Here is a 72,089-nt window from a genome sequence, read left to right as displayed (position 1 = left end):
CAATGTTCTGATTGCCAGGTGCATTCAACCATTCTCAAAACATTCCACCATTCTCAAAACATTCAACCATTCTCAAAACATTTCACCATTCTCAAAACATTCAACCATTCTCAAAACACGATGAATGTTGTTACAGAAACAAAAATGGCTGTCCTGGCCAGTTTTCAAATACGAGCTAGACTGTTACGTAATTGTCACAGAATCCCGGGCATCTCATGACGTTCAGGTTCCAAACCAATTGGGTGTGCACAAATATTTGACTGTGTGTGTGTGTATCATCAAAACATATTACCTTAACCGGTTGTTTTAGATATGCCTCATAAAACATTAATTTTAAAATTTTAAATATAACCTTTTATTTAACTTAGGCAACTTGTTTAATCATTTACGGGGAGAAATATGTCCGATGATATTGAATATTCACTTTGTATCCTGTGTCCATTACATCGGTAGAACACAATTTCCACTATGACGACAGTGGAAAAGAGGAAGGAACAATTATGTAAGTAAATTCACAGAGATCTCAGGTTTCTGGAACAATCTAGCTACGAGTCACGCTTCAACTAATACATGTCTAGATACCATTTCAAATGGTAATGAGAGCTTCACTGAGCTTCATTAAGCACACAAAGAGAATGAGAACACATCCAATGCTTCCATGCACAACACATTTATTTTCTTTAAAACAAATCTTTATAGCAACCATAACGAGGCACACACACACACAAAAAGACATAACACTTCAGAACAGCAGGCATTTTTAGAGGAGCCCTTCTAAGCCATAGACACCTTTTAAAAGTAAACCATCATTCCCCAAACTACAACAGATGAACAAGAGCATAGCTCAGGCTAGTACATTAGCTGTTAGTGTTACAGTGAAAATGCAGTTCATTAGCAACTTCAGGCACAGAACAGAGTGGGTCTGTGAGCGCAATCTAACAGAATCAAGTTTTGCAGTTGTGTATACGTCTAGGGACAAGAATAAACATGTAGCATGACAAGAGTGCCTTAACTCTGACTTGAACCTAAACAAACTGCTTTTATCGATCTATGAGCGGTTGTGAACAGGCAAAACCTGGTGAAGGAACGTTGTGGAGGAGAACATTGAGTCGTGCGTCACTGCCTTTGCTCCTTTCTACTCCTTGGAACCTGCAGGAATACACACATTTTGATTTGCAGTCCCACCCCATGATCACGGATAACAATGCAAGTCACGATTTCCCCGACTGATTTATCAACAGGCATATCATCTTGTCTGAATGGAACACCCATTGACATTTTGCAACTCTACTTCGGTGTCCTTTGTATCAATTATGTAGATCTATACATGACTTATTGTAAAATAAATCTATACGACTTCATACACATTCAATATTTTATTAGTTAGTCTATGGGGCATGTGCTTCTGAGCAAGGAGCCAAATTGCCAACTGAATTCAAATGACCTTGAAGTTCCAACATCAACCCACTGTCACGAACAGCTACTTACTTGATGAATGCGTATTTGGTGCCCCTTTCTGGTCCTCTAAATAGCCAAAGCTCAAGAGCGTAGACATGTTGACAGGGGTCGAATTCTGAGATTTCTGAGATCTGCAAGACCAAAATGCAAGCATTTAAAAACACAGTGGGGGGACAAAATGGGGCCTAAATAAAAGGCGGAAAACAAAACACTGAGCTCTTGAACATTTAGAGCTAGTGGAGGGTTCAAAACCATAAAAAACGTGGGAGAATCTGCCAGCTGATGGTAATATTGATATGGTAAGGGGGGGGGGGGGGGGGGGAGTACACTAACAGCAAACACTGAATATGGACCCTGAAAACACTTACCTCTAACTGAGATACAGTTGAACTAATAACGTTTTTTGTACCCTACAAAATGGGTCAACAATATCTTCACATTTTAAAATGTCCTTTAATTCATTATGGTTCTAATAATGTATTGACTGTGAAGCCGTAACCATCAGACATCTCTGTAGGCCTATGTTTAACAGATCAATGTCACAGGTCACTGACAGGTGGCAAATGTTTTAAAAAAAACAACAACATTTGCTCAATGACTTGCATTGTAGAGTAAAGACCACATTGGTAGCAAAAACAAAGTCAGGGGAGGTCATGTCATCACACTATTTGAAGCTAGCGATCTGTTTGTTGATGTATTGGTTCATATAGCTAACTGAGCTGAACGTTTGTGAGGACATCTGTACTCTTTCATCAGTATTATTTGCAGACAGGCAAGTCTGGCATTGGCCCATAGTGATAGAGGACCCATTTCTGCATGGACATTGCCATTTAGATCTTCCACCATGTTGAAGTAGTTAAATGGGTGGGGATTCCTATGGGCTGGGAGCGATCAGATAATGTTTAGAGCATTGTCTACTGGTGACTCATAACCCGCAGTCCCCTTTGTTTTATCCGTAGGGCGGTGATTCATAATCGCAGTCCTCTGAAGGGCGGGTAAGAGTCGGGTTGAATAAAGAGATGCATTAGAAATCCCTAAATATAGCCTCCCGGGTGGCGCAGTGGTTAAGGGCGCTGTACTGCAGCGCTAGCTGTGCCACCAGAGACCCTGGGTTCGCGCCCAGGCTCTGTCGTAACCGGCCGCGACCGGGAGGTCCGTGGGGCGGCACACAATTGGCCTAGCGTCGTCCGGGTTAGGGAGGGCTTGGCCAGTAGGGATATCCTTGTCTCATCGCGCACCAGTGACTCCTGTGGCGGGCCGGGCGCAGTGCGCATGAACCAAGGTACATTTCCTCCGACACACTCCGGCTGGCTTCCGGGTTGGATGCGCGCTGTGTTAAGAAGCATTGCGGCTTGGTTGGGTTGTGTATCGGAGGGAGGACGCATGACTTTCAACCTTCGTCTCTCCTGAGCCCGTACGGGAGTTGTAGCGATGAGTTACTAAAAATAATAATTGGATACCAAATTGGGGAGAAAAAGGGGTAAAATTCAAAACAAAACAACAACAATTTATTCTGCAATTGAGGTTTTTGTTTCATTCTTTTTCATCTGCCATTAAGCTTTAGCGCCTAACTGTACGCCCGCCACATACATCCCTGTTGGAGTTTAATTCAATAAGAAGAAAAAAAAAGCAGCGAAACGGAGAGTTGAAAATAAAAAGAAGGGAGAAAGAAGGCCAGAAAAGCAACGTTTGGGAAAGATTTGGTGACGTGCTAAAAGAGGATGATAGTGCGAGGATGATAGTGCCGATTACGTTATGTGTGATGACTGTGATGGTTTAGACAATTTCGAGAGTCAAAAGACAGGTACTTCAAATATGGCACCTCAGGGGAAATTGTAGCCAGATGGGTTAAATGGAATTGTAACCTAACTGAAAACTGACTGTAGGTCTATAAGCTCTCACTTAGCCTAATATAATATTAACTCCTGCAGAATTGAGCACTTATTGCAGTAAAGTGATACACCAAATGTACATTTGGACTCTGGAACAGGAGTAGAGAAATATGATTTATTTCTTTCAGCATCTTGAAATAATGAATGCGCGGTTAGGGAACGTCTGTAAAGGTGCCATCTTTGTCAGCGTCATAAAAGCTGATAGCATTCCAGCCACATAAAATATGCATCCGAGACAAACTTAAACCTTATCAGAAACATGTTGGGTTGTTTTCACTGCTTTTCATTTCAAAATGATGTCATTTGGACATTTTGCACGGAAAGTCTATCATTTTTTGTTGTTGTTGCTAATGCATTTTCTTCCAGTACCCAAACGTCTGATGCACGAGAGAAGCATAGATGAAAGGGGAACTTAACCGACGTCAACTAGATTGAATTCATTGATTTGTCACATTGATGTTATAAATCACATTGATGATATTATTTCAGGGTTTATTTCATCTCCTAGGGCAGTAATGACTGAAGAAAAGCTGCATGTGTCCAATCATAGGCAAGTTGAAAAGCAGAAACATATAAAAAAATAGTCTGGAAAAAAAGAAATTCGGTACCATGTCAAAAAAAATCGTTCCGTCGTCACTGACTGTAGATCACATTTTCTATCAGCCTATTTGCGGGTTAGGGTCCCAGATTTAGTCGGGCAGTTGCGGATGGGTTATTAGGAATTGCAGGTGGGTCCGGGTGAACAAACAGCTGACCCATGCATCACTATTGTCTACTTCTTCAAGTTGGTTTAATAATGGTTTGTAAATGTCATCGCCATCTGGTGCCACAGTAGATCAATGACAAGATTTGGTTCAGGTCGCCGGCACTGCAGCTATTAGCTTTGTGCTTTTTTCAAACACAAAAGAAAAACCGACTACTTCAAAATGGAGATGGCCTCAATGGCGCTGCCCGTGCTGTTACAGATGCCATAATGGGACAAATAGAAAGACGAGCCCTTTAACTAACTCTATTCCTTGGCCACATCACATCGGCCTTATCCATTATAACAAAGTATGGGGCAGGGGTTTTGGGCAGTGCTATATTGTATGAGAGCTAGGGAGGCCAGGTTCAAGACTACCACAACAAATATTGTCAGCACATTGAATCTGCAAGCTTCTGGAGAGACAAAGGTGCAATCTGGGATATTTGCGCCTGATTTTGGTCACCAACATGAATGATATGAGGCCAATACCTATTGATTCTTGAATGATGTCAAAAGAAAATTGTATAACATAACTTGCCTCATGAGCTTGTGAGTAAAACGGTCCCTTCATAACTCAAAATTGAATGTTGTTTTAAACCATTGTTTTTAAACAAATGCCTTTGTTAACAATATATGGCTTCAAACATTTTAAAAACTATATTGATGATACCATTGAAGTGCATCCAAAGCGGTCTGTAAATGTTAAAATAGTTACATTTCTTCAGCCCCATCAATTGGTAGCGGGGCTGCTGGGCTGAAACACAAATACACCAAGAGTGTAGCTTTAATTAACACTCATAAACTGTTGCGCTTGGTAAATTACCCTAGTTTTCACATTGCAATCTATGTTTCACATTTAATGCATAAAATGTTGCAATGTGGCAACATACCATTTCTCTTCATCCACTTGCTTCCATGAATGAAGAAATACAAACACCATTGAACTTGACAAAAGGGGGGGAGCTTACACTAGCCAATAAGGTCCTTTGGTGAAGTCACATGACATGCAACTCCTCTCCAGATCACATGCTAGTGGGAATAAGGAAACTCTGAAATGTCTGACTTGCTAACTGGTTGAACGCAGCACTTGTAGAACATCAACTTGTTAGCAAGTCGTAAATTTCAGTTTGAACTAGCCGCGAAGGCAGAAATAGTTAGCTGCTACTGAAATTCCCCACAAATTGTTATCATAAAACTGTGTGTACACATTTCCTTCAATAAAAAAATGGAAACTCAAACTTGGGTGATAAACATTAAATCAAAATTTCCAAGTATTTGTTCTTAGGAAACGGATCAAATGCATTTGTTGCCAAATGGAAACAAGTGGGAGGGCCCTGGAAGTCAAAGGTAAAAGACAGTGAAAATGGCATTTTTAAGTAATATTGGCATGAGTCATATGATTTTAACATATTTTTTGTAAAGATAAAATATGGCCAAACAATGTTTTTATAAACGCATGAATAATACAGTACAATACTGCTGTAATAAATGTACAATATCATTTGTAAAAATATGGCCAGTGAATTATTTTTTCAAGATAACAATTTGTTATGAATAAAAACAATAATTATAATTCAAATACCTAATTTATATTAGAAACCAACATTTATGATTTTTGTAGTTACCGTTGTCACACAGTGTTTCCATATCTAACATTTTTTTAATCAAATAGATTTAGTATTTGTATATTTAAGGCCATTTTATATACGAAAAACTAATCCAACATTTGTTTGCATAGTTCTTTCATAATGTGTGCAGTAATTGAGTACACTATTTTGGGGCGATATGCAGCTTAGAAGAGACTTACATTTTTAAAGTTAGAAACAAACTATGTTCATCCTGTATAGGCCTAAGAGCTGGCCCCTGTTCTATCAAAACCGGTAAGCAGCAACAAATTATATATTTTTCCCATATTACTTCAAACACTGTCACAATTATTTTTGAATGAACACAGAAATGCTGTTACCAGTTTCTCCTTTGCCAAAATAATCCATCCACCTGACAGGTGTGGCATATCAAGAAGCTGATTAAACAGCATAATCATTACACATGTGCACCTTGTACTGGGAATAATAAAAGGCCACTCTAAAATGTGCAGTTTTGTCATAACACAATGCCACACATCTCAAGTTTTGAAGGAGCGTGCAATTGGCATGCTGACTGCAGGAATGTCCACCAGAGCTGTTGCCAGAGAATTTAATGTTAATTTCTCTACCATAAGCCACCTCCAAAGTCATTTTAGAGAATTTGGCAGTACGTTTCTTCAACTGCGGGATCATCTGAGACCAGCCACCCAGACAGCTGATGAAACTGAGGAGCATTTCTGTCTGTCATAAAGCCCTTTTGTGGGGAAAACCCCATTCTGATTGGCTGAGCCTGGGTGGATAGTGGGTAGGCCTATGTGGGTAGGCCTATGCCCTACCAGGCCCACCCATGGTTGCACCCCTGCTCAGTCATGTGAAATCCATCAATTAGGGCCTAATGAATTTAGTTCAATTGACTGATTTCCTTATATGAACTGTAACTCATTAAAATCGTTTAAATTGTAGCGTTTATATTTTTGTACTATATATATATATATATATGAATCTTTGAGCCTATAACAAAGAGTTGTAAAGGTACCCAAGCTGCCTGGAGCTGCACTCTGCTGTGCTGTGAATTAAAAAGTATAACATTGCCATCTTGTGGATATATGGTGTAAACATTTCAATGGGGTCACTCACGTTTTCTTGAAATTGCCTGCTGCATCTTCATTCTTTCCTGATGCTAAGGACAAGTTCTCCATCTGGCTGTTAGGAGAGATCTGACAGCAAAAACAAGAAGTGTCTTGAATAGTCATTTATCATCTGGAATCACGTCAGGATTGAACACGGGGGTGAAAGATGGATTGAACACAGGATGAAGCCCCCTATTTCAGTTGGCAACATCAGCTTCTATTGGACATACTATGTCACTTTCTTCTCTATCACTGCAACTGCAAGAGAGGAATCTGATAAATCTAGAATAATCCAAATATGGTAAACGCAAGTGACAATTTGATGCTAATCAAATACATTTCAGCAACAGATGGGGACATAGCCAAAGATAGTGGTTGGTTATAAGTTCACTAGATACGGTAGGTGTTGAGTCTGAGAACTCTATCCATTGTTAGCTAATATTTGTAATGAGCTAAAAACATGTAGCTTTTCATGATATTAGGCAGGTGATATCATGCTGTCAAAAGGGAAGTCAATGTCCAAAATAATCTAAACAGGTCTGTCTGCATACTGGACTTCGAAGACCTCAGAATAACTATTAACTCAATTTATCGTAGCACAATATGATATGAACGGGGAAGTATTGTTACATTTGCTGGGTAGAGCATCATCAGAAGTGAAATTGCAAGGATTTCTCCATTCACCTTCTCTTTGTCATCAAAGTCCCTTTCCCAAGTTGACTTATTATCACTCCCAAAGGGAGCATTAGTTGACATGTAGTTTTGAAAGCTCTCGGTTGGGCTGGAAGAAAGACAAATTTACAAATGTCAAATAACCCATTATACTAATAATAGCCTTAGCCTGTATAACTGGGCTGCATTCAGCAGGACTCAACAGTGTGCAATGTTTGATACGTCAGAGACGGCGGATGTTCTGAAGAACTAGTTGAAGGATGTTGTGATAACAGTGGCCCAGAGGCTGAATGTGCATACTGTGCTCTGCATGGGTTTTGTGATATCAAATGGTAACCACGCCCATATTGATCAGCCCACACTCCACCACACCCACCAAACGGGAGCAAACACACAAAGCCTGTTGAAGAACGGTGTGCACCGTTTGGGGGAAACGTGTCATTCAGTACAAACCGCCACGCAATGTAGCAAAACATTTAACAAACTGAACACACCCCTGTTTTACAACAGGGTACAACAACCATACAACCTCAAACAAATATGAAATTTGGATGATCAATGCACACAACCCATATTGGCCTGGCTAAGTAGCCATAAATTACTAACAAACTAACTTCACAAATAGATTATTTTTTAATCCAGAGTAACCGTCATTATTCTCATCTTAATTTGCCTTTTTGGCTGTACCTTGCTTGCTCTTGAGCTTTTGGAGATCCAGAGAACCAGTTTGGAGCTTTGTAAGATGATGCAGAATTAGGTTTGGTGTCCAAATTGGTCTCCTCGTGCCACAATAAACCTGTAAATGAATGAAAAGAACTTGGTTACCAATGTTGTACACTACAGTGGTTCCCAAACTGTGGGGTGTGCCCCAGGGATAAGCGGGGGGGGGGGGGGGGGGGGGGGGGCTTTTTTTAAAGGAAATCAATCTGGCAACTTACTCTTTAAAGTTGTAATAGTAAAATGCACAAGCCGCAAGTTTGAAATTGGGTAGCGCATCATCAGTTTTCCTCGTCATGTCAGTCATTGCATACCTTATGGACCTTTACTATTGCATCTTAGCCACATTATCACTGCTCATCCATATATTTTATACTTATATATTCTTACCCCATTCCTTTACTAGATTGGGTGTATCAGGTTTTGTTGTAGGATTTGTTAGATATTAGGTTTGGTTGTGGAATTGTTAGATATTAGGTTGTGTTGTGGAATTGTTAGATATTACCTGTTACAGATACTGCTGCACTGTCGGATCTAGAAGCATAAGCATTTCCCTACGCCCACAATAACATCTGGTAAGCATGTGTATGTGACCAATAAAATTTGATTTGGAGCCATTTATAACTTGTCTGAGATGAGTGATGTTCCCTAAGGCTGAAAGGGGGGCCTGCGTGGAAAAGTTTGGGAACCCCTGGTATACTTAAGCAATAACCCCTGGTTAAGCACAAGGGGGTTGTGGTATATGGCCAATATACCATGGCTAAGGGCTGTTCTTAACGCACGATGCAACGCAGAGTGCCTGGAAACAGCCCTTAGCCGTTGTATATTGGCCCTATACCACAACCCCCCCCCCCCCCCCCCCCCCGAGTTGCCTTATTGGCATTATAAACTGGTTACCAACGTAATTAGAGCAGTAAAAATATAAAAAAAATTGTCATACCTGTGGTATACGATCTGATATACCATGGCTGTCAGCCAATCAGAATTCAGGGCTCAACCCACCCAGTTTATAATAAACAATAAAAAAATATTTTAAAGTGTCTCGCTAGGCCATCCTTACAAACTGGATGGGTGTGTCATTTTACCTAGCTGCACTTTTTTACAGTCTATGAGCTAGACAGATAGCTAGCTATAACTTACTTCATTTCCACAGATGAAAGGGGAGATAATAGTCTTTGTTATTTCTAGGTCAAACAGAATACCGTTTTTACCCCTCTGTCCTCCTTGTTTAGCCAGTTTAGTATAAGCAGAATCGGACTCATTAACTCCAGTACGGCGTCCTTTAGTCCTCTCCTCAGGACCATTGTTAGCATCGTCAGAGAGCCCAGGAATCTGGGAAGTCGGGGCAGCTTTTGTTGAATCATCATCACCATTGCCAACGCCTAAAACAAAAAACACACACAATTATAAAGGCTTTGCTTCAAGTTGTTGCTAGATCGTTAGCTACTTCAACTAGCTAGCACCTTCACCTGGTAACTTTACATCTTAGAGGCTTGTTAGAATAAGACGTGTAACGTTAGCTAGCTAGCCAAGAGTCAGAATCAGAGATATTAGCTAGGCCTTCACAGCTAACGGTAGTTAGCTACGTTAGCTAGCTAGTCAGCTTTGCACATTTGAAGACCAATTGTACTTGCCATGGTCGTTTTGTCGGCGATCTGTGTCAGTGTTCATGTCTACTGTTGTCTTTCTGTTGAAAAAAGAACGCAGTACATTGTCATCCTAGCGTACACTGCTGGTCAAATTGCTAGCTCGGTAAGGACGTTAGCTTAGCAATAAGGCGTTGCCAGCTAGCGTTAACAGCTAAACGTGTTCGTTTTAGTACATGGGTGTAAGTGTAGGTAGCTAGTAAGTTAATGTGAGGTTCAAGCATCATTGCAAAACATTACTTACATTACCAGCTATTCTGCGTTTGCAAATCTGGACACCGGCAAAAATAGTGCGGAGAAAACCCGAGTATGGATTTCGAGCTAACTTGCAGGGAGTGACAAAACAAACGTCTGACTGTGTCGAGAGTTTTGTTACTATGGAAACAGGGCTGTAGCGTTACTTTTTTAGGAATATGTTCAATAACCTTTTTTCGTTAATGGGTTTAAAAACAGAAATGATGCGAAATTCATTTGAATTAGAGCTGATATCTATATTTAGTTTTTGACTGTTTATTAAATAAATAAATAAAATATTTAAATTATGAATAATCCACCAAACCCTTTATCTGCTCCATAACCCACAATATAGTTGAACAAATTTGTTCAAAAAATATATATTTAAAAAATAAGAATATTTTATCTTCTGCTTTATTATTTGAATACCTTGTAGCTAGACCTCTATTATGCCTAGTCTTAAAACATTAAGCTAATTTTCCATGAATTGGCTTGCAATGCAGAAAATGAAGACAACATCTTTCCTCCCATCTCTATGGAAGCTCGTTCCGGCCACCAAAAAATAAAATTCTGACTACAAGTTATAAGATACTAAGTCATTATTATGAGATAGTATGTCCTAATTATGAGATATGTGAGTCATTTTTACGAGATAAGCAAGTCATATTTGTGAGATAGTATAGTCGTTATTATGAGAGTAATTCATTATTATGAGCTAGATAGTCATAACTATGAGATAGTAGGTCATTATTATGAGATATGTGAGTCATAATTATGAGATACTAAGTCATAATAAGGAGGTACTAAGTCATTTTGTTGATGTGAGTTGGTATCTGTTTGATGACATCTGGTTGACATCAGATTTAATTAAAGACATGCTCCGGAACTTTGGCGACTACTAAGTGTATTTTACACATCCCGCTTTGGGCTGGATGTGTCAATATGTAGTTCATACATGCATAATCTCTGAGCAGAATTACTGTTTTACCCCAATTAACCATGAAATCCCTAGTTTGAAAGCAACAGTTTTTCTGGAAGCTGTGCTGCGCTAGTCTGGGTACCAGTCCCTTTAGCTAATCCATTCCGTGTACTCCATGTCATGTGCCAAAGAGACTGGCCTTTCTGACATCTTCAAATATGAACATTATATCATTGATGTGCTCGAAGAGAACAGAGAATTTAAACCTGACTCAATCACAGCTATCCTCCAATCACAACAATTATGCAAATATTGGAACTCTATCACTTTTTTTTCTCCACAGAACATGTTGGTATCCGGTTGCTCAGCATCGTTTTTTGTTTGTCTAGATGAAACCAGTTTGTCAAAAGTTGCTTGATTTTAAGCCTCAAAATACACCTTGCCAAGCTAACAGCTAAATGTTTGTTTTTGACTATGTTATACATTTTCATTGTATTTTTTGATGCTCCACATGTTGTCATGGAAAAAATGAAAGTTTTTTCCATGACAACCATTGAGCAACTGCCGTAAATCCAGCGCATATTGAATGTTTTGATTGCTGAAAGGCCGGTCTTTTTGGCATTGACAAGGAGAGGCAAGTGGAATGTTAGCTAAAGAGAGAGACTGGTACTCAGACTAGTGCTGCGCCATTTTCCCTACAGTTTCATCCACTTCTAATCAAATCAAATCAAAGTTTATTTGTCACATGCTCCGAATACAACAGGTAGACCTTACAGTGAAATTATTACTTACAAGCCCTAACCAACAGTGCAATTTTTAAGTAAAAAATAGATATTAGGTAAGCAATAGATTAGTAAATAAATACAATTTAAAAAGTAAAATGACAGTGAAAATAACAGCAGTGAGGCTATATACAGGTGGTACCGATACAGAGTCAATGTGCCGGGGCACCGGTTAGTCTGGCTAATTGAGGTAATATGTACAGGTAGGTATAGTTAAAGTGACTATGCATAGATGATAAACAGAGAGTAGCAGCAGCGTAAAAGGAGGAGGGGGGGGGGGGGTACACACACAATGCAAATAATCCAGGTGGCCATTTGATTGTCTGTTCAGGAATCTAATGGCTTGCGGGTAAAAGCTGTTGAGGAGCCTTCTAGTTTGATGGTGATGTGGACACCAAGGAACTTGAAGCTCTCAACCTGCTCCACTACAGCCCCGTCGATGAGACTGGGGGCGCACTCAGTCCTCCTTTTCCTGTAGTCCACAATCATCTCCTTTGTCTTGATTACGTTGAGGGATAGGTTGTTATTCTGGCACCACCCGGCCAGGTCTCTGACCTCCTCCCTATAATCTGTCTCATCGTTGTCGGTGATCAGGCCTACCACTGTTGTGTCGTCTGCAAACTTAATTATGGTGTTGGCGTCGTGCCAGGCCATGCAGTCGTGGGTGAACAGGGAGTACAGGAGGGGACTGACCATGCACCCTTGAGGGGCTCCAATGTTGAGGATCAGTGTGGCAGATGTGCTGGTACCTACCCTCACCACCTGGGGGCGGCCTTTCAGGAAGTCCAGGATCCAGTTGCAGATGGAGGTGTTTAGTCCCAGGATCCTTAGCTTAGAGATGAGCTTTGAGGGCACTATGGTGTTGAACGCTGAGCTGTAGTCAATGAATAGCATTCTCACATAGGTGTTCCTTTTGTTCAGGTGGGAAAGGGCAGTGTGGAGTGCAATAGGGATTGCATCATCTGTGGATCTGTTTGGGCGGTATGCAAATTGGAATAGGTCTAGGGTTTCTGGGATAATGGTGTTAATGTGGGCCATTACCAGCCTTTCAAAGCACTTCATGGCTACGAACGTGAATGCTACGGGTCTGTAGTCATTTAGGCAGGTTACCTTAGTGCTCTTGGGCACAGGGACTATGGTGTTCTGCTTGACATGTGTTGGTATAAAGACTCAATCAGGGACATGTCAACATGTACATTCAGGGACATTCACAATGTCAGTGAAGAGACCTGCCAGTTGGTCAGCACATGCTCGGAGCACACGTGCTGGTAATCTGTCTGGCCCAGCACCCTTGTGAATGTTGACCTGTTTAAAGGTCTTACTCACGTTGGCTATGGAGAGCGTAATCACGCAGTTGTCTGGAACAGCTGTTGCTCTCATGCATGCCTCTGTGTTGCTTGCCTCAAAGCGAGCATAGAAGTGATTTTGCTTGTCTGGTAGGCTCTGGTAGGCTCGTGTCACTTTGTAGTCTGTAATAGTTTGCAGGCCCTGTCACATCCGACGAGCGTCGGAGCCAGTGTAGTACGATTCAATCTTAGTCCTGTATTGGCGCTTTGCCTGTTTAATGGTTCGTCGGAGGGCATAGCAGGTTTTCTTATAAGCTTCGGGTTAGAGTCCTGCATCTTGAAAGCGGTAGCTCTACCCTCTAGCTAAGTGCGAATGTTGCCTGTAATCCATGGCTTCTGTTTGGGGTATGTATGTACAGTCACTGTGGGGACAACGTCCTCGATGCACTTATTGATAAAGCCAGTGACTGATGTGGTGTACTCCTCAATGCCATCGGAAGAATCCCGGAACATATTCCAGTCTATGCTAGCAAAACAGTCCTGTAGATTAGCATCTGCTTCATCTGACTACTTTTTTATAGACCGAGTCACTGGTGCTTCCTGCTTAAATTTTTGCTTGTAAGCAGGAGTCAGGAGGATAGTATTATGGTCAGATTTGACAAATGGAAGGCGAGGGAGAGCATTGTACACCTCTCTGTGTGTGGAGTAAAGATGATATATAATTTTTTTCCCTCTGGTTGTGCATTTAACATGTTGATAGAACTGATTTAAGTTTCCCTGCATTAAAGTCCCCGGCCACTAGGAGCGTCGCCTCTGGGTGAGCGGTTTCCTGTTTGCTTATTTCCTTATACAGCTGACTCTTAGTCAGTGCCAGCATCTGTCTGTGGTGGTAAATAAACAGCCGCAAATTATTTTTATGAAAACTCTCTTGGCAAATAGTGTGGTCTACAGCTTATCATGAGATACACTACTTCAGGCGAGCCAAATCAAGAGACTTCCTTAGATTTCGTGCACCAGCTGTTGTTTACAAATATACACAGACCGCCCCCCCTCGTCTTATCGGAGTGTGCTGTTCTAGCCGGTGCAGGGTCAATCCTGCTGAATGTTCTCCATGTCATCATTCAGCCACGATTCGGTGAAACATAAGATATTACAGTTTTTGATGCCCCGTTGGTAGGATATTCGTGATCGTACCTCGTAACATCAGGCTGTGCTCAAAAAACAATGGCAGACGGAAGAGAGGGTGGTGCGGCAGCTGCCGCTTCTCCTACAGATGCTGTTATTTCATCTAAAACATCAGGTGTACGCCGACCCCAGCTAAGTAACTCATGCAAAGATTTAAAGTGCAATTATGTGTTTTATCTCCAGTACATTGCCATGATTGTCAGTTATGTAGCTGCTCTTCTGATAATCTCAGTGCGTCCTTGCTGCAATGACACAACCAATCTACTGCCGAATATCAACACCAAACACATTGGTTCACCGTTCCACGGGAGAGGACAGTACACAGCATACCATAATGTTCTGAATAATGGCCAAGTCTACCTCGCTCCCTATTCCACTGAACCGCTTAGGCGTAACAGACACAAGTCCAACATTTATCGGAAACTGTTAAACTACCTGTTCCTGCTCGCCGGGGATGTGCAACTCAATCCTGGGCCTAACATCACTGAGCCAATCTCAATCCTGGGCCTAACATCACCGAGCCAGCAACACTCACCGGAGTGGAAAGCAGTGGATGGCCTTGTCCATTGATCTTCGCCGCTGCAGAAGTGGGTGAGTGCTATGGTCCCATGGTTTCTCTCGACTCACCCGGCTCCAGGATGGAATTGGACTCTTCAAACATATCCAAGTCACTATATGCGATCCCTGACTCTGTTTCTGGTACGCAAGCTGTTTTAATTAGTTCCCCGCATCCAGTGCAAGCGGGAGGGATTGTTAATTGCACTATCGAACTGCCCCTAATCAAAATTAAATAAAAACACTGTCAGAAAACACAGAAAATGTAACTTTTTTCAATGTGCTAATCCCTCTCGAGTCCTCTGGGACCCACGAGCTAAGCCCAAGGGACGACTAGGGGGGCACTTGAACATTCGTAGTGTCATTCCAAAAAGTGATCAAATTCAACATCTACTCACAGACTCCAACCTTCACTTCCTCTGCCTTTCAGAGACGTGGCTCCATAACTCTCCATATGCTGCTTTGATTGTGCCTGGCTACAATGTTTTCAGGAGAGACAGGATTGAAGGAGGAGGAGGAGGTCTGATTTACATTAAAGAACATATCCGATGTCAACAAATTGGGTGGTCATGTGATAATGAACTAGAATGTATTGGCCTGAACGTTACACTGTCTCTCAAAATGTATTTTTCCCTTATTGAAATGAGTAGACCACCTTCCACCAAAAGTGTGTTTTTTGATCAGTTTAATAAAATGCTTAGGGAATGTGATTTTGGGAAAGAGGTTTTAACATTAATTATGAAGACAAGTCTTGTAGGAAAACCCTCAAACGGATCATTAATACCTTTGACCTTACACAGCTAGTTAAAGGGCCAACCAGGGTGACTTGTTGCTCTAAAATACAGATTGATCTGGTGTTCAGTAATAAACCAGAGAGAGTGACTAAATCATTCAATATGGTCACTGGGCTATCTGATCATAATCTGACACTTATAGCCAGAAAGCTTTCTAAGAGCAAGTTTAACCTCTCTACTGTTAGAAAGCCGGATCAACTAAGAATACCTAAGAGTGAATTAAATTATTTTCGAAAATGCAATTAAGGGAATTAACTGGAATGATCTCTTGTCCTATACAGACGTGGAAGCTGATAGTCAGGTTTTTCTATCCACATTCCAGACTACAATAAACGGCTTCCTAATGAAAATCCAAACCTGGCCAAAAGACAACTTTCCCTTGGCTAAATGGAGAAATCTGGAAATTGATGAAAGAACGAGATTATGCTCTAAAAACAGCCCTAAAATCCAAATTAGAGCGTGATAGATGTAGGTTAACCATGTTGAGAAATAAGGTGATGAAAGAAATCAGACAGGCCAAGGCAAACTTTTTTATTAACATAATTGGTGAAGCAAAGGGAAATCCTAAATTGATCTGGGAGAATCTAAAAATGTTAACAGGAAAAGACCATAAGTAACACTGCAAAAAGACTAGAAGTCATGATGAATAACAATCTAACACAGGATGCAGTCGAAATAGCAATAGCCTTCAATTCCTACTTTATTGACTCTGTCAGGGTACTGACACAGAACCCCTCCACTGGTTTCTTGGGCTCAGTGCTAGTAAATGATGCTCAACCTGTCTTCATCATAAGGGAGGTTTCTGAGTCTAAGGTGAACAGGGTGATAAGCTCACTAAAGAACTCTACAGCCAAAGATGTGTTTGGGCTGGACTCTACCTTTCTTAAAAACTACCAAGAGTCAGTCATTGGCCCGATTACTAAGGTCACCAACACATCTATTCGCCAGGGGGTGTTTCCAACGGTATGGAAGTCGGCCATAATAATGGCCATCTTTAAATCGGGTGACCCTGCTGACGTGAGTAACTACAGGCCCATTAGTATACTACCTGTGGTGTTGAAGGTTGTTGAAAGGTGTGTAGCAGAACAACTGATTGCCCACCTCAACAACAGCCCCTTCACATTACACTCCGTGCAGTTTGGCTTCAGAGCGAAACACTCCACAGAAACCGCCAACTGTTTTCTTCTGGAAAGTTTGACAAAGGGGGCGTTGTTGGGGCTGTGTTTCTGGACCTACGGAGGGCTCTTGATACTGTTAACCATGAGGTTCTCATCACAAAATTGTCCAAGTTCAACTTTTCCCCCGATGCCTTGAGATGGATGAAATCATACCTTGAAGGCAGAACTCAGTGTGTCAGAATGAGCAATGAGCTGTTGCCCATTCTTAGCTATGATGTGGGCGTGCCCCAAGGGTCAATACTGGGGCCCCTAATGTTCAGCCAGTACATTACTGATCTGCCTTCTGTCTGTACTGGGTCGGAAGTTCAAATGCATGCAGATGATTCAGTGATATATATGCATGCAAAGAGCAAACAACAAGCTGCACAAGAACTCACTACTGTAATGGTCCAGGTTACAAAGTGACTCAGTGGCTCATGTTTGCATCTCAATGTGAAAAAAACTGTCTGCATGTTCTTCAAAGAAGATAACTGATGCTACTGAGCCAGATGTCTGTGTGTCAGGAGAGAAGCTCCAGGTGGTATCTGATTTTAAGTAACTTGGCATCATACTTGATTCCAACCTCTCTTTTAAAAAGCAGGTGAAAAAGGTCATTAAAATAACCAAATTCAACCTAGCTAATTTCCGATTTATATGAAATTGTAGAGGTAGAAAAACTGTACTTCAAATCTGATACTCCCCCACTTAACATACTGCTTGACTAATTGGGCCCAAGCTTGCTTTACAACATTAAAACCCATTCAGTCTGTCTACAAACAGGCTCACAAAGTGCTTGAAAGGAAGCCCAATAGCCATCATCACTGTTACATCCTCAAAATGTCAGGTGCGTGAATGAGGACCCAAAAGCGAATTAACAAACAGAGTTTCTTTTAATGATAAACACACGTGGGCTCAGATGGACAGGTAGATTCCGACAGGACAGGACAAGGTTGCAGCAAACACGATGATAGTCTGGTTCAGGCATGAGACACACAAACAAGAATCCGACAAGGACAGGAACAAAAACAGAGAGAGATATAGAGGACTAATCAGAGGAAAAAAGGGAACAGGTGGGAAAAGGGGTGACGAGGTAGTTAGGAGGAGACAAGGAACAGCTGGGGGAAAGCGGGGGAGAAAAGGTAACCTAATACGACCAGCAGAGGGAGACAGGGTGAAAGGAAAGGACAGAAAGACACAACATGACAATACATGACAGTACCCCCCCACTCACCGAGCGCCTCCTGGCGCACTCGAGGAGGAAACCTGGCGGCAACGGAGGAAATCCTCGATCAGCGCACGGTCCAGCACGTCCCGAGAGGGAACCCAACTCCTCTCCTCAGGACCGTACCCCTCCCAATCTACGAGGTACTGGTGACCACGGCCCCGAGGACGCATGTCCAAAATCCTGCGGACCCTGTAGATGGGTGCGCCCTCGACAAGGATGGGGGGGGGGGGGGGGGAAGACGAGCGGGGGCGCGAAGAACGGGCTTGATACAGGAGACATGGAAGACCGGGTGGACGCGACGAAGGTATCGCGGAAGAAGAAGTCGAACTGCGACAGGATTAATGACCCGAGAAATACGGAACGGACCAATGAACCGCGGGGTCAACTTGCGAGAAGCCGTCTTAAGGGGAAGGTTCTGAGTGGAGAGCCAAACTCTCTGACCGCGACAATATCTAGGACTCTTAGTTCTACGCTTATTAGCAGCCCTCACAGTCTGCGTCCTATAACGGCAAAGTGCAGACCTGACCCTCTTCCAGGTGCGCTCGCAACGTTGGACAAAAGCCTGAGCGGAGGGGACGCTGGACTCGGCGAACTGAGATGAGAACAACGGAGGCTGGTACCCGAGGCTACTCTGAAAAGGAGATAGCCCGGTCGCAGACGAAGGAAGCGAGTTGTGGGCGTATTCTGCCCAGGGGAGCTGTTCTGACCAAGACGCAGGGTTGCGAAAAGAAAGACTGCGTAAGATGCGACCAATAGTCTGATTGGCCCGTTCTGCTTGACCGTTAGACTGGGGGTGAAAGCCGGAAGAGAGACTGACGGAAGCCCCAATCAAACGGCAAAACTCCCTCCAAAATTGAGACGTGAATTGCGGACCTCTGTCCGAAACGACGTCTGACGGAAGGCCATGAATTCTGAAAACATTCTCGATGATGATTTGTGCCGTCTCTTTAGCAGAAGGAAGCTTAGCAAGGGGAATAAAATGAGCCGCCTTAGAGAACCTGTCGACAACCGTAAGAATAACAGTCTTCCCCGCTGACGAAGGCAGTCCGGTGACAAAATCTAAGGCGATGTGAGACCACGGTCGAGAGGGAATGGGAAGCGGCCTGAGACGGCCGGCAGGAGGGGAGTTACCGGACTTAGTCTGCGCGCAGACCGAACAAGCAGCCACGAAGCGACGCGTGTCATGCTCCCGGGTGGGCCACCAAAAACGCTGGCGAATGGAAGCAAGCGTACCCCGAACGCCAGGATGGCCGGCTAACTTGGCAGAGTGAGCCCACTGAAGAACGGCCAGACGAGTAGGAACGGGAACGAAAAGAAGGTTCCTAGGACAAGCGCGCGGCGACGGAGTTTGAGTGAGTGCTTGCTTTACCTGCCTCTCAATTCCCCAGACAGTCAACCCGACAACACGCCCCTCAGGGAGAATCCCCTCGGGGTCAGTGGAGGCTACTGAAGAACTGAAGAGACGAGATAAAGCATCAGGCTTGGTGTTCTTAGAGCCCGGACGATAAGAAATCACGAACTCGAAACGAGCGAAAAACAGCGCCCAGCGCGCCTGACGCGCATTAAGTCGTTTGGCAGAACGGATGTACTCAAGGTTCCTATGGTCAGTCCAAACGACAAAAGGAACGGTCGCCCCCTCCAACCACTGTCGCCATTCGCCTAGGGCTAACCGGATGGCGAGCAGTTCGCGGTTTCCCACATCATAGTTACGTTCCGACGGCGACAGGCGATGAGAAAAATACGCGCATGGGTGGACCTTGTCGTCAGAGAGGGAGCGCTGAGAAAGAATGGCTCCCACGCCCACCTCTGACGCGTCAACCTCGACAACGAACTGTCTAGAGACGTCAGGTGTAACAAGGATAGGAGCGGATGTAAAACGATTCTTGAGGAGATCAAAAGCTCCCTGGGCGGAAACGGACCACTTAAAGCACGTCTTGACAGAAGTAAGGGCTGTGAGAGGAGCTGCCACCTGACCGAAATTACGGATGAAACGACGATAGAAGTTCGCGAAGCCGAGAAAGCGCTGCAGCTCGATGCGTGACTTAGGGGCGGGCCAATCAATGACAGCTTGGACCTTAGCGGGATCCATCTTAATGCCTTCAGCGGAAATAACAGAACCGAGAAATGTGACGGAGGAGGCATGAAAAGTGCACTTCTCAGCCTTCACAAAAAGACAATTCTCTAAAAGGCGCTGGAGGACACGTCGAACGTGCTGAACATGAATCTGGAGTGACGGTGAAAAAAATCAGGATATCGTCAAGGTAAACGAAAACAAAGATGTTCAGCATGTCTCTCAGGACATCATTGACTAATGCCTGAAAGACAGCTGGAGCGTTAGCGAGGCCGAAAGGAAGAACCCGGTATTCAAAGTGCCCTAACGGAGTGTTAAACGCCGTCTTCCACTCGTCCCCCTCCCTGATGCGCACGAGATGGTAAGCGTTACGAAGGTCCAACTTAGTGAAAAACCTGGCTCCCTGCAGGATCTCGAAGGCTGAAGACATAAGAGGAAGCGGATAACGATTCTTCACTGTTATGTCATTCAGCCCTCGATAATCTATGCAGGGGCGCAGAGACCCGTCCTTCTTCTTGACAAAAAAAACCCCCGCTCCGGCGGGAGAGGAGGGGACTATGGTACCGGCGTCAAGAGCTACAGACAAATAATCCTCGAGAGCCTTACGTTCGGGAGCCGACAGAGAGTATAGTCTACCCCGGGGGGGAGTGGTTCCCGGAAGGAGATCAATACTACAATCATACGACCGGTGTGGAGGAAGAGAGGTGGCCCTGGACCGACTGAACACCGTGCGCAGATCGTGATATTCCTCCGGCACCCCTGTCAAATCACCAGGCTCCTCCTGTGAAGAAGAGACAGAGGAAACAGGAGGGATAGCAGACATTAAACATTTCACATGACAAGAGACGTTCCAGGAGAGGATAGAATTACTAGACCAATTAATGGAAGGATTATGACAAACTAGCCAGGGATGGCCCAAAACAACAGGTGTAAAAGGTGAACGAAAAATTTAAAAAGAAATGGTTTCGCTATGATTACCAGAAACAGTGAGGGTTAAAGGTAGCGTCTCACGCTGAATCCTGGGGAGAGGACTACCATCCAGGGCGAACAAGGCCGTGGACTCCCTTAACTGTCTGAGAGGAATGTCATGTTCCCGAGCCCAGGTCTCGTCCATAAAACAGCCCTCCGCCCCAGAGTCTATTAAGGCACTGCAGGAAGCTGACGAACCGGTCCAGCGTAGATGGACCGACAAGGTAGTGCAGGATCTTGAAGGAGAGACAGGAGTAGTAGCGCTCACCAGTAGCCCTCCGCTTACTGATGAGCTCTGGCTTTTACTGGACATGAAGTGACAAAATGACCAGCAGAACCGCAATAGAGACAGAGGCGGTTGGTGATTCTCCGTTCCCTCTCCTTAGTCGAGATGCGGATACCTCCCAGCTGCATAGGCTCAGCTCCCGAGCCGGCAGAGGAAGATGGTAGTGATGCGGAGAGGGGGGCAACGGAGAGCGCGAGCTCCTTTCCACGAGCTCGGTGACGAAGATCAACCCGTCGCTCAATGCGAATAGCGAGTTCAATCAAGGAATCCACGCTGGAAGGAACCTCCCGGGAGAGAATCTCATCCTTTACCTCTGCGCGGAGACCCTCCAGAAGACGAGCGAGCAAAGCCGGCTCGTTCCAGCCACTGGAGGCAGCAAGAGTGCGAAACTCAATAGAGTAGTCTGTTATGGATCGATTGCCTTGACATAGGGAAGACAGGGCCCTGGAAGCCTCCTCCCCAAAAACAGATCGATCAAAAACCCGTATCATCTCCTCCTTAAAGTCCTGATACTGGTTAGTACACTCAGCCCTTGCCTCCCAGATTGCCGTGCCCCACTCACGAGCCCGTCCAGTAAGGAGAGATATGACGTAGGCGACACGAGCAGTGCTCCTGGCGTAAGTGTTGGGCTGGAGAGAAAACACAATGTCACACTGGGTGAGGAACGAGCGGCATTCAGTGGGCTCCCCAGAGTAACACGGCGGGTTATTGATTCTGGGCTCCGGAGATTCGAAAGCCCTGGAAGTGGCCGGTGGATCGAGGCGGAGATGGTGAACCTGTTCTGTGAGGTTGGAGACTTGGGTGGCCAGGGTCTCAACGGCATGTCGAGCAGCAGACAATTCCTGCTCGTGTCTGCCTAGCATCGCTCCCTGGATCTCGACGGCTGAGTGGAGAGGATCCGAAGTCGCTGGGTCCATTCTTGGTCGGATTCTTCTGTCAGGTGCGTGAATGAGGACCCAAAAGCGAATTAACAAACAGAGTTTATTTTAATGATAAACACACGTGGGCTCAGATGGACAGGTAGATTCCGACAGGACAGGACAAGGTTGCAGCAAACACGATGATAGTCTGGTTCAGGCATGAGACACACAAACAAGAATCCGACAAGGACAGGAAAAAAAACAGAGAGAGATATAGAGGACTAATCAGAGGAAAAAAGGGAACAGGTGGGAAAAGGGGTGACGAGGTAGTTAGGAGGAGACAAGGAACAGCTGGGGGAAAGCGGGGGAGAAAAGGTAACCTAATACGACCAGCAGAGGGAGACAGGGTGAAAGGAAAGGACAGAAAGACACAACATGACAATACATGACACAAAAAGCATGAGCTCATGAGTTGGGAAAATCTTGTGCAATACACCGACGCATGTCTTGTATTCAAGATTCTAAATGGCCTGGCTCCCCCTCCACTCAGTACTTTTGTTAAACAGAAAACCCAAACATATGGCAGCAGATCCACAAGTCTGAAATGGGAGGTGACATAGTGGTGTATAGTTCTCTTAAGGAAAAGCACCTTTAGTCAATCTGCTTTCTCTGTGAGCGCTTCCCATGTCTGGAATACACTGCCATCAGACACACATAACTGCACCACCTATCACACTTTCACAAAAACATGAAGACATGGCTAAAGGTCAATCAAATTTGTGAACATAAACCCTAGCTGTGTATTGCTGCTTTCCATGTTGTCTGTTGTCTGTAGCTTGTGAGGTGTGGAAACACTTTGTTGTTTTTATGGATTTTGACTTGTTGCTTGCTTGTCCTATGTTGCTCTGCGTGTGCTCACTGCTCATTGATTGTCTGTATTGTAATTGTTTTTAATAACCTGCCCAGGGACTGCGGTTGAAAATTAGCTGGTTGGATAACTTTTACCGGAACTTTTACTGAAACGTTGATTAATGTGCACTGTTCCTGTAAAAAAAAAAACTTAAACTCAAAGTCAATATTGATGGTAAGGGCAGATTTCCCACTCGCCATAGGCAGATTGTTACGAGGCACCCCGCCCTGTGTCCTCTATACCTGCGTCTCTTTCTCTTGCCAATGAAGAGGATTTCGGCCTTGTCGGGTGTCTGAAATACATCCTGTGTGTCCTGCTTGTTGAAGAAAAACATCTTTGTCTAATCCGAGGTGAGTGATCGCTGTCCTGATATCTAGAAGCTCTTTTCTGCTGTAAGATACGGTGGCAGAAACATTATGTACAAACTAAGTCACAAATAACGCGAACCCCCCCCCAAATAATAGCACAATTAGTTAGATACCCATAAAACGGCTGCCATTTCTTCAGGCGCCATCTCTTTTTTAAATCAGCACCCTAGCTGATTTGGAAAGGCACACACCTGTCTATATAAGGTCCCACAGATGACAATGCATGTCAGAGCAAAAACCAAGCCACGAGGTCAAAGGAATTGCCCGTAGAGCTCTGAGACAGGATTTTGTCAAGACACAGATCTGGGGAAGGGTACCAAAAAATGTCTGCAGCATTGAAGATCCCCAAGAACACAGTGAGAAACAGGATTCTCTGGTCTGATGAAACCAAGGTTGAACTCTTTGGCCTGATTGCGAAGCGCCAGGACTGGAGGAAACCTGGCACCATCCCTACGGTGAAGCATGGTGGTGGCAGCATCATGCTGTGGGGATGTTTTTCAGCAGCAGGGACTGGGAGACTAGTCAGGATTGAGGCAAAGATGAATGGAGCAAAATACAGAGACATCCTTGATGGAAACCTGCTCCAGAGCACTCAGCACCTCAGACCGGGATAAAAATTCTCCTTCCAACAGGACAATGAACCTAAGCACACAGCCAAGACAACGCAGGCGTGGCTTCAGGACAAGTCTCTGAATGTCCTTGAGTGGCCCAGCCAGAGCCCGGACTTGAACCCAATCAAATATCTTGAGAGGATCTGCAGAGAAGAATGGGAGAAACTCCCCAAATACAAGTGTGTTCAGCTTGTAGTGTCATACCAAGAAGACTCGAGGCTGTAATGACTGCCAAAGGTGCTTCAACAAAGTACTGAGTAAAGGGTCTGAATAATTATGTAAATGTGATATTTAAGTTTTAAAAAATAAATAAATTAGCAGACATTTTTGAAACCCTGTTTTTCTTTGTTATTATGGGGTATTGTGTGTAGATTGATGAGGAAAAAATGGTTTAATACATTTTGGAAGTAGGTTGTAACCTAACAAAATGTGGAAAAAGTCAAGAGGTCTGAACACTTTCTGAAGGCACTGTATATGTATCTATTGTAGTTCCTAGGATAAAATAATTAATCATGTGGAACAAATAAACACCATCAAATGATACCTTACAACTTACAATAATGAACACCTTGTGAAATCCAACCTGGCAATTATTTAAGATTTTAATACATAAAAGTTTATATTTTTCGTTACAGCTGTGTCATTAATACATTTTCACATATTTTTTTGCACACATGGCAATCATAGACTAAAATACTGAATTCTGTTGTGTAGAATATAGAGGAGGTGGTCGGAGGTTCCGCCTGTCACTTGTTCTCAACAGGCAGCCAATCTCAGAATGGAGACTTGAAGAGGGAGACTGCAAAGTCCAGGCACTGCTGCTCTCTTTGTTCTGAGTGTTTGCAGTGCTAGTGTTTTTAGGTAATCTGTGTATCTCACATATTATGTGCCCAGCATGATAGTGCAAGAAAACTTTTAATCAGAAGTTGGAGGGTGGAGTTGGAGGGTGGTTGGTAACGGATGACAGGTGGATCCCCATCTGGGTGTTGGGCAGAACACCTAGATCCTGGAGAACAGGAGCAGAGTTATAGGGAACGGGGTAGGAGACAGAGACGTAAACAAGCAAACAAGCAAACGCACAGGTTACACTTTACTGTGAGAAAATGTGATGGATTAGTGCAGTGTTATAAATGGGAGATATGTGCTTTTAAACTATTTTGGAAGGTATAGCCTACCTCAAACTGGTCCCCCTCCGACTCAGAGCACAGAGAATCGGACTGATCCGTACGCACTGGCTCTGGTGGGGCTTGGACAGTCAATGGAGGTAAATTGAAGAGGTATATTTTTATAAACTACCATTTCTTGCTTTCTCAAATGTCAACAAATGCTTAACATACTTTGTCTATTGGGCTTCACTGAAGTTTAGGGCATCAGGGCTTTCAATGGTCAACCATCCAACTGCTCCAACTGGAGAAGATTGTTGGCTTCCACCGAGGTAACCCTAGGAAGAGAAAAAATATCAGTGTTGGGGAATCTAAAACTAGCTTCAGGTTATTTTGTGTGCAAGTGCAAATAGTTATTATCTGAGATGTTTTATGTATTCACTTTAACAGATGGGGACCCCAGCTAGGAGCAAAAGAGCAGTGGGGTTTCCCAGGTCTCGCCTTCTAGCAGGTTAGACAGGGTACTGACCTTTAAGCAAAAAGTGACAAATTGAGACATTGCGTGCTCTCTGATATGACACTCATTGAAATCATAATAATTTCATATATGACAGAGATTGATAAACAATGAGATTGATAAACAAAAGCTTATTTCACTTGCCCAGCTGTCCACCCCCTTGACAATTCCCCATGAGAAGAAGCGTAGGTTGATTTTGGCAATCATGGTTAGCACGGCCTCCTTCTCCTCCTTAGTAAAAATCACCATCCTGTGTGGCTGGCCATTCTTCCCCCGTAGGTACGTGTGGTTGCCTAACAAGTTGGAATAGACGAGTTGTTGAAATACCCAAGTCTAAGTACATTTGCACTGCTATGGAACTTTTTGGTAAGGGGACACTATTTGGCATGACAGATGAGGGGGGGGGGGGGGGGGGGGGGGGGTAAGGGCACCTGGGCACGTGCCCTGCGTATTCGGCCGTTATTAATAAAAGTTTAGATAGCTGGCTAGACTAACTTAACAGTATAACAATTGTTAGCTGACATGGCTAATTGAGTGACTGTCAGTGACTGACATAAGAAGATAAAAACTGTTGATGCACAACAACCTTTCTAAATTGCACCTTGAGTATCTTACTATTCTAACTCACAACAGTAAATTGAGACCCCGACTGAGTTCCAAAAAAAGTATTATGCTCAGGTAAAACAATTTGGCAAATCTATATTTCCAAGTCATATTCTTGAAGATCAAGCGGTATTGCTTTAATTGGAATGACTAGAAATCTGACAGACTTTGGTTTTTAACGTAACGACATAGCCTATAGAAGCCTACATAACCAACCCATAAAGTAAAATGCAACATCCATTACAGGCGAGCTATGTAAACTCTAATATTGATTTGTCCTGCAATAGATGTCGTTCAATTGGTAATATTCATTTTGCCTTCTTCTAATGCCTCTTAAAGGGAAAGTCATCTAAAAGTAACTGAAAGTAATCCGATTACGTTACTGAGTTTGGGCATAAAAAAATGTTATGTTACTGATTACAATTTTGGAAGGGTAACTAATTACTGTAACAGACTACAACCTACCCAACCCTGCTTACTATCTCATAACCGGTAATCAGATGTATTTATTTTTGCTTGCAGGGATGAGCTTCCATACTGATCTAACTCGGTTGGATAGGACTAAGGTTGGTTTTATATTACGACTCCTTGTATTTTATAAAATAGCGTATTGCTTATTCAGGGATTTTTTTGTTCTTGAATGTAGGTGTCAACGATTAGAATTTGATGAACACTATCACATAGGCTATAATATTTTCCTAACATGCATGTTTTTCAAATCAGATGACTGAAAATGTATACATTTCAAATTCAAATATCATAGATGACCGCCTCCCCAGGTGGCTGGTGTGGAAATATGCGCAGAGGAAATGATGTGGTAATGGTCCTCTTATTACAGTGAGTTGCAGGCTACTTCCTCCTAGGATTTGCCGTAGCCTAGCTCTGCTACATGAAATATCCGCCTAGGGGTTATTACCGTTCGTAAATGGAGTGAAGAACACCAAAGCTTATGGAACTCTGGCGAAGTTACTGACCGCAATTTTGCGTTACTTTGGATTATGAACATTCGTTATATTGTAACATAGTATCGAAGCCGAAGTAGGGCAATGTCGGCTGAAACCGGAGTCTTGCATTTAAGAAACCAAACAAATAGGCTCTTGTCGGTGAATTTTCGGGATATAGCAGAATAGCCTGACTTGTGCAGTAAGCACATTAGGTTACGTCTGTGCGTCCTCAAATCACTTCATAAGTTTTACATGCAAGGTAAGTTGTTTTGGTTTGTTTATATATTTTATTAGGAATGTCTGGCTACCTGTAGGCTAGAGTCCTATGCGCAGCCTATACTTTGGACTTGCGGGGACCCTAAAGAGTACAAATGTAGCCCACTATCACAGTAGTTTTTTCGCTCAATAAGGCAGTGAGTGGCACATTCCTTCTCTCACAAGCTTTATGTCAACCAGATAAGGTTAATTTACCTATTTGAAATATTAGCCCTATTATTTAGGTCACTTTTTTTCAATCTGGAGAAACAGATTGTTTCTCCACTGTTGTGGAGGAAAACATTTGTGTTACTATTTACAGAAGCCTAGACAGGATCAACGTTACCACAAACACCAACTCAAACTCCCCTTGACTCAAGTATGTCAAGATATAGGCTATATTTGGGTATTTGTTTGGCGGCGATTTTTGATGCTCAGGGGTTCCAGTCACTCGTAGGCTCAAATGCGTCAAATTTTCTTTCACTTTGTTGGTGTGCCTTTTGTCATGTAGACTTTGTTGGGAGCATCACTCCTTGATCGTGTGTTTCCATCAAGCCCACGCTGGGCAATAAGCACCACAATGGTCCTGTAGCCAGAGTGGGGGAAGAACTATAAATATTTAACGAGATTGGGGCACACATTGAATACTCCCTGATAGTGTGCTGTCTGTGCACACAAAGTGAACTAACTAATTACTTTTGGCCTCACTTTGGCTACATTACATAATATGAACACTTTTTTTTTTATATAGCATGTACTTATTAAATATTTGTTCATTACGTTTTGCACGAGTATGTTTTAAGACAAACACTATCATAGAAATGAGGTGCAGAAAAAAAAGTGATCAAATGATCATGCGGCAAAGATTTGAAAGGCATTTCCTTGGCAAAGTAAGCAGACTGGTGCGTCTGAATCTGGTGCATATTTAATTTGAAAGGTATATGGATTTTTGTTTAACACTTACAGGTCATTGGTGTCATAATTTAGAGGTCCTGCTCTTCTCAATGAACTTCTCTCAGGTTATATACACACACAGTCAGTTATTGGCTGTGAATGTCAATCTTAATATTAGCAGTTGTCCCTTACTCCCTTCTAATTGATGAAACAAATCATCTCCTTACATCCCATGGGCATCAGTGTCTCTCTCTCCAGTGTGTCATAAAGTCTCCAAGGTTAGCCTCCATGCTAAAATGAGTCAAGAGGTCATGATGATGTGTAAATTCTCTGCTATCTGAGTCATCGGGTTACAGCTGCGACTACTATGTGAGATCATCGTAATGTGTCGAGGCAGGTATCGCCTAGAACCTTGAAAATAGTCTCTTTGAAGCTGATGATTGACTGCCCTACTGTTGCCATTGTCACACATGTGCACGATATGTGTATTGGCAGATGAATTTGGTCATGGAATAGACTTCTAGACAGCTTGGAATACACAAATGAGTGGTCGGTCACTGGTCATTTCTTTGGTTGGAATCAATATTGAAGGGAATCTATCTCAGTCTATGAAACAATGCTAGAAATGGTGCCTATAACTGATAGAAATGTATTTTGAGGAACGTTGTTAATAATAGTTTGTACCTACTAATGGAGCTGTGTGAGTGGTTGGTGAACTGGAGTGTCTCACTAAGGTTAGTTGATTCCTGGAGTCTGCTGATCACGGTTAGATAGCGCGACGTCAGTCAGTCTGGACGGGGACAGGGCTCCCACTCTATTCAGTTGAGGTGAAAGGTCCGTCTGACTTGTTTGTGCCTGCTCACCCATAACGTCCTGATAAGCTCTCTTTCTCCAGTGTCCCTCCTGACAATGTAATCATTGTGCTTCGGGCCAATGACACTAGTGGATGTTGTGGAAATCTATTGTAGACAACTCAGAGCGTTTGCGCTCCTTTCTTCCATAAAGATGTCAAGTTAATTTCAAGTAGCGGTCAAAGCAATGGTATCTTGCGTATGTGATTCTGGATATGACCATGTTCCCTTTGACGCTCCTTGATGTTTTTTTCAAAACTGTATTTGACTTATGGAGTATTATCTGCGAATCTCTAAAGGCTATTTGATTCATGCACCATTCACCTACTGGGGTATTATAATGGCGTACAGCAACCCGAAATGCTCTATTCTGATGTTTTTGTTCGTCCATTTCAACGCCAAGTGTTCATGTTGGGTTAGTGGGTTCAACATAGTTTCTGATTCATCATACTGTAATGTCAATTGTTTTTAACAGACGGTTTCTAATTCTCTCCCATAGACACGATCAAAGTAATTATTCCCACATTACATGATATCCACTTCCATTGGAGCAGATAGTCTGGCCTTTCCTCAGCAGATCCGTTCCGCAGCTGTTCTTTCAGAGCACCACAAAGTGTATAATTTGCCCACTGAGGCCTGAACATTTCAGAAAGCAGAGGCGCGAGAGAGAAAGAAAGAGCGCGATGGAAAGAATAGTCCTCCGACAGCAATCATTTCTCTGTGCACAGTAATTTGGCTGTCAGAAACAGCTGGCAGTATGGGCTGAGACAATAGCAGAGCAGGGGGAGAAGAGAAGGGTTTGCCTTGCTCGGAGACAGAGCGAGGGAGCCCTGGTTGGCCTGTTGGAGGATCAGGTTACACACACGCTGTCATTAACAGCAGACTGTGCCATGCACAGAGATGCAGTGCTTCAAGTCTGAGCAGGAATCTGGGGCTGGCTCAGGCGTGGTGGTGTAAGTGCCTCCGTCTCAAACCAGCCTGGGAGTGAGAGAGAAGAGCTTGTGTGAGAGAGAGCGGAGGAAGAGCGAGGGAGGCGGGACTTGGCGGAGACTCCGACGACAGACGAGCGATCTCCTATAGTCGCGCTGTGACGCCGGCGCGTTTTTGGATTCCAACCCATTTTAAACATTGCGTTTGAGCTACAGACTGCTGGGTTGTTGCATTGGATTCGTTTATTTCTTCTGCATCCACTAATACCAACCATTAGTTAACGGGGGCTGAGCTAGAGCTGCGTTTTGCTCTCCGACGCTTACAAGCTACAAGAGAGTCGTCAGAAGGTAGGAAGTTCTACATAGAAGATCATATGAAATCCCAGGACATAGTGCCTTAGACTACTGCAATGTGCTCGCATAGTTGCTGTCAAACTCCACACAGTTGTCAGTGACAACTTGGATATTCATTTCTCACTGAGCAAACAATTTCTGTACTTACAGCATTCTTATAAATGCATTTTTTTTATCAGGTTTTTGCTTGGTGGACCTTTTTTTTGTTTTAATTGACATTTGTCAATAAAACTCACGAGTTCAACTGTTTTATTTCAAATAGTTTTGTTTTCCTCGTATCCCTGGTTGTCCTGAAAAGCAAATGGCAAAACAGTTAATTGCTAGGCTAAATATGAGGGCAGAGAAAGCCGATGAATGAAAGTAGTGAATTTGAGCTTTTTCACTGTGGGATTTCCTGAGACTGATAAGGTTTTAAGGACCCATCAGCTGTGAGGTTGGCACTCTTGACCTTATGTGGCACTCTGACATGCGAGTAAATTGTACTTTTAGTTTTCTGTCTGGATTAGAGTTGGACCTGGCAGTTGTGGATGGGGCTGCGGCGGAACACAGCATGTGTGTGGCATTGCTTGTCCCCCCCCCCCCCCCCCCCCGATTTCCCACTGCTTTTTAAGACGGTGTTATTTTTAGTCAAAATCCTTGAGCCTTTAATAATCATAAGCCCTGTGCAGCCACAACATATCAGGATGAGTGCAGCCTCGTCGTCTGGGGCCTAGCTGGCCCTGCAGCCTCGGCTTGATGCTAGACAGGAAGTCAGACAGCGGCTGTGCCCCAGACAGACTTTGGTCCTACGTGTGTGTGTGTGTGTGTGTCTGCTTCCAGGATCTCCTTTGGTGGCTCTCCAGTGGGTTATTGATTTCAAGTTCTATTCTCTCTGCAAATGTGAGTGAAAGGCAAATCGAGAGGAGACTGGAGTCTGCTGTCTACGCAGACTAAAGCAGACACCGATACGCAGTGTTCCTGGCCTCTCCCACTACCCCGAGACTGCACTGGAGACCATCTGCAATACACATTTTATGAGCTCTTCACTCGCTTCAGAGCTCTTATCGCTCAGCTGTTAGGGGGAAAGTTATGGCTCTCTTTGGTTCTTCTGCCTTTCCCCATTCCTGGGCTTTGAAGTAGATGTAGTTTACGAGTAGAATTAAACAATGATCAATCCCCTATTTTTAGCAGTGACCTCTGTTTGATTGATCCCTTGATTTGTGTGATTTGTAGATTCATTTGGTTTGTTGAATTATTCCCTCATTTAGACCATTTTAAGGATTCCCTTCTTTAACTCAAGTCTGTTTGGAAAGTTAAAATGAGCAGGGTTAGAGATGTGGGGCATGTACGGTTTTGTGTGATGTAATAAGCTGATGGTGAAGATCTACAAAGATGCCGTTTTTGGCATGCCGTGTCAATGCTCAAAACATTTAGAATTGATCTGCTAGGATTTGTTTATCTGCCAGCAGATACCCATAGACTTAGTCATTGTGCTAGTGCTAGTTAGCATTGGCTCGCTAAACTATCTCAAACTTACTTTCATACTGGACACAGAGACATAAGAAATGGTATCCGTGAGTTCTTTTGACTCTGGGGAAGTAGATAAAGGGCCTCATTGCAAAAAATCCCGAAGTATCCCTTGAAGACTAACATTAGTGAAACCCTCGCTAATATCAAACATATGTGCGTCTGTGGTGTGTTGCAGTTCTTGGACTTCCTTTCCAATTTTGTGATGCTGTTATTTGTTCTCTCTCCATGGCTTCGTAAGGAAGCTAGTTAACACCTGAGGATTGAGGCAGAACAGGAGATTTCTACACATTTAGAAATAGCCCAAAATCTGTCGCCTATTACCTCTGTTCTCAAGGACATTATGTGAAACTTTTGTGTGCTCCTATGCTTCAAGATCAATGAGAGCAGATGGACTACAACGTCTTGTCGCCTATCCTCTGTAATTGAAGGAACAATTGAATGGGAGTTGGTCCCACTCCTACGAAGAATTCTCACTCAGGAATATAAAACAAACCCAGGTCATAATGCTTCTATTGACAGGAGGGTGTGACTGTGATGGTCCAGTAGTGCTGTGTGGGAAGCCTCAATCTGACAGGTAGACACGCAGGACTGGAGTGGGGGTGGTGTGTGTGTGTGTGTGTGTGTGGCCGGCTGGGGGGGGGGGGGGGCTGATCTTGTTAAGCCCACTCTCAATGGCAAAGTTCACTCTCTGCCACAGGACATCAATTCAATAGTAACGTATTGGAATTCTGTGCTTGGTGAGGTCGCCTATGATTCTTCTTCTCATTGCTACCGTACATTAAGGGCTTCGAGGGCAAAACTACAGTATCTCTGGATATTTGTCCGGGAGTCCAATATGACCAATCGGGTCTGACGGTGGAGAAGAGATGGAACAAGAGTCTGTGTGATACAAATCAAGGTGGTCTTGGAGAGCTGTGTCACTGCAGCACACTGAACTTCATCAGTGGGTCATTCAGAGGGAGAGTGTTTGTGCATTCCACTTCCTGCAAACATTGCTAAAGGTCATAGAGACGGTGTTTGAATTGGCCCTGCCGAGTGTTGTGATGGTGGTCCATACAGATAAATTTGCGGTGCCATGGTGACTGCTGCCGGTCGCAGTATACTCTGTCTATCAATATGCTGACTTCTTGTCTTGAATGTCTTCATCGTGGTGCTTGAATAATTGCCCTTGATATATCTCTGTAGCACAAAGCACATTTTTTTTGTTTTTTTTTGTTCAGGAATTCACTTGATGCTTGGGGTTTTAGTACATTTTTAGAGCTTCTGTGATTGTGCAATCGTACATTTTCCATTTCTTGCTTTCAAGTCTCACCTGTACAAAGTGTCAGCGGTTGAGGCTGAAAGCGACGGTTATGTTTCGTTCAGATCCTTTGCTGTATTCAATGGGATCAAACCCGCAGACATCTCCTCAATCCAATGTAATTTCAAAGTAAACAAGGTTGTTTTGACCATGTCATTTGTCCCTGCCAACATCTTTCATTCTACTCAGTGAGGAATTGATCATCTGAGACTAAGGAGAAACAAAATGGCCGTTCAAGTCTGACCATTTTCAGGAGGGTCTCTCTGGTCATTGTCGAAGCCAGAGTGATGGTAAAAAAAAAGTACTGCTGAAAGAAAATACATCTTTTGTCTCAGATTACAAGGGATACACACAGGGGCATGTGTATTATATCAGAAATGACCCTTTCCTGCACTGAACCCAAACCTGCTGCACTCACCTCTTACCAGGAAAGGAGTGTCAGTACTGTGAGTTTACAAGAAAAGGCCCATTTGCATTTGATGACATTCCTTACATTGTGAGAGAGTCTGCTGTTGAGTGAAGCCCTGGAGAGAAAAAGGAGAGAGAGAGAGAGCCCAGGCAGGGCTACGGCAGGGTCAGAATGGGCCACTGTGGGGTCCTGGGGGCCACGGAGAGCTGCCTGTGGGCTTTTAATCTCCCATTTGATGAGGCCCCTAGCAAGGGTGGAGGAGGATTTCCATAGCTTAATGAATGTTTTCTTCCAATGAGCAGATTTAGTGTGATTATGGCAACCTCCAGTTGTTAGCTGTCTTGCGTGCCGTAATTAATTAACGTAGCAGAGTTGTTTACGGCCCTGGAATTCTTTAGACTGTTTAGCTTTTACAGAGCTCTCTGTCCTCCTCTCTGTCTCCCTCTGGATTGTTCATGTTCTTTTGTTTGCATTTTTTTTATTGTAGGATGACACATTCTTGAAGTGTAATATCTCTAAATGGAAGTGCAAATGCTGCATGAATATGCAAGCCCCCCCCCCCCCCCCAAAAAAAAAAAACATCACACAAAACTGATGATTAATCATTGGATGAGTTAAACAGCAGTGCCTGGGTAAGACAGAAGTTGTCCTTGCTCTTGATTTTAAGCACTGCACTTAAACTTAAGTGGGGCATTTCACTGCTGTTCAATTGGAAGCAAGGCCATTTTCTTTGCCTTCCCATGCTCCTAGTACACTATAATAAAAAAAACACTAACATCTAATTTGTTGGTTGAAATTGGCACATTTTTTTCCAATTTGAATTGTTTTTTTAGTTTTGTATATGGCATATATGCAATCTGTTGTGCAGTTATGAGATACTCCTGTTTCTCATATAGCCTATAGTATTTATATTTGTCGTACGCCACACCTATCTTTAACTCTGACTATTCTCAGCTCTCTCTGTGGAGTTTCCAGACAGGTCTAGTGAACAACCGAATAAACACTGCAAATCTATGTCTGCTTTACTTTGTTTACTCTGATGCACTTGGCTGTTTGGCTGTGAGCAGCGATTGGTGGCATGTTTGATTCGATGTGCTGTGTGAGTCTGCTGTGTAAATGCAAGGTGAGCTCGCAGGGGGCTAGTTTGCCCCCAGCGCTGTCTGTGTCACACCCATATCTACCTCGGAGCGGGCCATCTGCGTGTTCCTGGTGTCACACTCCTCTCTGAGTGGGATGGGAACATGTGAGGGGAGGCATGGGCCCCGGAGCAGGCCAAGACTGGGTCAGCTGTGCCTTGCTCTGCCCAGCTCTCCCTGTGGATCCTCTGGGGCTATTTGTGCCATGGTAACTATGCCAGCGCCAGCTCAGACACAGATTCCACCTCCTGTCTCCCAGCTCGGCAGCCTGATGACTCAGCAGCTCCTGCAGGGCTCCCAGGCCCAAGCAACACACACACACACACACACACTCTCTCAATCACTCACTCAATATACTGTTATACAATGCATCGCACCAATCGTTACCTGAGCATATCACAACCGACCAAACAAACATATGATGGAGTCATGATGGTTGGGTAAAAGGGATGAATCCAACTATCTGGTGTATGCATGTGACTTGACAGTCAACACCGAAATGTTAATCTTGATGCAAATGTAGGGTTTTGAAAAGGAGCAGGGACTTTGAATCGTTTGAGAGAGAAGGAAGACTGCATGAAACTTGCTTATTTTCTCGAGCTGCCTTGACCACAACTTGGCCACATTTTTGTTTGGTCCCACTTGGTCCTCAAAGACAACATCTCAGCAAAGCCTTTCCACTGCCAACACCCACCCCTTCCAATCCCCTGCTTATGTACTTTATAGGGCGCTCTGTATTTGATCTCCCCTCTTGTGTTTTTTATCCTTCCCTTGGTCGACTATTACAGTGATACTAGATTCTATCCCAAGATACAGAAAATGGCAGGCGGGGGGGGGGGGGGGGAGCAGCACACCCCTGTCAGGATGTCGGCTCTGTTAACTCATTGCAACTAAGAGACTGCCAGAGATTTCAATATGCAGGGACAGAGGGAGCACAAACACACAACTCACAAAAATGTACTACTCTTTCTGTTTTGCTCAATGTGTTCTGCAGATGTTGCTGGCCTCGTTTGTCTCCAGCTTGCGGTCTAATATCAGGAGGAGCACATCTTAATCCCTCAGCCAAACTACTGCATCAGATCTCTCTGACTCTGCCTTGCCGAACCCAACTTGTTAATCTATCACCCGGCATTGGTGCAAGCTCAAGATGGCGGTAGGGTTTTTGCCTTTGATATGGTTCAAAAGCTAGGCTATCCTCTCTCAAATTGGGTTGCGTTCTTGTCTTTGTGCGGAGGCAGACTGCAGACGGTGACATTTTTTGTAAAAGATACCAAATGAAACACCCCATTTTTAGTTAAAGGCTAGAGGCAGATTAAGTGGAAGTGGCTGAGATGCATCGGGCAGATAATTGAGGTGATATATTAAGTGCCTGGAGGGACACATCCTGAATCACGGTGTTGGGGAGATCTGTGTCATTTTATGCCATCCCTGTCTGCTTCTGCACCCATGGTGTTTGTTGCAAAAATCTGGTAGTTACCCAAAATCAGGGGGGAACACCATAGTGCCCACGAAGCTCATCACTAAGCTAAGGACTCTGGGACTAAACACCTTCCAACAACCTCTTCCTCAACGTGAGCAAGACTAAGGAGCTGATCGTGGACTATAGGAAAAGGCGGGCCGAACAGGCCCCCATTAACATCGACGGGGCTGTAGTGGAGCGGGTCGAGTGTTTCAAGTTCCTTGGTGTCCACATCAACAAACTATCATGGTCCAAACATACCAAGACAGTTGTGAAGAGGGTACGACAAAACCTTTTCCACCTCAGGAGACTGAAAAGATTTGGCATGTGTCCCCAGATCATCAAAAGGTTCTACATCTGCACCATCGAGATCATCCTGACCGGCTGCATCACCGCCTGGTATGGCAACTGCTTGGCATCTGACCGTAAGGCACTACAGAGGGTAGTGCGAACGGCCCAGTACATCACTGGGGCCAAGATTCCTGCCATCCAGGACCTGTATAATAGGTGGTGCCAGAGGAAAGCCCATACAATTGTCAGACTCCAGTCACCCAATATACTTTTCTCTGCTACCAAACGGCAAGCGGTACCGGATCGCCAAGACTAGGACCAAGAGGCTCCTCAACAGTTTCCACCCCTAAGCCATAAGACTGCTGAACCAATAATAAAATCGCCAGTGGCGATTTCCCACATCCCTTTTGTACACTGATGCTACTCGCTGTTTATTATCTATGCATAGTCACTTCACCCTCACCTACATATACAAATGACCTCAAATAACCTGTACCCCCGCACACTGACTCTGTACCGGCGCCCCCTGTATATAACCTCATTATTGTTCTTATTGTCTTACTTTTTTATTTTAGTCTACATGGTCAATATTTTTTTAACCAACAGTGCAGTTCAAGAGTAGTTAAGGGCTTGTAAATAGGCATTTCACGGTAAAGTCTACACCTGTTCTATTCTGTGAATGTGACAAAGTTTGATTTGAAGAAGGTGGATATCTAGATTCTTCCAACCTGGATTTTGGGACTCACCCCATTGTCCTCCCTTAAGGCTGATACAAGCTTAATTCCATTGATCTATGTGAGTGTGGGTAGAGTCTAATTTTTGGAGCACCCTTTGGCAGCATGATACCCTCGCTGGTCCGTGCTGCCTAGATTCCCATTCACAAGGGGGCGACAGCTGGCTTTTTTTGTTTGTCTTCTTATTTGTGGTGAAAGCAAGCAAAAGTCATCTGCCCTTGCTATATGCTGCCCATAGTAGCTAGCTTTAGTCTGACTAAAAATGTAGCAAACTAGCTAGCCTTTTATAGCTTCCCATGTCTCCATGTGAATAATCTGATGTATAGTTGCGTAAAATATGCCCTGGCAAATATGTGTATACTTACAACATTATCCCTAATTTTGGTATGCTACTTCAATGTATTCATTCCCATATCAGCTAAAAATAGAATATAATTTTTAGTCATGGAGGAGAAGAAAAAAAGAAGCACGACTACAGCTGTTTTTACAAAATAGCATAGAATCACATAGTAATCCCTTCTAAGCAAAATACCTTGTTGGAGGATTCTAATGTTGTCTGGATTATATTTGGTTATCAGTGCAAAATGGGATGCTTATTCAATGCCAAGCTAAATCAAGACCGCAATCTTGAAGTGATTTTTGAAGTTGATTAGCTTCCCACATCTCCGTGTGAAATAATCTGATTTTATAATTGGATAAATATTATACTTGCCGGTGTAACCTAGAACATTATCACAAATTGTAATGAGGCTTGAATGTATTGTATGTACTCACATACAGTGGGGCAAAAAAGTATTTAGTCAGCCACCAATTGTGCAAGTTCTCCCACTTAAAAATATGAGAGAGGCCTGTAATTTTCATCATAGGTATACTTCAACTATGACAGACAAAATGAGGAAAAAAATCCAGAAAATCACATTGTAGGATTTTTAATTAATTTATTTGCAAATTTATGGTGGAAAATAAGTATTTGGTCACCTACAAACAGGCAAGATTTCTGGCAATCTCCCTCGGTCTGGGGCTCCATGCAAGATCTCACCCCGTGGGGTCAAAATGATCACAAGAACGGTGAGCAAAAATCCCAGAACCACACGGGGGGACCTAGTGAATGACCTGCAGAGAGCTGGGACCAAAGTAACAAAGCCTACCATCAGTAACACACTACGCCGCCAGGGACTCAAATCCTGCAGTGCCAGACGTGTCCCCCTGCTTAAGCCAGTACATGTCCAGGCCCGTCTGAAGTTTGCTAGAGAGCATTTGGATGACCTAGAAGATGATTGGGAGAATGTCATATGGTCAGATGAAACCAAAATATAACTTTTTGGTAAAAACTCAACTCGTTGTGTTTGGAGGACAAAGAATGCTGAGTTGCATCCAAAGAACACCATACCTACTGTGACGCATGGGGGTGGAAACATCATGCTTTGGGCTGTTTTTCTGCAAAGGGACCAGGATGACTGATCTGTGTAATGGAAAGAATGAATGGGGCCATGTATCGTGAGATTTTGAGTGAAAACCTCCTTCCATCAGCAAGGGCATTGAAGATGAAACGTGGCTGGGTCTTTCAGCATGACAATGATCCCAAACACACCGCCCGGGCAACGAAGGAGTGGCTTCGTAAGAAGCATTTCAAGGTCCTGGAGTGGCCTAGCCAGTCTCCAGATCTCAACCCCATAGAAAATCTTTGGAGGGAGTTGAAAGTCTGTGTTGCCCAGCAACAGCCCCAAAACATCACTGCTCTAGAGGAGATCTGCATGGAGGAATGGGCCAAAATACCAGCAACAGTGTGTGAAAACCTTGTGAAGACTTACAGAAAACGTTTGACCTCTGTCATTGCCAACGAAGGGTATATATATATATATAAAACTATTGAGAAACTTTTGTTATTGACCAAATACTTACTTTCCACCATAATTTGCAAATAAATTCATAAAAAATCCTGTAATGTGATTTTCTGGAGAAAAAAAAATCTCTTTGTCTGTCATAGTTGAAGTGTACCTATGATGAAAATTACAGGCCTCATCTTTTTAAGTGGGAGAACTTGCACAATTGGTGGCTGACTAAATACTTTTTTGCCCCACTGTATCAGCAAAAAAGGTCATGTTTTTGGCATAGGGGAAAAAGCACATGGCTCGCTTTTTTTATATTTTATATTTTATTTAAAATAGCCTGGAATCACTAGTTATTACTTCTAAACAAAATAATTTTATTTGGGGGGGGGGAATTAATAAAGCTACCATTTGGTTTATTGTCGCTGAGATAATATTTGGTTGCCAATGCAAAATAGACTACTTTGATGCATTCGGAAATTATTCAGACCCCTTGACTTTTCCCACATTTTTTTTTACAGCCTTATTCTAAAATGGATTAAATAGTGCCCCCCCTCCCTCAATCTCCACACAATACCCCATGATGACAAAGCAAAAACAGTTTTTTTTTGGTCAACATTTTTGCAGTATGATGCTGCCACCACCATGCTTCACCGTCGGGATGGTGCCAGGTTTTCTCCAGAGCGTCACATCGTGGTGGTTTCAATCTTCTTCAATTTAAGAATGATCCATCCTGGTCTTGGGGACCTTCAATGCTGCAGAAATGTTTTGGTACCCTTCCCCAGATCTGTGCCTCAACACAATCATGTCTCGGAGCTCTACGGACAATTCCTTCGACCTCATGGCTTGGTTTTTGCTCTGACATGCACTGTCATCTGTGGGACCTTATATAGACAGGTGTGTGCCTTTCCAAATTCTGTCCAATCAACTGAAATATACCACAGGTGGAATCCAAGTTGTATAAACATCTCAAGGATGATCAATGGAAACAGGATGCGCCTGAGCTCAATTTCAAGTCTCATTAGCAAAAGGTCTGAATATTTGAATAAGGTCTTTTTTTTATACATTTGCATAAATGTCAACCTGTTTTCTCTTTGTCATTATGGAGTATTGTGTGTGGATAAATAAAAGGTAATCTATTTTAGAATAAGGCTGTAACGTAACAAGATGTGGAAAAAGTCGAGGGGTCTGAATACTTTCCGAAGGCACTGTAGATCAGATCAAGGAACCAAGCGAGTTGGTGGTAACAAAAACCCGCTTCATTGCCTACACAACACTGCACCCACGGCTGTGCAAGGAATGATCAGGAACATTAACATTTTCATGTAGCACGGGAGTATGTAGGAGAGTAGTACAAGGAGCTGCCCCTTTTAGTGACAAAACGGTATGTGTCTGTACCCAGTGCTCATTTTTGGGTGGCACACTATTCACCTGCCCCCCTCCCTTTCCTTTTCAGTGCCCTCCCCTACCTGGTTGTCACTAGTTAACACAGTCAAAGTCATTATGGCTAAAGCCTGACCATTTATACCACTTTTCTTCTTAATCTGATTTCAAACCTAATCTTAACCTTAACCACGTTGCTAACCTCATGCCTAACCCTAACCTTACATTTTTGTAGCCAATTTGGACTTTGTGGCTGCATTATCCCCCGGTCCCTCTGCCCTCTCGTTGCCCCCTGGCCATACTTGTGTGTCCCCTGGGTGCCCCCCCCCCCCCCTCGGTCCTCTTACCCCCACGCTGCTCTGCACAGAGCCCATGATTATCTTTCAGTGGCAGCCTCTGTTTTGTGCTCTGATTTTAAAAAGGAGCAACATGTGGTCTGTGTGAGCCGGGCCATACAGACGCCGTTGGGGTAATGCTAACATTGCGTGCTTAATCATTTATGTCTGGGAGCCGGCACAAAGGCTTTGGGGGAAACACTGGGGTATTTATCAGCGGGCAGACACAAACACTGCCAAGATAACGGTCTGCCCTGGCTTAGTATGTCATGAACACGCTGCATGGGGAATAGGTGGCGGAATTGTAGGGAGTATTTTGGCCAACGGCAACAATCTTCAAGTCTTATCAATGTGGATTTGGTACAGGAATAGTTTGGAAAACATGCGTCCTCTTTATGGGGTGTGGATGTGTTGCTATGGAGTGGGGTGGGCTCTGTTTGAATCAGTCCGACAGGTCACAGCCGAAGTCAAACGGACGTAAATGTACATTTTATGTTGCTGTGCCTAAAGATACATGCAATATTGAATGGTTAGAGGCAGCCTCTTCATTTGGAATGTTTCTATTTGGGCTCCCTGCTGTGATCATCTCGTCCTCCTCCTCGTTCTCCTCCTGCGTCTGTCTGCTCCACTCGCTGCCAAGTAGGCTGTCTCTCTCTCCCAGTACAGCTCAGCCAATAGGAGAGCACTAGTCGCCCAATTGCTTGCCACTCAATGCCTTGTTGCCAGGACAACCGGAAGGCATGAGACCCACTTTACTTGAGCATTTTAAACTTGGTGTTGACTCTTTACTGAAAACAAGGAAAGGTCTTTTTTTTTTTCTCTCAGTAAAATTCCCCTCTGTCATGGTGCTCCTTTAGAAATAAATCCTTTACTTTCATATCTTTCTTTCTTTTTATCCTGTCACACCATTGGTGTGAATTCATTTCAGTGGACATAACAAAGGCATTTCTACAGAAGCTGCTAGTCAATTTATCTGTGTGATGCAAATAAATGTGTTTTGTCTTGTCAGGGAATCTTCTGAGTACATAGATTGTAAGCTATCCAGCAGGTCCACGTTTAGCGAACACACTATTCCAATGGAACTTCTACCCTGTCTTCCAGGTCTACAATGTTAGACGGCGACATGTTGTTCCTGGTCTTCACACTTCTGGTTTTACCCTCCTCCAGCGTGAAAGGTGAGTTAATAAAAATGTCTGTCAAGGGCATGATTTGGCTCTCATTCTGTCCCCGTGCCGCTCTCCCTCTCCCCACGCTGTCTTGCAGCATTTTTTAACAACTGCAGTGACAGGCTCTCAGACTGAGCTCTGGGAGAACTGAGGATTTCACACTGTCACTGTCTGGCTGGCTGGGGATACTTATTATTCTGCATCATCTACTTTAGTGTAGCAGCTAAATGATAACTCTCAAATCAAAGAGAGAAGAAAATGAGGAAGGTTGAATATACCAAAGCTCCTGCACTAAGATGACCACTATGACCATGATATTCACAATGCCGAGCAGCCACACAGTATACTGTATGCCATTTATCGATGGTTAAATGTGTTTTTCCTTTTCGGCTCTGTCCCATGTCTGACTGTGTTTCCTGTGCAGATGAGGGGAGTGTGCGCGACTACGAGTGTGCGTGCGATGGGCCGTCATGCGACGGAGGAGACCGGTGTTTTGGTCAGCAGTGCTTCTCGGCCCTCTCCGTCCAGAATGCCATTTCCGTCCAGCAGAAGGGATGCATTGTGGGCCGGAGTGAGGAGTCCATAAGTTGCGAAAGCCCCCCATCCCATAACCCGACGGTGGAGTGCTGCCATGGCGACCTTTGCAACATGAATGTCACAGTGGCAACACCAGCGAGAGGTGACACATTTATTCTCACGGGATTCATCACGCTCATGCTTTTATCCCGCCCTCAACGTAGGCTTAGCACTAGCAATGTGCTGACTCACAAACATTTCTACTACCGATACCGACCTACCTAAGCAGCACATCACCACTTTGCACATAGATCTAGCTAATGACACATTTTACATTCAGTGTGTTCATTTGTGTGAAGGCCATTTGGGGACCTAAGTGAATAAACAACAAAACTACCAGAAAATGTGTTATATTCTCTTCAATGATGGAGAATTACAAGCGTTCGTTGATTTCTCCGATCTCCTCCTTTTTTTTCTTTCTTTTTCTTTTTTTTAACAGATGAGGAAGTGATGCCTGCCTTGCAAGGCATTGAGTGTGTGTGTGAGGGGCGGTCGTGTGATGGCGGAGAGCGCTGTACGGGCCAGCAGTGTTTCTCCTCTGTCAAGATCAGTGACGGGTTTGTGGTTCACCAGAAGGGCTGCCTTCGGGATGACGACCAGGGGAGAGCCACCTGCGCCACCCCTCCTTCTCCCAGCCACATAGTCAAGTGTTGCCAGGGGCACCTGTGTAACCTGAACCTCACTGTGGAAGCACCAGCGAAAGGTAACCCACCACCCTGTTTTCACTGAAATCATTACTATGTACTTGAATTTTTCCATTATCTTGGCCTCACCGAAGCTTTCGCACTTTGTTTCATAATTTATTTAGATTTAATTAGTGGTACAGATATGCATTAAAGCAGCAATCAGCAGTTGAAACAATAACAGAGTACTCCCTGCCCCTTATCCCGGGTAAAAAGCTGTGGGATGGGGCACGAGAAATGTTACCACTCTCAAATTCATGGACAGCACTATAGGATGCAAGGACTGACAATCCATGGTATCATCATTATTATATTTTTGGAGGCTATAAAGTGTGTCTTTACATTTATTTGGTTTACACACAGGAAAGCTAATGTTTATATGGGGAATAACTTGCTCCTGGGTGAAGCTTGCCCTAAGTACAGATCCGCTTCCCCCATTCTTAACCATTAGTGGGGAAAATTCTAAACTGACCTAAGATCAGCGTCTAGGGGCAACTTCACCCTACTGTCTTCCTGTTACCTGTATAGAGGATAAAGTGAAGTCTGTCGGCGAGCATGAGTGTGTGTGCGAGGGGCGCTCGTGTGCCACCGGGCGGCGCTGTGTAGGCCAGCACTGCTTCTCCAGTCTGACGGTCAGCGACGGAGCCCTGGTCTCCCAGAAGGGCTGCTTCAAGGTGTACGAGCAGAGCAGGATGACCTGCAAGACGCCGCCCTCCCGCGACCAGATCGTGGAGTGCTGCCAGGGCCACCTGTGTAACCTGAATATCACCGTGGAGCTGCCTGTCATGGGTAAATAAATGCACTTGCGTCCCAAATGGAACCATATTCCCAGAGTAGTGCACTACATAGGGAATAGGGTGCCATTTGGGATCCGCAATCAATGGCTCACATTAATTTATATGCATCCCTATTCTAATGAGAGGTCTGCGTGATGCACATTTGCATTCAAACCAAGGTTATTCATGCCAGGAAAACGAAAACATTTCTGTGCCATATGCTCTCGGTGATCTGCTGTCTCTAATGGATTCGCTGACACGGTTCACAGGCAGGTGCTCAATTGATAAACCAGTGGTGACGAGGCGCTGTGATTTTCTTTGGGATATACTTTTCTTACCCATTCATTCATGATGCTCTACCAGTTTATCCTTATTGTCAGGCCAAGTGCAAACAGGACTCTAGGAATCCTCTTTTCCAATTAGGACTGTCTGTAACCGTCTATAAGGGTTAGTTCTGCCCGCGTTTAAGGTCCGAGGGAGGCTCATTCCATCCACTTGGCCATTCTCCAGCGAGGGCACCACGCCAGGGTGTGTGAAATTGTCTGCCTTAGCCGTTTGCTGCACGGCCATCTATTGGTTTGCTTTTCAGGGTCGGTGTGGCGGTTACACCCGGAGCACCTCTACAGCAGAGGAGGGGAGAGTCTCGAGAGAAGAGACGGACCTTTTGAATATTGTTTAGTCACGGTCTACTTCCTCCTCTGTCCTCTCTGAGATTGTCAGCGTGGTTTGACACAGAGCTCTGGGGCAAAGCAGAACAGAGGACACTGAGATGCGTCCCAATTGGCACCCTATTCCCTACGGCAGTGGTTCCCACATCCGGTCCACAAGTACACCCAACAGTATACATTTTATCCCCAGACAAACACACCACATTCAACTCAAGGGCTTGATGATTAGTTGACAAGTTGAGTCAGCTGTGCTTGTCTGGGGCCACAATAAAAATGTGTACTTTTAGGGGGGTTGGGAAACACTGCCCTACGTGGTGCACTCCTTTGGACCAGGACCCAAAGGTTAGTTTACTAGGGAATAGGGTGCCATATGAGACACAGGCGAAATACCATGTATAGCTGTGGTCACCCAACTCTGTTCTATGAACCTCAATGACTACTCTCCCACCCCCAGTAAAAAGAGTGTGTGTGTATCCACGTTAGATATTTCAGCAAAAAAAAGAAACGTCCCTTTTTCAGGACCCTGTCTTTCAAAGAGACCGATCATTCATTGTTAAGGGTTTTAACACTGTTTCCCATGCATGTTCAATGAACCATTTAACAATGAATGAACATGCACCTGTGGAACAGTCATTAAGACACTAACAGCTTACAGACAGTAGGAAATTAAGGTCAAAGTTATGAAAACATAGGACACTAAAGAGGCATTTCTACTGACTCTGAAAAACACCAAATGAAAGATGCCCAGGTTCCTGCTCATCTGTGTGAACGTGCCTTAGGCATGCTGCAAGGAGGCATGAGGACTGCAGATGTGGCCAGGGCAATAAATTGCAATGCCCGTACTGTGAGACGCCAAAGACAGTTGTACACGGAGACGGGACGGACAGCTGATCGTCCTCGCAGTGGCAGACCATGTGTAACAACACCAGGATTGGTACATCTGAACATCACACCTGCGGGATAGGTACAGGATGGCAACAACTGCCCGAGTTACACCAGGAACACGCAATCCCTCCATCAGTGCTCAGACTGTCCTCAATAGGCTGAGAGAGGCTGGACTGAGGGCATGAAGGCCTGTTGTCTGGTGAGGACCTGCCTTACTACATCACCAGCATCAACGTCGCATATGGGCACAAACCCACCGTTGCTGGACCAGACAAAACTGGCAAAAAGTGCTCTTCCCTGACGAGTCAATGTTTTGTCTCACCAGGGGTGATGATCGGATTCACGTTTATCATCGAAGGAATGAGCCTTACACTGAGGCCTGTACTCTGGAGCGGGATCGATTTGGATGCGGAGGGTCCATCATGGTTTGGGGCGGTGTGTCGCAGCATCATCGGAATGAGCTTGTTGTCATTGCAAGCAATCTCAAAGCTGTGCGTTACAGGGAAGCCATCCTCCTCCCTCATGTGGTACCCTTCCTGCAGTCTCATCCTGACATGACCCTCCAGCATGACAATGCCACCAGCCATACTGCTCGTTCTATGTGTGATTTCCTTTAAGACAGGAATGTCAGTGTTCTGCCATGGCCAGCGAAGAGCCCGGATCTCAATCCTATTGAGCATGTCTGGTGCCTGTTGGATCGGAGGGTGAGAGCTAGGGCCATTCCCCCCAGAAATGTCCGGGAACTTGCAGGTGGCTTGCTGGAAGAGTGGGGTAACATCTCACAGCAAGAACTGGCAAATCTGGTGCAGTTCATTAGGAGGAGATGCACTGCAGTACTTAATGCAGCTAGCTGGTGGTCACACCAAATACTGACTATTACTTTTGACCCCCCCCCCCCCCCCCCCCTTTGTTCAGGGACACATTGTTCCATTTGTGTTAGTCACATGTCTGTGTAACTTGTTCAGTTTATGTCTCAGTTGTTGAATCTTATGTTCATACAAGTATTTACACATGTTAAGTTTGCTGAAAATCAACTCCGTTGACAGTGAGAGGACGTTTCATTTTTTGCATATACAGTTGAAGTCGGAAGTTTACGTACACTTAGGTTGGAGTCATTAAAACTAATTTTTTAACCGTTCCACAAATTTCTTGTAAACAAACTATAGTTTTGGTAAGACGTTTAGGACATCTACTTTGTGCATGACACAAGTCATTTTTCCAACAATTGTTTAGACAGATTATTTCGCTTATTCACTGTATCACAATTCCAGTGGGTCAGAAGTTTACATGCACTAAGTTGACTGTGCCTTTTTAAATAGCTTGGAAAATTCCAGAACATGATGTTATGGCTTTAGAAGCTTCTGATAGGCTAATTGACATCATCTGAGTCAATTGGAGGTACACCTGTGGATGTATTTCAAGGCCTACCTTCAAACTCAGTGCCTCTTTGCTTGGCATCATGGGAAAATCAAAGGAAATCAGCCAAGACCTCAGAAACAAAATTGTAGACCTCCACAAGTCTGGTTCATCCTTGGGAGCAATTTCCAAATGGCTGAAGGTAGCACATTCATCTGTACAAACAATAGTACCCAAGTATGAACAGCATGGGACCACGCAGCCATCATACCGCTCAGGAAGGAGACGCGTTCTGTCTCCTAGAGATGAACTTACTTCGGTGCGAAAAGTGCAAATCAATCCCAGAACAACAGCAAAGGACCTTGTGAAGATGCTGGAGGAAACGGGTACAAAAGTATCTATATCCACAGTAAAACGAGTCCTATATCGACATAACCTGAAAGGCCGCTCAGTAAGGAAGAAGCCACTGCTGCATAACCGCCAAACCGCTAGACTACGGTTTGCAACTGCACATGGGGACAAAGATTGTACTTTTTGGACAAATGTCCTCTGGTCTGATGGAGAAAAAAAAATAGAACTGTTTGGCCATAATACCCATCGTTATGTTTGGAGGAAAAAGGGGGAGGCTTGCAAGCCGAAGAATACCATCCCAACCGTAAAGCACGGGGGTGGTAGCATCATTTTGTGAGGGCGCTTTGCTGCAGGAGGGACTGGTGCACTTCACAAAATAGATTGCATCATGAGGCACGAAAATGATGTGGATATATTGAAGCAACATCTCAAGACATCAGTCAGGAAGTTAAAGCTTGGTCGCAAATGGGTCTTCCAAATGGACGATGACCCCAAGCACACTTCCAAAGTTGTGGCGAAATGTCTTAAGGACAACACAGTCAAGGTATTGGAGTAGCCATCACAAAGCCCTGACCTCAATCCTATAGAAAATGTGTGGGCAGAACTGAAAAAAACGTGTGCGTGCAAGGAGGCCTACAAACCTGACCCAGTTACACCAGCTCTGTCAGGAGGAATGGGCCAAAATTCACCCAACTTATTGTGGTAAGCTTGTGGAAGGCTACCTGAAATGTTTGACCCAGGTTAAACAATTTAAAGGCAATGCTACCATATACTAATTGAGGCTATGTAAACTTCTGATCCACTGGGAATGTGATGAAAGAAATGCGTCTCTTTACTATTATTCTGACATTTTACATTCCTAAAATAAAGTAGTAATTTTTACTTGGATTAAATGTCAGGAATTGTGAAAAACTGAGTGTAAATGTATTTGGCTAAGGTGTATGTAAACTTCCGACTTCAACTGTACACACACACACACACACACACACACACACACACACACACACACACACACACACACATATATGTGGACACCACTTCCAATTAGTGGATTTGGCTAAATCAAATCTTCTGTAAACTAACAAATGCTTCTAAAAACATTAAACTAACAAGAGTGAGTTACCCTAATATATATTTTGTTGACAAGACCATCTTGACTTTTTTCCTCATTTTGTTACAAAGTGGGATTCAAATGGATGAAATTGTGACTATTGTATCAAATCAAGCACACAGCCATGACATCTACATAGACACACATTGGCACTATGACGGCCTTACGGGGAGCTCAGTGACTTTCAACATGGCACCGTCATAGGATTCCACCTTTCCAACAAGTCAGTTCGTAAAATTTCTGCAACGGTAGAATTGTCCCGGTCAACTAAGTGCTGTTATTGTGGGGTGGAAACGTCTCGGCGCAACAACGGCTCAATCGCTTGGTGGTAGGCCCCACAAGCTCACAGAACAGGACCGCCGAGTGCAGAAGCGGAGGCTATTTTAGCAGCAAATGGGGGACCAATTTCATATTAATGCCAATGATTTTGGAATGAGTTCTTCCACACCGATCTCAACAAACCATTTCTGTATGGACCTCACTTTGTGCATGGGAGCATTGCCATGCTGAAGCACGAAAGGGCCTTCCCCAAACTGTTGCCACAAAGTTCAGGACACAGAATCGTCTAGAATGTCATTGTATGCCCTAGCGTTAAGATCTCGAACCATGAAAAACATCCGCAGACCATTATTCTTCCTCCTCCAAACTTTACAGTTGGCACTATGCTTTGGGGCAGGTAGCATTCTCCTGGTATACCCTGATTCGTCAGTCAGACTGCCAGATGGTGAAGCATGATTCAGCACTTCAGAGAACATGTTTCCTCTGCTGTGGCGGTCACAAAATTCTGTGAGACGGTGATTTGTCAATCAAATGATTGACTCTTGATTAACAAACACATGTATTATCTCCTTGCTTCTCTTGGCCTCGATAAGCCACTGGCGCATAACTTTTTGTACTATTTTTCAGTAGAATCAAATGGCGTACTCGGAAGTTATCCTTATGTTAGGTCCTGATCTGGCTATGCCATATGGCTGTGGGCTTCACTTGTTTTTCTTAGAATTCTGTGGCATAATTTTATAGTATGAAGAATACAATTGAACAAAGCTGAATAAAATAAAGGATATTTTCTCCAAGATTTGAAGGAGTGCGTACGAGGCTATTTTGTTGAGCGGTTAACAAGTAAATCGGTACTCCTATATGCTTAATTTAGAGTTAATGTAACTTTAGTAGTTCTTAAAGCGTTGGGCTATATGTTTTGATTTTTAATAAATTGAAAGACGTGAGTTTGCACAGGCTGTACACACTTCATCAGTCTCTTATTCACAATTTGACAAGCACTTGATAATGCCTCAAATTTCCCGTTGACATCCCCTTTGTGTGGCTGTAATGCACGCCATTAATTAAGTCAATGACGTTGTGCCCTTGGGCTAAATATAATCATTATAATTCCCTTCTCCCTGAGTGCTGAGTGCTCCGAAGCACCTCTCACTCCTCTTCATCCATGTAATCGGGTCTTTCTCACAGGCTATAAGTGAAGATCGACACATCGGGGACATAACTGCGTGCGTCCTTATCCAATTCCCTGGTGCATATTGAAGATAATGGAAGAACTGTCCACATTTACTTTTTGTCAGCAACAATATGAGTAGGCCTAATGAACAGCAAAAGCACTCGCCTATGTCAATGTCCTTGCCCCCATATTACCAAAGTTGACTTATTCTGTGCAATAAATAAATATTCCAAACATAGTCTGGGACAGTTGTGGAATGCGATAGATCCCAAAGTAATACAAAATAAGTTTTACGTGATGAGGCTGACGCAACGTTTAGTTTAACATTTTCATAAACTGTGTAACGTACACGCTGGGAGTCGGAAAGCAAGTGCAGGTGGTGAGTTTAATAATGAACGGAACATCAAACAATATAACAAACACGAGCCATGCTGGTTAAGTGTGCCTTGAATTTGAAATAAATCACTGACAGTATCACCAGCAAAGCACCATCACACCACCACCTCCATGCTTCACAGTGGGAACCACACATGCAGAGATGATCTGTTCACCTACTATGCGTCTCACAAAGACACAGTGGTTGTAACTAAATATCTCAAATTTGGACTCATCAGACCAAAGGACAGATTTCCACCAAATGTCTGTCTGCTCGTGTTTCTTGGCCCAAACGAGTCTCTTCATCTTACTGGTGTCCGTTAGTAGTGGTTTCTTTGCAGCAATTTGACCATGAAGGCCTGATTTACGCAGTCTCCTCTGAACAGTTGATATTGAGATGTCTGTTACTTGAACTCTGAAGAATTTATTTGGGCTGCAATGTTTGAGGCTGGTAATTCTATTGAACTTAACCTCTGCATCAGAGGGAACTCTGGGTCTTCCTTTCCTGTGATGTTCCTTATGAGAACTAGTTTAATCACAGCGCTTAAAGGGTTTTTGCGTCTGCACTTGAAGAATCTTTCAAAGTTCTTGACATTTTCCAGATTGACTGAACTTCATGTCTTAAAGTAATGGACTGTCGTTTCTCTTTGCTTATTTGAGCTGTTCTTGCCATAATATGGACTTGGTCTTTTACCAAATAGGGCTATCCCCACCTACCTTGTCACAACACAACTGATTGGCTCAAACGCATTAACCTTTCTGATCTCCCCATCCCGGATCCGGGTTCGTGAATACAGACTCAAGCTCATTACCATAACGCAACGTTAACTATTCATGAAAATCGCAAATGAAATGAAATAAATATGCTAGCTCTCAAGCTTAGCCTTTTGTTAACAACACTGTCATCTCAGATTTTCAAAATATGCTTCTCAACCATTGCAAAACAAGCATTTGTGTAACAGTATTGATGGCTAACGTAGCATTTAGCATTAGCATTCAGCTGGCAACATTTACACAAAAAAACAGAAAAGCATTCAAAAAAATCATTTACCTTTGAAGAACTTCAGATGTTTTCAATGAGGAGACTCTCAGATAGCAAATGTTCAGTTTTTCCTGAAAGATTATTTGTTTAGGACAAATCGCTCCGTTTTCTGCGTCACGTTTAGCTATGAAAAAAACCCTGTATCCAGGATTGTGTAAATCTATCAGCAAGCTCATTAGCATAACACAACGTTAACTATTTATGAAAATCGCAAATGAAATGAAATAAATATGCCATCTCTCAAGCTTAGCCTTTTGTAAACAACACTGTCATCTCAGATTTTCAAAATATGCTTCTCAACCATAGGAAAACAATCATTTGTGTAAAAGTAGCTAGCTAGAGTTAGCATTTCGCGTTAGCATTTAGCGTTAGCATTAGCGTTACCATCCAGCACGCAACATTAACAAAAACATAAAAGCCTTCAAATAAAATCATTTACCTTTGAAGAACTTCTGATGTTTTCAATGAGGATACTCTCAGTTAGATAGCAGATGCTCAGTTTTTCCAAAAAGATTCCTTGTGTATTAGAAATAGCTCCGTTTTATACATCACATTTGGCTACCAAAAAAAATCCATAAATTCAGTCCTCAAAACGCAAACTTTTTTCCAAATTAACTCCATAATATCGACTGAAAACATGGCAAACGTTGTTTAGAATCAATCCTCAAGGTGTTTTTCACATATCTCTTCATTGATACATCGTTCTTGGAAACATGCTTTCTCTCCTGAATCCCAGGAGAAAATGCCTGCACCTGAAGATTACGCACAAATTTAGACAAAGGACACCGGGCGGACCTCTGGAAAATGTAGTCTCTTATGGCCAATCTTCCAATGATATGCCTACAAATACGTCACAATGCTGCTAAGACCTTGGGCGAACGACAGAAAGTGTAGGCTCATTCCTTGCGCAATCACAGCCATATAAGGAGAGAATGGAAAACAGAGCTTCAGAAATTCTGCTAATTCCTGGGTGATGCATCATCTTGGTTTCGCCTGTAGAATGAGTTCTGGGGCACTTACAGACAAAATCTTTGCAGATTCTGAAACTTCAGAGTGTTTTCTTTCCAAAACTGTCAAGAATATGCATAGTCGAGCATCTTTTCGTGACAAAATATCGCGCTTAAAACGGGAACGTTTTTTATCCAAAAATGAAATAGCGCCCCTAGAGCTCTAAGAGGTTAAGAAGGAAAGACATTCCACACATTTAACAAGGCACGTCTGTTAATTGAAATGCATTCCAGGTGACTACCTCATGAAGCTGGTTGAAAGAATGCTAATAGTGTGCAAAGTTGTCATCAAGGCAAAGGGTGGATACTTTGAAGAATCTCAAATGTAAAATATATTTAACACTTTTGTTTACTACATGATTCCATCCGTGGTATTTCATAGTTTTGATATCTTCACTATTATTCTACAATGTAGAAAATAGTAAAAATAAAGAGAAACCCAGGAATGAGCAGCTGTGTCCAAATGTTTTACTCTATGTACCTAGGTGTTCAAATGAACTTAAACCCCTTTCTTCTCCTCGTAGCAGGCGACCTTCCCAACTACAGCTTGACTACACTGGCCATCGTCATCGTGGCTCCGGTCATCGTGCTCATCGTCCTCTCAGGCATCGCCATCCTGGTGTTCAGACGGATCCACCAGAACCAGATGGAGAGGCTGACGGCCCGGGAGGCGGAGTACGGCACCATAGACGGACTCATAGCCTCCAACGTGGGGGATAGCACACTGGCGGTGAGTAGGACATGATCATACTGCACCATACCAGGGCCCATGTTATCAGAATTTCAGAGTAGGAGAGCTTTACAAGGATCAGGTCCTGCCTGTCCATAATGTAATTTCATTGTGATCTAAAAGTTAACTGATCCTCGATCAGCACTCTACTCTGAGAGGCTTTAGAAATATGGGCCAAGGTCTGGGATGGGCTGGGTGGGGAGCTGTGGTTTGTGGTTAGTCCACACAGTACAGCACTGAAAACATTTATGGACTCTCAAGCTATGTGATTATGTTGAGCATTTTTGTGTGCACTAGACTAGAGTGCGTGCTAGGTAGTCATGCACTCCATGGTCCTGGGTGTTCATGTAGTTGGCCTATATCAACTGTGCTGGGATTAATTTTCTGCCCTCTCAATTGGGAATGAAAGTATTTATTCTACCAATGTGATGGAAAATGGGCATCTTGTTTTACCAGAGAAAATGGAGTCTATCACGGATACACATGATTTCAACAAAATTGCTCGTTTTGTAGAATTTTTGCATACTGTCGTGAAAGAATGCTTTGAGCTCGCAACTGTAATCAGTGTTTGTTTTGATAAACTTTGTTTGAAAATCCCATGAATTTAATTAAAAACTTGAAGGAAAACACTAAACACGTCTAGTGTTTACAGCAAAGCGTGACAACTGACCAGTATCCCTGAAAACAGTGGGCTGGGGTGTGCTAGAGGAATTGCCGATTTTTGGATCTATTTCAAGCCATTTCCAAACCCATCACAGTACTTGGCAACGGAAACCCAAAATATGCTGCCGCAGAATGTTTGTTTCAGTGTAATTAAAAAGTGCTTGGCAGCACCCAGAGGAAAGTTATTAGGAGCAGTGGTGGCAGTCAAACATATAAACACATTTCCTTAAAACACATGCAGGTCTCCCTCTCCCTAGGCCCTGGGTGCCTAAGTCTGTTGTGATTATGATAATGCTGTGGCTGAATTTCCCCCCACTCCTCTCTCCCCTACCCCCTTCCACCGAACAGCCCAGATCTGCCCTCCCACCAAACAGGGATGTTAAACAACAACAAAATGATTTCTCATTTGGATTTACAGCTTCCATTTAGCATTCCTTTACCTGCTTTCACACAACGGTTGTTTTATGCATTAAGAATCTCTCTTAAATGTTTCCATTTTTGTCCTCTCTGCTTGTTAGTGTTTTTCTCAGCCAAATTTGGAGCTCAACACTGCTCCCTTGTGTCAGTCATGGTACCCTGCAGAAGCCTGGAGATAAGATGCACATTAAAGGCTTAGCAGCATTGTGCCTGTTTGGAGTCTAGGGCTGGGATTACATCACATCTATCAGCCCCCTCAGCTCACTAATCACCAGGGACTGCTGTTGTTTACCAAGCAGAGGACTCTCTGCTGCTGCTCCAGGGAGGCCAGACACACAGACAGACCCAACCAACCGGACCCTGAACTGCTTTTACCCCCAAGCCATAAGATTGCTTAATAGTTAACCAAATAGCTACCCAGACTATCTGCATTGACCCTTTTTGCAATAACTCTTTTGACTTATCACATACACTCCTGCTACTGTCTATTATCTATCCTGTTGCCTAGAAACGTTATCCCTACCTATATGTACATATCTACATCAATTACCTCGTACCCCTGCTTATTGACTCTACGCACACACACACGGCTATATATACAGTGCCTTGCGAAAGTATTCGGCCCCCTTGAACTTTGCGACCTTTTGCCACATTTCAGGCTTCAAACATAAAGATATAAAACTGTATTTTTTTGTGAAGAATCAACAACAAGTGGGACACAATCATGAAGTGGAACGACATTTATTGGATATTTCAAACTTTTTTAACAAATCAAAAACTGAAAAATTGGGCGTGCAAAATTATTCAGCCCCTTTACTTTCAGTGCAGCAAACTCTCTCCAGAAGTTCAGTGAGGATCTCTGAATGATCCAATGTTGACATAAATGACTAATGATGATAAATACAATCCACCTGTGTGTAATCAAGTCTCCGTATAAATGCACCTGCACTGTGATAGTCTCAGAGGTCCGTTAAAAGCGCAGAGAGCATCATGAAGAACAAGGAACACACCAGGCAGGTCCGAGATACTGTTGTGAAGAAGTTTAAAGCCGGATTTGGATACAAAAATATTTCCCAAGCTTTAAACATCCCAAGGAGCACTGTGCAAGCGATAATATGGAAATGGAAGGAGTATCAGACCACTGCAAATCTACCAAGACCTGGCCGTCCCTCTAAACTTTCCGCTCATACAAGGAGAAGACTGATCAGAGATGCAGCCAAGAGGCCCATGATCACTCTGGATGAACTGCAGAGATCTACAGCTGAGGTGGGAGACTCTGTCCATAGGACAACAATCAGTCGTATATTGCACAAATCTGGCCTTTATGGAAGAGTGGCAAGAAGAAAGCCATTTCTTAAAGATATCCATAAAAAGTGTCGTTTAAAGTTTGCCACAAGCCACCTGGGAGACACACCAAACATGTGGAAGAAGGTGCTCTGGTCAGATGAAACCAAAATTGAACTTTTTGGCAACAATGCAAAATGTTATGTTTGGCGTAAAAGCAACACAGCTGAACACACCATCCCCACTGTCAAACATGGTGGTGGCAGCATCATGGTTTGGGCCTGCTTTTCTTCAGCAGGGACAGGGAAGATGGTTAAAATTTGATGGGAAGATGGATGGAGCCAAATACAGGACCATTCTGGAAGAACCTGATGGAGTCTGCAAAAGACCTGAGACTGGGACCGAGATTTGTCTTCCAACAAGACAATGATCCAAAACATAAAGCAAAATCTACAATGGAATGGTTCAAAAATAAACATATCCAGGTGTTAGAATGGCCAAGTCAAAGTCCAGACCTGAATCCAATCGAGAATCTGTGGAAAGAACTGAAAACTGCTGTTCACAAATGCTCTCCATCCAACCTCACTGAGCTCGAGCTGTTTTGCAAGTAGGAATGGGAAAAAATTTCAGTCTCTCGATGTGCAAAACTGATAGAGACATACCCCAAGCGACTTACAGCTGTAATCGCAGCAAAAGGTGGCGCTACAAAGTATTAACTTAAGGGGGCTGAATAATTTTGCACGCCCAATTTTTCAGTTTTTGATTTGTTAAAAAAGTTTGAAATATCCAATAAATGTCGTTCCACTTCATGATTGTGTCCCACTTGTTGTTGATTCTTCACAAAAAAATACAGTTTTATATCTTTATGTTTGAAGCCTGAAATGTGGCAAAAGGTCGCAAAGTTCAAGGGGGCCGAATACTTTTGCAAGGCACTGTATATCTCTATCTATAGCCAAGTTATTGTTACCCATTGTGTATTTATTCTTTGTTATTATTATTTTTAAATCCTCTGAATTGTTTGGAAGGGCCGGGTAAGTAAGCATTTCACTGTTAGTCTACACCTGTTCTTTACGAAGCATGTGACAAATAAAATTTGATTTGACAGACCGACGTCTCTGCAGTGTGGCCACTAACCAGACAGAGAGACGGCAAGAGAGCCCTTGGAGTCTGAGCAGTATGAACAACTCCCACTCCAATCAGGCTCCAACGAATCCCAGATGCTCTGCTATGTCCGGGGCTGGGACAGCTTTTTCATCTCGGGACTACCGGCACCCTCTGGATGCTGTTCATTTATTGGCTGTCCCTCCCCTTCTCTCAGGATTTGCTGGATCATTCGTGCACGTCGGGAAGCGGCTCCGGACTCCCCTTCCTAGTTCAGAGAACCGTCGCTCGACAAATCACACTCAACGAATGTGTGGGTCAGTATCCAATACAGTCTGTTCTCTCTTTGTTCAGTAGCTGAGGTGTACGTTTAGGATCAGGGCATCCATTTTATGCATGGATGTGGTTTTTGCGTAAAATGCCCCTTTTAGGGGTGAAGCACCGTTGGGAACAGATTTGTTTTGCAAAACAGAGCCCGTGCTGTTCCCTGACCCTCAGAGTTTTTCTTAGTATAATTGTTTTGGAAGTGTTCTTAGTTTTCTTACAGCTCGGTCTGAAACCTGGCCAGATAGGCAAAGTAACTACCAACAAAAATATTTTTAAGAAACATGTTTGGTTTCGTGTCAAATGGGGATGTAGTTCATGCAAAAGGTCAAGTTGAGTAATATGACCAAAATAAAGGTACGGTGTTCCATTAACTAATGGTCTACAGTTTTGTGTAACACTGACTTTATAAAACCAATAACAATCTCTATGTACAGAGATTATCTGACTTTTGAGTTAGGAGGGGAACATTCCTGTTCTGTATTCCTGTCTTAGTTTGACAGGTTGATATTTTTCCACTGTATTTGATGAATGTCATTTGAGGCCAGATCTGTTTTCCCAAAGCATCTCAAAGTGCTGATCTGGGATCAGGTCTCCCCTGCCCGTATCATTTTAATAATGATGATCTAAAACTGATCCTAGGTCAGCACTTCTGCTCGAAAAACATTTCTTATGAAAGCAGGACTTGAGAATGTCTGCTGTTTTCTCATCTCTCCCCTGTTTCCCCCGCTATAGGTAAGGGGCGCTACGGTGAGGTTTGGCGAGGCCAGTGGCAGGGGGAGAGTGTGGCCGTGAAGATCTTCTCCTCCAGAGATGAGAAGTCCTGGTTCAGAGAGACTGAGATCTACAACACAGTGCTGCTGAGGCATGAGAACATCCTGGGTACGTACCTCCAGATACGCTCTGGGCGAAGCAACCCAGTCTGACAGGAGCTGGTCTATATTGGGCAAATCCAAACTCCCACTAAAGTGGAATGTTTTTTTTTTATTTTTTAACTTAGTCCTGCATTGGTGTCAATGGAAGACTAAGTAAACATTTGACCTGTGGGATGTCAAATCTGTCTGGCAATGTTTTTTATTTTAGTGAAATATCTGTCATATTGAATTTGAAGAAATACCTTTCCCAGCTTTTCCCTGGGTTCTAATGTGTGTGTGTGTGTGTCCTTGACTGCAGGCTTCATCGCTTCGGACATGACTTCCCGAAACTCGAGTACACAGCTGTGGCTAATCACCCACTTCCACGAGATGGGCTCCCTGTACGACTACCTGCAGCTGAGCACCCTAGACACAGCCAGCTGTCTGCGCATGGCTTTGTCCATCGCCAGCGGCCTGGCACACCTCCACGTGGAGATCTTCGGCACCCAGGGCAAGCCGGCCATCGCCCACCGAGACCTCAAAAGCAAAAACATACTCGTCAACAAGAACGGCCAGTGCTGCATCGCCGACCTGGGTAAGAGCATAGTGTTGTGGATATAAAGCATACTGTGTGCGTTCAGTCAAGATTTGTATTGGTTGTCAGAGGCGGCTGATGGGATGAGCTATAGAAGGACGGGCTCATTGTAATGGTTGGAATGGAATAAATGGAACGGTATCAAACATAGAAACCACATTTGACTCGTTCCATCTATTCCATTCCAGCTATTACAGTGAGCCTGTCCTCCTATAGCTCCTCCAACCAGCCTCCACTGGTTGTTGTTCATTTAGATGTTGTAAATTAATATAATGTGACTGTTTTCTGTTGTGGCCATATGATATATTGGTGGTAATAGGGCCTCCCGAGTGGGGCGGTGGTCTAAGGCACTGCCTCGCAGTGCTAGCTGTGCCACTAGAGATACTGGTTCGAGTTCAGGCTCTGTCACAGCCGGCCGCGACCATAGAGACTCATGAGGCGGCACACAATTGGCCCGGATTAGGGGAGTGCTTGGCCAGCCGGGATGTCCTTGTACCATCATGCTCTAGTGACTCTTGTTTCCTCCAACACATTGGTGTGGCTGACTTCCGGGCTAAGGGGGCATTGTGTCAAGAACCAGTGCGGTTTGGTTGGGTTGTGTTTCGGAGGACGCATGGCTCTCGACCTTCGCCTCTCCCAAGTCCGTACGGGAGTTGCAGCGATGGGACAAGACTGTAACTACCAATTGGATACCATGGAATTGGGGAGAAAAAGGGATAAAAATAACATTTAAACTGTCACCAAAGTTCTTGGGAGCTATCTAGCTTCATAGTTTGGATCACTTGACGCAGTTGCTGGGACTGCTTGTCTCTAGCCTAGCAGCTAGCTCGCTGCATATCAAGCAAGCAAGGTTTTCTTGAATGCAGCCCGTGACACAGTTAGCCATTTGTGGCTGGGACCACAGGTTGTCCCGGGTTTGTGGCTGTCTACATCCCTGCTGTTTTGTTATTTTCAATTTTCCCCGTGACCTGCCCTGTCTGGAACTGTGAGGAGATACAGCATAACCTCCGTTGCTTGCTACCATGACAAAGACCAAAGCCGGAACTATTTGGTATTTTATTAGGATCCCCATCAGCAGCTACTCTTCCTGGGGACACGCAAAACTTGAAACATAATACAGAATTACATAATACAGAACATCATTAGAACAGCTCAAGGACAGAACTACATACATCCATTTTTAAAAAGGCACACGTAGCCTACATATCAATGCATACACACAAACTATCTAGGTCAAATAGGGGAGAGGCGTTGTGCCATGAGGTGTTGCTTTATATGTTTTTTGAAACCAGGTTTGCTGTTTATTTGAGCAATATGAGATGGAAGCAAATTTCATGCAATAAGGGCTCTATACTTTATGTTTTCTTGAGTTTGTTCTGGATTTGGGGACTATGAAAAGACCCCTGGTGGCATGTCTGGTGGGATAAGTATGTGTGTGTGTCAGAGCTGTGTGTAAGTTGGGGCGGCAGGGTAGCCTAGTGGTTAGAGCGTTGGACTAGTAACCGGAAGGTTGCGAGTTCAAACCCCCGAGCTGACAAGGTACAAATCTGTCGTTCTGCCCCTGAACAGGCAGTTAACCCACTGTTCCCAGGCCGTCATTGAAAATAAGAATTTGTTCTTAACTGACTTGCCTGGTTAAATAAAGGTAAAATAAAAAAAAAAAAAATAAGTTGACTATGCAAACAATTTGGGATTTTCAACACATTAATATTTCTTATAAAAAGAAGCGATGCAGTCAGTCTCTCCTCAACTCTTAGCCAAGGGAGACATGTGTAGCATTTATAGCAGCCCTCTGATTACAATTAAGAACGAAACATGCCGCTCTGTTCTGGGCCAGCTGCAGCTTATCTAGGTATTTCCTTGCCGCACTGGACCACACGCCTGGACAATAATCAATATTAGACTAAACTAGAGCCTGCAGGACTTGCTTTTTGGAGTGTGGTGTCAAAAAAGCAGAGCATCTCTTTATTACGGCTAGACCTCTCCCCATCTGTGCAACCATTGAATCTATATGTTTTGACCATGACAGTTTACATTCTAAGGTAACGCCAAGTAATTTAGTCTCTTCAACTTGTTCAACAGCCACACCATTCATTACCAGATTCAGCTGAGGTCTGAGGTATTTGTACCAAATACAATGCTCTTAGTTTTAGAGCCACCCATTCCAAAACTGACTGCAACTCTTTGTTAAGGATTTCAGTGACTTCTTTAGCTGTGGTTGCTGATGCGTATATGGTTGAATCATCATCAGCATACATGGACACACATGCTTTGTTTTAATGCCAGTGGCAGGTCATTGGTAAAAATAGAAGAGGACCTAGAGAGGGCCTAGAGAGCTGCCCTGCGGTACACCACACTTTAAATGTTTGACATTAGAGAAGCTTCCATTAAAGAAAACCCTTAGTTCTATTAGATGGCTCTGAATCCACGATATGACAGAGGTTGAAAAGCTATAGCACTTAAGTTTTTTCAACAACCGGTTATGGTCAATAATATCAACGGCTGCACTGAAATCTAACAGTACAGCTCCCACAATCTTCTTATTATCGATTTCTCTCAACCAACCATCAGTCATTTGTGTCAGTGCAGTACATGTTGAGTGCCCTTCTCTATAAGCATGCTGAAAGTCTGTTGTTAATTTGTTTACAGAGAAGTAGTATTGTATTTGGTCAAACACATTTTTTTCCAACAGTTTGCTAAGAGCTGGCAGCATGCTTATAGGTCTGCTGTTAGAACCAGTAAAAGCTGCTTTACCACTCTTGGGTAGCGGAGTTACTTTGGCTTCCCTCCAGGCTTGAGGACAAAGACTTTCCTCTAGGCTCAGATTCAAAATATGAATGATAGGAGTGGTTATAGAGTCAGCCACCATCCTCAGTAGCTTTCCATCTAAGTTGTCAATGCCAGGAGGTTTGTCATTGTTGATCGTTAACAATCATTTTCCCACCTCTCCCACACTAACTTTACAAAATTCAAACTTGCAATGCTTTTCTTTCATTATTTGTTTTTTATGCATGAATATAATTGCTCACTGTTTGTCGTGGGCATTTCCTGCCTAAGTTTGCCCACTTTGTCAATGAAATAATCATTTAAATAATTGGCAACATCAAATGGCTTTGTAATGAATAAGCCATCTGATTCGATGAAAGATGGAGTTGAATTTGTCTTTCTGCCCATAATTTAATTAGAACTACTCCCCAAAAAATGTTCCATTCTTTATATCATTGATCTTGGCTTCATAATAAAGTTTCTTCTTTTTGTTGAGTTTAGTCACATAATTTCTCAATCTGCAGTAAGTAAGGCAGTCGGATGTCCAGCCAGACTTATTAGCCACTCCTTTTGCCCCATCTCTTTCAACCATACAGTTTTTCAATTCTTCAATTCTATGGAGCTTTAACAGTTCTAACAGTCAGTTTCTTAACAGGTGCATGTTTATCAATAATTGGAAGAAGTAATTTCATAAATTCATAAAATGCAGCGTCTGGATGCTCCTCGTTAATCACATCAGACCAACAAATATTTTTAACATCATCCACATAAGAGTCACAGCAAAATATTTTGTATGATCTCTTATACACAATTTTAGGACCAGCTGTTGGATCTTTGGCTTTCCTGGATATAGCCACTATATTGGGATCACTGCATCCAATGGGTACAGATATACAAAGTTCTACAGCATTATTGAAAATGTGATCGATACACGTGGATGATCTTGTTCCTGTAGTGTTTGTAAACACTACAGTGTAGGTTGATTTAATAACCTGAACCAACTCATCTTCCGTCTTACATGCATTGACATGTAGACTACGTGTGCCTTTTTTAAACAAATGTATGTAGTTCTGTTCTTGAGCTGTTCTTGTCTATTGATGTTCTGTGATATGTCATTATGTTTTGTGTGGACCCCAGGAAGAGTAGCTGCTGCTTTTGCAACAGCTAATGGGGATCCTAATAAAATACCAAATACCAAACCACTCCAACCCTCTTCCCTCATCTACCCTGTTTTTTTTTTAGCATTAGAGGAAGAACGGAGCAGGAAGCTCTTTAAGCCTTAACCAAACATGCATTAAGGAGCACTCATGTCCCAAACTCAAAGTTCTCGGTGCCAATGATAAGTGAGTCATTTCAGGTAGCTCTGGCTACTCATGGAGACTACTGCTAAGATCACGACCGTCATCCCTTTTAAGTTGTTTATGAGCTGCATTCTGCTCACAAACAGGATGTTGACGAGTTGTTTTTGTTGTGATACGATCGTGGCGTAATTTGATATTGGATAAATATGGTTGTTTTTGACAACAGTTTTATTTTTTATTTTTTACAAATGCTATTCTAATCACGTCCACCAGAGGACTGTATACTGTGCTTCAGATATATTAAGTTAACAGGGACAATCATTTTGGTACATAGACACCATATTTTGAATCCTTTTAATGATAATAAAAATATTTTCTGGCCTAGGTCTTGCTGTGATGCATTTCCAAGACACAAACGAGCTAGACGTGGGCAACAACCCGAAAGTGGGCACGAAGCGCTACATGGCCCCAGAGGTCTTGGACGACTCCATCCAGATGGACTGCTTTGAGTCCTTCAAGAGAGTGGACATCTGGGCCTTTGGCCTGGTCCTGTGGGAGATTGCAAGGAGCACGGTCAGCAACGGTCAGTACAATACACATTGAATGGTTTCTTCTGTTCTCTCTCACTCCTTTAACATTGACCATCAAATCAAAGTTGATTTGTCATATGCATAGAATACAGTGTAGTGTACACAGTGCAATGAAACACTTACTTGCTAGCTCTCATCTAAAACAGTGCATCAACTATAACAAGTGTTCAGTAAAAATGTAGAATTAAAAACAAACATTTAGAATGTCATACATTTAGGGCTATTTTATAAAGCATGTTAAACATGCCTTGTAGTAGTTTGATCATACAGAGCTTCTGTAGGTATCTTTCTGTAAACTGCCTGTCTGCATATGCATGCTGTTCCTGGAATAGTCTCAAATGTCCCTGTCAGGGCATAATCAAAACCTATCATAATACAGTTGAAGTCGGAAGTTTACTTACACTTTCGCCAAATACATTTAAACTCAGTTTTTCACAATTCCCAACAGTTAACCCCTAGTAAAAAAATCCCTGTCTTAGGTCAGTTAGGATCACCTCTTTATTTCAAGAATGTGAAAGGTCAAAGTAATAGTGTAGAGTGATTTTATTTCAGCTTTTATTTCTTTGAGTGGGTCAGACGTTTACATACTCAATTAGTATTTGGTAGCATTGCCTTTAAATTGTTTAACTTGGGTCAAACATTTCAGGTAGCCTTCCACAGGCTTCCCACAATAAGTTGGGTGAATTTTGGCCCGTTCCTCCGAACAGAGCTGGTGTAACTGAGTCAGGTTTGTAGGCCTCCTTGCTCGCACACGCTGTTTCAGTTCCGCCAACACATTTCTATAGGAATGAGGTCAGCGCTTTGTGATGGCCACTCCAATACCTTGACTTTGTTGTCCTTAAGACATTTTGCCACAACTTTGGAAGTTATGTTGGGGTCATTGTCCATTTGGAAGACCCATTTGCGACCAAGCTTTAACTTCCTGACTGATGTCTTGAGATGTTGCTTCAATATATCCACATTTTTCTTTCCTCTTGGTGCCATCTATTTTGTGAAGTGCACCAGTCTCTCCTGCAGCAAAGCACTCCCACAACATGATGCTGCCACCCCCGTGCTTCACGGTTGGAATGGTGTTCTTCGGCTTGCAAGCTTCCCCCTTTTACCTCCAAACATAACTATGGTCATTATGGCCAAATAGTTCTATTTTGTTTCATCAGACCAGGGGACATTTCTCCAAAAAGTACGATCTGCACTTGCAAACCGTAGTCTGCCTTTTTTTATGGCGGTTTTGGAGCAGTGGTTTCTTCCTTGCTGAGCTGCCTTTCAGGTTATGTCGATATAGGACTCGTTTTACTGTGGATATAGATACTTTGTACCCGTTTCCTCCAGCATCTTCACAAGGTCCTTTGCTGTTGTTCTGGGATTGATTATCACTTTTCGCACTGAAGTACGTTCATCTCTAGGAGACAGAACGCGTCTCCTTCCTGAGTGGTATGACGACTCTGTGGTCCCACGGCGTTCATACTTGCATACTATTGTTTGCACAGATAAATGTGGTACCTTCAGGCGTTTGGAAATTGCTCCCAAGGATGAACCAGACTTGTGGAGGTGTACAATAATTTTTCTGAGGTCTTGGCTGATTTTCTTTTGATTTTCCCATGATGTCAAGCAAAGCATTGAGTTTGAAGGTAGGCCTTGAAATACATCAACAGGTACCTCCAATTGACTCAACTTATGTCAATTAGCATATCAGAAGCTTTTAAAGTCATGACATTTTCTGGAATTTTCCAAGCTGTTTAAAGGCACAGTCAACTTAGTGTATGTAAACTTCTGACCCACTGAAATTGTGATACAGTGAAATAATCTGTCTGTAAGCAATTATTGAAAAAATTACTTGTCATGCACAAAGTAGATGTCCTAACCGACTTGCCAAATCTATAGTTAACAAGAAATTTGTGGAATGGTTGAAAAACGAGTTTTAATGACTCCAACTTAAGTGTATGTAAACTTCCGACTTCAGCTGTATGTAGAACATAATGTCCAGCTGGATTTGAGAATTGATTCCTCCACTTTTAGAGGAAGTGTTTAGCAATCTTAATAGTAAGACCGCTGTATCACTTTGCTATGCATACAGCTGTATTGACCATTGGCAGAACAAGTCGAGGATTAAAGTCAACAGTCTCATTGAGGAAATGAGTGAATGTGACTTCAGAGGAGAAGTCTCCCCCGTGTCTGTGGTCTAGTCTGGGACTAGAGGCACTGGCATCTTATCTGAAATGGATCTTGCTTTCTCCACACAGTTAAATGACTTACTTTCACCATGGGTTTCCACCTAGTACATAAGTAGCAAGTGAGAACTATGCAAACAAAGTACCTTGTTAGCAATTTTATGTGCTATTTCTCGTTTTTTGTGACACTTAAAAAAAAAATGCTGTCAAATTAAGTAGGATGGAATACAGTATAAAAACCCCCATTCGGCAGATTTTATGGATATTTCTGTCATGTATTTTTCCTATTCTCTGTTACACTTGCATATTGCCCAATATTAAAATTCCCGTGCGGATTAATGTGAGATCTCATTGACATTTATATGTTGTGTATTCTCCAACACACTCCGCGTAGGCATTGTAGAGGACTACAAGCCTCCCTTCCATGACGCGGTGCCCAGCGACCCCAGCTTTGAAGACATGAAGAAGGTGGTGTGTGTGGACCAGCAGAGACCCAACATCCCCAACAGATGGTTCTCAGACCCAGTGAGTACAGAGACGAGACAAGCAGAGGTGGAGCGAGAACTAGCTAATATGTTTTGATAAAGAATATGAGCCTGTCCAAATCTCTCTCTTTATAAACAGTGCAGCATTCTGCACAATCTGCTAGGTTGTCCTTTCTCATCAGACGGTTACTTGTCTCTGTAAACAGCCTGTCAGCCGTCAACCGCATTTCCCAGCTCCATTGAAAACACAATATGGTCTGATTGGCAGTTAAAATCTTTTGTGCTCAGAATTCATTTTTGCTTAGAATTCTAGCTTTTTTATATTACTCAATCTGATATTTGTTCTTTTCGCTGCACCTGTGATAACATCTGCAATTCTGTGTACTGGACAAAAGCTTTTTTTTTATTTGATTTTAAGAATAATTGCTTTACCCTTTGCTTTGCGGAACTATACACTTTCACACTTGATATATTTTTTTTTTAAAGTGAACTTTAATGGATTTTTAACTCTGATTTCCTCTTGCTTTCCAGACTTTAACGTCCATCGCAAAACTTATGAAGGAGTGCTGGTACCAGAATCCATCCGCCAGATTAACGGCGCTACGCATCAAAAAGACTCTGACAAAAATCGACAACTCTCTGGACAAAATTAAAACGGACTGTTGAGCTTCTTCCTTGTTGGTGCGCAGGGAGAGGAGACCTAAAGGCCTTTAAAGACATCCAGCAGGCAGTTCGGTTCCCCTGGACAACACACAGGAGAAAATGGACCGGTTGAGCTCAGTGCTCTTAAAGTGGCACGTTTTGTATTTATTTTAAACACTTGGTGGGACAAATTTTGGCATCCAAAGATGGCTTACAGGGCATTTAAGACTGCCAATAGTCTTGGATATTAGGTGACTATCCCTTTTTAAGATATAGGAATATTGAACTAATAGTCACATTCTTCAAGGAAGAAACTGTTACCTGGGCATTTGAGTATTGTATATCGCTTTAGAGCTGCCGATTTTCTGAGAAATGTCTGAACGTATTTCATTTAGCAATATTGGCCGTGCTTTATTGCTGTTATTGCACTAGCGATCTTTGCATTCCTGGCTTGCACTGTCGCTGATGCATTTGGAGAAAAGAACAACTTGCCAAAAAAATGTTATGTTTTATAGTTCACACAAACTCCAGTAATCAGAATGAGGGGAGAGAAAAAAAGAGTTAAGTTCTACTTTGACTGCATCGCTCTTGCACTGCTGTTTACAATATTGTTAGAACAATTCTCTTGGTTTTTCATCCAACCGGTAACGTATTTAGCTAACACATTGTGCTGCAGACAGTTATAGCCAGTCTTTGCTCCTTACTTTGGCGACGTCGTCTAACGTCTCCTGTCACAGAAACGTTTTATATCACCATACATTTCACATTTGTGTACCTGTTCTTTGTTTTGGTTGTTTCATCAGCTTAATTGAGACATGCTAAAAGAGCAAATAAAAATATTTACTAGATGACGCTGAACTCGATTCATACGGGAGCAGAAGTTATGCCTGTAAAGTTATATCGTCTTAATTTGTGCATTGTCAAAGTAATTGAAGTCAAACTTCAGCCTTTTTTTTTTACATTTTATATCAAGTAGTGATTTCTATGAATTAAATAGAGAAAAAAACGCAGATGCTCTCTGTCTCATCTGTCAGTTACAACATCAAATGAACCCTTTTCCCCCTCATCGAAACATATTCCCCACATTATTTGCCCACCGCGGAGCTCTGCACATCTACCTAAACTTGAACTTTTTTACATGCTGTGATAGGTTTGCAAAATTCTGGAAACCTTCCAAAATCCCCAGGTTTTTCCAGAAATGACAGTTGGAAGATTCCCAGAATTAAGGTCGGAATAAACATTAAATCTGGAATACTCCAACCAGGATTGCTGGAAATTCTGGGAAGTTTGTGAACGTTACCACGGTTTTGCAACTATGTCAGGATAAGCAAAGTATTAGGTGGTGAGTATTAGCATTGGTTGTTATGCAAATCCAGAGCGCATTTTAATTTCCTCAGCTTTGCATATTTTCCTTTGTCCTCCCAGACTAGACAGTTCCTTTGCCTTGGCATAGTGCAGCCCCTAAAGTCTTACTGACCTGCAGCAGAGACGTAAGCTGCTCACTGCACAAAGGAACTTTTCTTGTGTCCAGCTTGTCGACTACGAAACAAATCATGAAATGCAGCAAAGAATGGAGGGCATGTTAATCCATTTCCATATTAAACACAGCTCAATCTCGGTTGTAAAATGCAACAAATACATTTTCATTTGGGAAATGTCAGAGGGTATTCCTAAGGCCCTAATGACTAAATTGAACTGCTTAAATTGTGGCGCAGTTGCCCGAAGAGACACAAAAGGCAAGTCTAGAATGGGACAGTAAATGGTGTCACCTGCATTCATTTGTATTCCTGAATCGGCATGGGGCCGGTAAATAGCAAAGCAGTCCATATGTCTGTTGTCTGCCGGAACTGACTGTGGCACCCGAAAATGAGCATCTCCAAATTAGCATATGTTATAGACAACATCCTAGGCGATGTCCCAAATGGCACCCTGTTCCCTTTCTAGTGCACTACTTTTGACCGAGGCCAGTAGGGATCTGGTCAAAAGTAGAGCACTTTTTATACGGAGTAATGTGCCTTTCGGGACTCACACATGGTCAATATTAACTGGTCATTTTAACGGTCTCCTGACTGTGCTACTGTGAACTGATCCACAGATAGTAGTTTTGAAAACAAGGTCTCACTTTGCTGCTTTGTGTATACGGGCGGTTGTTCACTCACTATGCTTCCCATTTACATGCAAATGATAGCAAATAGCAGAAATTATTTTAGACTAATTCCCACTGCAAGACGACAGTAATGCATATTATTTGTGTGCTTGTTTTCCCTCCGCTTTTTAATTAAAACATTGAAGCAAAGTGTTGCCTCTAGTGGTGGGGATCATTCAACAGAGCTCAAGAGATCCTGAGGGCCTTGATTTCTTCATATTCATTTCTAGAGTTCATTTGTCCAACTTCGTCACTAAGCTGGCAAATCATTTTCTTTGAAGCAGTTGCTTTTTCAACTTCCTATGCAGCCTGCCACCCTGAAAAACACACACACACACACTCCTCTCTTTCTCTTTCCCTCTTGCTTTCTCTCTCTCGTTCTTTCAATCTTCTGAAGCTGTGCTATTCATCCAGGAACAGCATGTACTGTAGGTAGCCTTGGCCTTGAAGAATAGAGGGATCATGCGAGAATGAAAGCGAATAGAACCCCCGCGTTCAACGTGGCTTTGCTAATGGGTTACTATGGAAATGCATTACATTTCCATTTTAGTCATTTAGCAGACTTAAAATAGTGAGTGCAATGTGGTCACCCATGGCTGTTGTGTAGTGATTTTCATTCAGGTAGCTGTATGGGAGGCCTTCTGTCCGATTCACTTTGGATTTACAGACCATAGAAAGAGAAGGGAACACTGCCCGTACCTCGCTCTTCAACTAAGGTGCAAGAGGAAATCAATCGATTCTTGAAGGACAGTGGAAGTTAAGTGTTTGTTAAAACCTGATGAAGGCTAAGGATGCATTGGTCAATAAATAAGCACGCTTTTATCAAGTTCCACTGTCCTGCAAGAATTCAGTAAATAGTACGGTACTCTCGAGTGGTTGTTGGACTTGGTCTGTATATGGAATAGCCTTAACCTTATTCTGTTGCCCAGTTGGCTGACCTCTACATTCTGAAAGTTACAGCACTTAGATCTACATTAGGGACCTGATATGGAGGACAGAGTCCCAGACTACACCAGAGGCATGTCAGGGGTTGAGGGACTGTTGATCAGAGAAGTGCAGGGGCTTTTCGAAACAGTTTTTCAAAATGTACCACATTGGTTTCATAACTGGGATTGTGTTGCCAAGAGGCCATAGATGGGGCTTAGAGTTTTTCCCTGACCACGTGACCTGACCAGGAGGTATGTCAGGGTGCATACAGAATATGGTGCTAGTGCAGTGTCCTGGCTATTGTACCATGTAGTTTGGCGCCAAGTTAAACACAGAGGATGAAGTAAATGACTTGCGATTTCACTTAGGGGCTCAGTCAGGCACCTTGGTGTAATGGCTTTGATTGTACAGTTGCAAGGTTGTCCAGCTCTGGTGAATCTCTACACATTTGAAACAGTAGGAACAGTATTTTACCAGTATTTGCAGATAGCATTCACCATGGCTTTTCATCAGTTTCATTAAAACAATTGTGTTGTGTGTGTTAAGGGTGTTGATTCTGGTGACAATATTGCTTTACTGGATCATGGTGATATTGTCTTCTGATATGCCTACATAGGTAAATGAGAATGCAGTTGATTGTGGTGCCAGATGCAGAGGTGAGTCATCATACCTCACAAACTGTTTTAGTTTTACTGCTATGATGTTTTGAGAACCCAAGCACAGGACAATTTTATACATGTAAAATTGATTGAATGTAGGCTGCAGTTTTCACAAGACAAGTGTGTGCTCCACAATTTAAATGGATTAAACAGACAAAGATATTCAGCGCTCTCTCATTCACTTGTCTTTATCAGTGGGCTAAACCCAGCAAGCACATAATGTTCTGAGAACCATATGTTTCTTAGAGCTTGGTGAGAGCGTGGTTGTCCTATGGTTATTTTGCATATAACTTTCTGGGAATTGTGCAGGGTAGTTGCTTGGCTTTGGAACATTATCAGCAGCACATTTTAAGGAACTTGACAAAAACGTTATTTTCTTGGGATTTCATTACTTTAACAGAATGTTTCCTAAAAGTTCAAAAGTGGTTACATTTCATTTAAATGTTGGTAAGGTTCTAGGAACATTCTCCAACTGGTTTGACATTGGGAATGTTCTCAAATAGTTCAGAGAACATTAATGATCTTTTGTGGGGAATTTCAGTACTTCAGCATAATGTTTCCTCATGGTTGTATTTAAAGTCATGTTCTCATTGTTCAGAGAATAGTAAAGCCCCCATGCAGTCTTTTAAATGTCATTTTAAAATTGTCACTTTGTCTAAGTCACTGTATTTATTTTTATAATACTCATATTTGTCAATTTATCTTGCTTTAGCTCCCTTGGGCCACTGAAATGCTCAATTGCATTGTGTAGGCATTAGGAAACTAAATGTAAAATGAAATGAGATTTACATACACAGACTGATTGCCTTTTCATTCTCTCTGTATTGTTGGGAAGGGCACATAAGTAATAATTTCACTGTTAGTCTACACCCTGTGTTTTTACAAAGCATACAACAAATGACATTTGATTTGGCCTTACCCTTAAACAAAACAAAGGCCTGTCAGTTGGAGCTGGAGTCGGACCCTGAAAGCGACAAAGTTCCACAGGTGTGTAGGCTACTTTGTTTTGTCATCAAAACAAAAGGCATACATAATGCATCTTAATTTGCTATATCATTATTGTACTGTTTTCAATAGGTCACAAGAAGATGCAGGACCAGAACAGCCTGTTTATCTGGTGGACCGTCCTGGCCGTCTATTCATTGCAGAATGACATGATTATCTACAGGGCTATAGGCCTCTGCGTCTGAGGCAATACTAATAAACAACACTAAGTATGCTTGGTATTACTTGCTGTGTTAGGCCTCTGAGATGCAATGGCCCGTGGTATAATCTTCAGTATCTAAGTCTATTTCATCACTTTGCAAAATAGACTTTGTGATGACACTGGAGTTAACATTCCATTTTTTTGTAATGAATAAGAATCTTAGGTCAATAAAGAAATCGGACTCTATTGAAAGGTTGTCATTCTTCGTAAATTCTCTTGTCAATTATTTACATAAGACCATAAAACAGATGCACTGCAATTGTTTTCTTTATTGTAAACTGTCAAAGTGCTCTGTTGTGGCACATGTATTTGTATAAATAAAACCTATAAATAAAACTGTCTCAGATCGCAAACAAGGTTATAATGAAAGTAAAAATCATGGCATGTATGTCTTTTCAAGTTATTGTTTTACAACTCAAGCTCTGGAAGGTATAACTCGTTCTCAAGAAAAGGTATTTCCATTCTGATCCTGTTTTTGTGACTGATGGTACTTTTCTACAATTCTACGAAATATTCCGTGATCAGACTCTCTCTTATCCAGCTAGTAAATTAAACGCATATCTGCACCAAAACAAAATCACAGAAAGCATAGACTCTCATGTAATATATTAAATAAATTTATTGAAAGAATAAGGATAGGGGAATACATTTTCTAATTAAAACCTGAAAACAATGTACAAGTTACATCATAACTATAATATCATACACTACTGCTTGCCCTTGCATTCAGGTGCCACACAAAAAAAGTCATTCTCTTATCTTTCCTGTAACAAAGCCAACAATTTCTAGAGTAGTTACTTTCTGTTCTGACAATCAGCCAAATGCTAGCTTGGTCTTTGATCTGTTTGTGCTAGATATCAAACTCCTATGTATAGCCAAGCCAACATGGCA

General features: G+C 43.0%; 2 protein-coding genes across 7 annotated transcripts; one reads left to right on the top strand and one right to left on the bottom strand.

The window, feature by feature from the left end:
* Positions 1-654: 654 nt before the first annotated feature.
* LOC110520055 (uncharacterized protein C7orf57 homolog) lies at positions 655-10,259 on the bottom strand. 4 transcript variants are annotated; one of them, XM_021597036.2, is made up of 9 exons: positions 10,091-10,259; positions 9,835-9,887; positions 9,403-9,582; positions 8,171-8,279; positions 7,496-7,592; positions 6,819-6,898; positions 4,811-4,849; positions 1,489-1,589; positions 655-1,149 (listed from the first exon to the last, which is right to left on the bottom strand). In XM_021597036.2, exons 2-9 carry the CDS (start codon positions 9,869-9,871, stop codon positions 1,136-1,138), a joined length of 657 nt encoding a protein of 218 aa, XP_021452711.1. In that variant the 5' UTR covers positions 9,872-9,887; positions 10,091-10,259; the 3' UTR covers positions 655-1,135. The 4 variants fall into 4 exon arrangements, with proteins under 4 accessions (XP_021452711.1, XP_021452712.1, XP_021452713.1 ...); XM_021597037.2 differs by having other exon boundaries at positions 9,412-9,582; XM_021597038.2 differs by lacking the exon at positions 4,811-4,849.
* A 16,830-nt stretch (positions 10,260-27,089) lies between these two features.
* Positions 27,090-67,271, top strand: LOC110520052 (activin receptor type-1). Of its 3 annotated transcripts, none has more exons than XM_021597034.2 (12): positions 27,090-27,484; positions 41,995-42,068; positions 42,484-42,738; positions 43,075-43,338; positions 43,847-44,107; positions 52,867-53,069; positions 56,752-56,851; positions 57,594-57,740; positions 58,032-58,307; positions 62,760-62,957; positions 65,527-65,657; positions 66,149-67,271. In XM_021597034.2, exons 2-12 carry the CDS (start codon positions 42,002-42,004, stop codon positions 66,281-66,283), a joined length of 2,037 nt encoding a protein of 678 aa, XP_021452709.2. In that variant the 5' UTR covers positions 27,090-27,484; positions 41,995-42,001; the 3' UTR covers positions 66,284-67,271. The 3 variants fall into 3 exon arrangements, with proteins under 3 accessions (XP_021452709.2, XP_021452705.2, XP_021452706.2); XM_021597030.2 differs by having other exon boundaries at positions 27,092-27,484; positions 52,864-53,069; XM_021597031.2 differs by lacking the exon at positions 27,090-27,484 and adding an exon at positions 30,007-30,502 and having other exon boundaries at positions 52,864-53,069.
* The last annotated feature ends 4,818 nt before the right edge of the window (positions 67,272-72,089 follow it).

The sequence above is a fragment of the Oncorhynchus mykiss genome, chromosome 3 (assembly GCF_013265735.2).
Source record: "Oncorhynchus mykiss isolate Arlee chromosome 3, USDA_OmykA_1.1, whole genome shotgun sequence".
Lineage (NCBI taxonomy): Eukaryota > Metazoa > Chordata > Actinopteri > Salmoniformes > Salmonidae > Oncorhynchus > Oncorhynchus mykiss.
This window is presented reverse-complemented; position numbering and strand designations above follow the sequence as displayed.

What these genes read in the sequence shown, in the direction of transcription:
- LOC110520055 (XM_021597036.2), bottom strand. Translation starts at nt 9,871, where the DNA reads ATGAACACTGACACAGATCGCCGACAAAACGACCATG. An exon ending in ACTTTGATGACAAAGAGAAG is followed by an intron (nt 6,899 to 7,495) that starts GTGAATGGAGAA and finishes TTTTGCTGTCAG; the next exon opens with ATCTCTCCTAACAGCCAGAT. An exon ending in ATTGATGGGGCTGAAGAAAT is followed by an intron (nt 1,590 to 4,810) that starts GTAACTATTTTA and finishes TTGGTCTTGCAG; the next exon opens with ATCTCAGAAATCTCAGAATT.
- LOC110520052 (XM_021597030.2), top strand. Translation starts at nt 42,002, where the DNA reads ATGTTAGACGGCGACATGTTGTTCCTGGTCTTCACACTTCTGGTTTTA. An exon ending in GTGCTGCATCGCCGACCTGG is followed by an intron (nt 58,308 to 62,759) that starts GTAAGAGCATAG and finishes TTTCTGGCCTAG; the next exon opens with GTCTTGCTGTGATGCATTTC. An exon ending in AAGGAGCACGGTCAGCAACG is followed by an intron (nt 62,958 to 65,526) that starts GTCAGTACAATA and finishes CACTCCGCGTAG; the next exon opens with GCATTGTAGAGGACTACAAG.